General features: G+C 33.4%; 4 protein-coding genes and 1 non-coding gene across 9 annotated transcripts in view; 2 read left to right on the top strand and 3 right to left on the bottom strand.

Moving 5' to 3' along the window:
* LOC112705745 (uncharacterized) overlaps positions 1–8,587 on the top strand; it is a 9,411-nt gene extending 824 nt beyond the window's left edge. For both annotated transcript variants that reach the window (XM_025756676.3, XM_025756675.3), the window contains 2 exons: positions 3,623–3,787; positions 8,382–8,587. In XM_025756676.3, the coding sequence (XP_025612461.1) occupies positions 3,623–3,787; positions 8,382–8,435 (219 nt within the window). In that variant the 3' untranslated portion in view covers positions 8,436–8,587. The remainder of the gene's footprint in view (positions 1–3,622; positions 3,788–8,381) is intronic.
* Positions 8,588–20,230: 11,643 nt separating this feature from the next.
* LOC112705744 (fimbrin-2) lies at positions 20,231–28,633 on the bottom strand. The gene is made up of 14 exons (XM_025756674.3): positions 28,121–28,633; positions 27,854–28,024; positions 26,637–26,881; positions 26,376–26,547; positions 26,005–26,043; positions 25,855–25,923; positions 25,545–25,661; positions 24,838–25,049; positions 24,095–24,250; positions 23,770–23,969; positions 23,348–23,505; positions 22,806–22,902; positions 22,274–22,365; positions 20,231–20,616 (listed from the first exon to the last, which is right to left on the bottom strand). Exons 1-14 carry the CDS (start codon positions 28,205–28,207, stop codon positions 20,437–20,439), a joined length of 1,995 nt encoding a protein of 664 aa, XP_025612459.1. The 5' UTR covers positions 28,208–28,633; the 3' UTR covers positions 20,231–20,436.
* Positions 28,634–45,203: 16,570 nt separating this feature from the next.
* Positions 45,204–47,689, top strand: LOC112705742 (SWI/SNF complex subunit SWI3B). The gene is made up of 5 exons (XM_025756671.3): positions 45,204–45,936; positions 46,033–46,446; positions 46,652–46,784; positions 47,097–47,227; positions 47,307–47,689. The coding sequence occupies exons 1-5, from the start codon at positions 45,325–45,327 to the stop codon at positions 47,490–47,492; spliced, it is 1,476 nt and encodes a 491-aa protein (XP_025612456.1). The 5' UTR covers positions 45,204–45,324; the 3' UTR covers positions 47,493–47,689.
* A 321-nt stretch (positions 47,690–48,010) lies between these two features.
* LOC112705743 (psbP domain-containing protein 3, chloroplastic) lies at positions 48,011–49,944 on the bottom strand. Of its 4 annotated transcripts, none has more exons than XM_072200410.1 (9): positions 49,734–49,944; positions 49,525–49,649; positions 49,388–49,459; positions 49,227–49,307; positions 49,071–49,153; positions 48,873–48,948; positions 48,542–48,699; positions 48,411–48,455; positions 48,011–48,294 (listed from the first exon to the last, which is right to left on the bottom strand). In XM_072200410.1, the coding sequence occupies exons 1-9, from the start codon at positions 49,850–49,852 to the stop codon at positions 48,268–48,270; spliced, it is 786 nt and encodes a 261-aa protein (XP_072056511.1). In that variant the 5' UTR covers positions 49,853–49,944; the 3' UTR covers positions 48,011–48,267. The 4 variants fall into 4 exon arrangements, with proteins under 4 accessions (XP_072056511.1, XP_025612457.1, XP_072056512.1 ...); XM_025756672.3 differs by having other exon boundaries at positions 48,542–48,660; XM_072200411.1 differs by lacking the exon at positions 49,388–49,459 and having other exon boundaries at positions 49,734–49,921.
* A 6,177-nt stretch (positions 49,945–56,121) lies between these two features.
* LOC112708527 (small nucleolar RNA R71) lies at positions 56,122–56,225 on the bottom strand. The gene has a single exon (XR_003156381.1). It is a non-coding gene; the product is annotated as a small nucleolar RNA R71 (small nucleolar RNA).
* Positions 56,226–72,089: the final 15,864 nt, after the last annotated feature.

The raw sequence follows: 72,089 nt of genomic DNA, 5'->3' as shown, positions 1-72,089 counted from the left end.
AGTTTTTAATATTTAATTTTATTTTTAATATTTTTATTTATATTAAAATTATTCTTAAACTTTAATTTTCATCTAAAATGTTAAAAATAAATTAAAATTTTAAAAAGACTTTGATATGAATAAAAAATATTAAAAATAAAATTAAATAAATTTAAATATTAACAATATTTTTAAAAAATTATAAATATTAGAAATAAAAAATATATTTTACTATTATTATTATAAATTTAATTTTAATATATTGACATAATTATTTTTTTATATAAAAAATAATTATTAATGTTAATATATCGTTACGTGATTAGATACATATATAAAACAATTTTATATTGAAAATACATTAGAATTAATGCTATTATTATTATTATTTTTCTCCAAAAATGTATGCATAGGACAATAATCATTGAAATTTCCATTTTTTTAATTTCATTTTTAATTTACTAAAAGAGTGGCTATCTAAACCGATAAAATCAAAGCAAAGCTATACGTATGGATTTCTTTATTATATGATTTTCACCTCTTAAAAAGATGTAGCACCATGATAACTTAAAGAAATGATTGTAAAATTTAATAATTGATAATTATATAACAAAATACTAAAAAATACAATAATAATAAAAAAGATTCTGTAAGAAAAAAGTGAAAAGAAAAAATGTGAGAAAAAGAATTAAATGAAGAAACAAAGTAAAAAGGAAAATAGTTTTTTATTTTAATATATAATTAATATAAGAAAACCAGTAACTAATCATAGAATGCAATTTATCTTTGGTCACCATTCACCAAGACTTTGTCCATGTGAAACAAGGTGCTGACCAATAACTATAAATTAAGTGTCTCGCCTAAAGAAGCTCCAGTTATCTTTCATGACACGAATAAACTGGTTGGGTTAGAGTAGACTCTGAAGATTAAAAAAGAAAGTAACTTCGGCTTTTTGGTATCTTCACGGGGTCGTTCTTTTACAAAGAGGACCCCGCTAGACATCCATGATTCACGCGTAACTAGAAATTATATGTTCACGAGGCGTAGCAGGTGGTTGCTAGTGGTGAATTAATGATGATGTCCAAAGCTGTTGGTTTACAAATTTATTTTGCTGAGGAAATGGTAAAATTTATCTTTAAAAAATTATTTATTTTTTAAATTGATTTTTTTAAATTTTTTATTTAAATTTATTTTTTTAAAATTTTAAGTTAATTATATTAATTTTTCTGTTATTTTTATTATTAACAATGTTAAAATTTAGAGAAAATGACAAATAAATTTTTGATTTTTTGGTTCACAAATATTTAAGTTTTTTAGGATTTAAAAATATATTAAAATTTCTAACTTTTTCAAAATCTGGACACATTGATTTCTGCTTTTAATTTGTCCCATTTTAAAAATTTTCTTACGTATCCATCGATATTAACTAAGTCAGCATAATGGGAGTCATGTTTGATTTTTTTATTAGATGTGACAAATCTAAGTAAACATGAGAGATCTATGTCCAAATTTTAAAAAAGTTAAACTTAAATATATTTTTAAATTTTAAAAGATTTAAATATTTATAAATTAAAAAATTAATGATTTATCTATTTTTTTCTAAAATTTATTAATATAACAAGTGATATAATAATTAAATCACATAATAGTAATATTGACCAGAGTTCACATTTATTGGTTTAAATTGGCTGTCTACAAGATAAATTTATACCGTTAAATCAAACTTTAAATTGGGGAAGACTACGTGGCATTAAAAAATTTTTTAATTTAAAATTAATTTAATATAATTTTATAAATTTATTATGTTAGTCACTAATTAAAAATATTAGATATATATTATAATATCATTTAATATATTATATGAGCACACTATTTTTTGGTAAGTACATATCAGCAAACTTTTAGCGTTATGGGCAACGGAAGTGAAATAAGGGCTAATGTAACTAACTGAAAATTTGAAGATGTAACTATTAATGTAACTAATTTAAAAATTGAAGCTGTAATTTTTCATAAATAAAATTGACTATTTGCTTTCTTTTTGCAGATAAATTATAAAAGTTTTAAATAAAAATTTATATAATTGTCAAAAAAAAATTTAAAACATAAGAAAAATAAATAAACGTTTAAAAATAAATTCACTTGGCGTAAAATGACAGATTTTAAAGATAAAAAGTTTGGTTCTTCTAATTATATTTATAAAAATTGCATCAATATCAGGTTTTCAAAATATTTTTTAGTATATGTATATAATATTTTTAAAACTACTCAAACTGTCTCATTTTTTAATACCGTCACAAAAATATTTTTTAATTTTCATAACGATAAAAATATCTTTAAAATATTATAAATCAAAACAAAAATAACTAAAATATTTTATAAGAATATTGTATAACTATTTAAAAAATACCTAAAATAGTTTATCTCTATAGTTCTTTTTTTTTGTTTATTTGGCCATTAACAAAAAAAATTGTAACAAAAATTTCATTAAGCATAAAATAAAACTACTAAATTTTAAAGATAAAAATATCTTATTTTATTAATTATGCTTACAAAAAATTATATTAAAATTCTGTCTCTAAAGCATTTTTCATGAATATATATTTAACTTTGATATTTTTATTGCACTTTAAAATGATTTGAGGACATTTTGTCATTAAAAAAATGAAAGATATTTTTGTCATATGTTAAAAAATGGAAAGTGATTTTAGTAATCATATTTTTTTTGGTACACATATTTTTTTGAAATTTATTTGTCATTCATATTTGTTAGAGTTATTTTTATAAGCGATATAAAGTTTTGGATATAATTTTAGTAATTTATCATTTTTTATAATTTTTGAATTAAAACTTTTAATTTTTTTTATATTTTCAGTAGATTAAATTAAAATTTATAAAATACTTATTATTATACTCATAAAGCACATTCTTTTAAATCATATTTAAGTTATAGATTTAATTAACATGAATCCTAAGAATATATAATAAAATAATTATTAATAAATGTTTTTAAATTTTTTTAACGAATGTAAAATGAATACATTAAAAAGTTAAACCTTTTTATATTTTTAATTAAAAATTTTTAATTTATTATATTAACATGTACTTTTAGAGTACAAATTAACTAAGAGTTTGTTTGGATGTCATTTTTGAAGAAAAAAAAATTTAAATAATTTTTTTAAAAAGATTTTTTATAAAATAAAAGTGATTTTATATTTGAATATTTTATGTAAATTTTTTTTTATATATCAATTATGTTTGGATAAAATAAGATAAAAGTATTTTTTGTTTATTTATTATGTAAAAAATATTTTTTAAAAAAAAAGATCTTTTAAAAAAATATAATGTGTAGCTTTTCAGTTTTCACAAAAGATATTTTTTAATGCTTTTATTTTTATTATTAGAAATTTATTAAATACATTAAAAATTAAAAAAAAAATTTATAGCGAACAAACAAACACTAAATTCTTTAGCCAAATAAACGAAATCAATAAATCACAAAAAGTAATGAGATTTATGTTTACAGAACCAGCTTTATATTCACATGCGTAGAGAGCCATGTGTGGGCTTCAAATATGACTTTATGTAAAGCATTCATAATTGATAGAGAATATTTCTTATTATAAATGCGTTGCTGGCATTGCAGGCAAAGGTGTGTGACCAACATGAAAAAGAAACAAGAAAGAAGAATTGGGGGAGTATTGATAATGAACAACTAAGCTTAACTCCACTGCAGAGACCTACGCCCAAACCTGTTGATGAGGATTTGTATAAGATATCACCTGGCCTTCTTTATGAGAAAACTAAAAAGGTTGGCCCCCCACCACATATCTTTTTACTTTTCTAATTTCACCATGAAAAAAAAAAATTCAAAATTTTCGATGATCTATCTTTAATTACTTTCAAGTGAAGTTTATAAGCAGCGTGTTGTTAAAAAATAAAAATATTATTTATATATTAAAATTAATCATCATATATTTATAGATAAATATATATAAATATATATTTTTAATTTATTTTTAATATATATTTTATAATCTAACATATATTTTATACTAATAACTAATTTTAGTAGTTAATTTTAATATATACTAACATAATTGATTAAAAAATAACCTATAGCATAGTCAATATTAGACTGAGATATTTTATAAGTGAAATGATTTTTAGGGTGTCTTTGGAAAATTTTAAAATTAAAATTAATTTAATTTAATTTACAAATTAATTAGGAATTAACAAAAATGAGAATTGATTTAAGTAATATCCTTGCAAAATAATTATGAAAAAACGTTAGGAGTCAATATTTTTATGAAAAAAATTAGAATTTTAACTAATGTTGATTTAATTTAAATAAATGACAAATATAAAGAAAGAATATTAGTCATCTAATATCTGTAAAACTGGCAACCTCTTAACTTCAAAATCAATGCAATTCCTTATTTTTATGATTATTAGTATATGTTTCTATGTCCTATATATGATAATACATAAAAATATATAAAGTTTTTTATTAAAAAATTAAACAAAAAATATATAAAAATTATTATTATAAATTTTTTATAAAATTATAATTAAAACTAAAATTTATATGTAGTAATTTATTAGTTAGTGACAGATTTTTAAATAGAGCTTCAATCTGCGGTAGATTAGTTTCATTTTATTCAGTCAAAAAATATCATAAAAAAATAGTATTTATCTTTAAGGTCTACTGAGTTGGAAAATACCATGAAAAGAATAGTATTTGTCTTTAAAACATAACAATTATTACTCATCGATAGCAATATTTGTAGAGATTTGTCTATATTAAAATTAATCTAAGACAATTGCAGTTGTTGATATCATATTCATTCGTGAAATCAAAGTAATATGATCAACATTTTTATTTGTTGAAATTTCACATTTTGGAACATGATTTTCAAACCTCTAAATTTGTAGATTTATGTCATTACAAAAACTATTAAATTAATTAATATTTCTTATTAACATCACTCGAACACTATCATTAAGTATTAATTTATGTAAAGAAAAATCATAACAATTTTATTATTCAATAATTTATTTTATTAAAAAAATAATTATCACCTAGATTGGTAAATATATTTTTTTCGATTTTTTACACCATTTTATTCAGTAGTAATTGTCATTAAGAAACAAATGACCATACTATTTTACAATATGACGAACAAAATATTTTTTATTTTGAAATTAACTGTGATATAAAATTTAATTTTTTTTATTTTTCACTCAAATTTAAATTTGAGTTTAAATTGATTAATAATTAATCTTTTTTTAATTTTAATAGTAAAACCAAAATTAATTAGGTGCAAAATATTCAATATTTAATAACTTTAATTATTTAAATTTTAATTACTAAAACTTAGATTAAAAATTAAACTTAATCACCAATAATATATATATATATATATATTAGTACGCAAATAATAATATTTAATTTATTTATTTTTTTGATGGGACTGATGTATAATATTTTGAAGATTAATTTGTTATCTAAAAATTTTTTTATAAACTTTGTAGTATATAAATATAGTGACCTTATTTTTTATTATTTAATAAATTATCTATAATTTTTTAATATGTAATCAAGGTCGGTTCCAAAAATTTTGATATGGATGGGTCGAGTTTTTAGACAAATATTTTAATTATTTTTTTATATTTTTTCATTTCATAAAACTAATTTAGACATAACTTATAATTATTGAGTTAGCTTTTTAAAAAAGCTTATCAATATATATATATATATATATTTAAAAAGTTATAAATTCTTTTTCACAAATTTATTTTTAACTTGACAACTATATAAAAGAAACATAATAATATCATATTATGAATTTCGATAATTTTTTATAGTGTATTTAATTAAAAAATTATAACATATCTTATTAATTAAAATTAATTCTTTTAAAAATTTTGAAAATATTAAAAATAAATTATAAATTATTAATTATATAAAAGACACGGTATTTTTATAGAATATTTTTATAATTTTTTTAACAACGTAAATTCACAAAAAATATGAGTATTATTTATAAGAAAAAAAATCTAAAGTACACAATATAAATACAAAAGACATAACTACGTAAGTCATTATTAATATTTTATATAGGTAAAGTATACTTTTTATTTTGGTGTTTGACAAAAGTTTTAAAAATATCTCTAAATGTTATTTTGTTTTAATTTTGTCCCAAAAATTTTCGATTTGCATCAAATATACTTCTGGCGGTTAATTTTTTAAAAAATTTAATACCAATTCAACAATAATTTCATAAGAACAACTTTCAATACAAGTAAATCAAACATAATTTTCATACATTATTGTTAGATTGGTCTTAAATTTTTTGAAAATTTAGCTGTCAAGGATATATTTGATGCAAATCAAAATTTTTGGGACAAAATTGAAACAAAATAAAACTTAGGAGTATTTTTTAAACTTTTGTCAAATTTCAGAGACAAAAAATATATTTTATCTTTTATATAATAATATAAATATTATATATATATTAATATTAAAAACAAATAAATTTTCTTAAAAATGAATATAGAGATGATTATATAAAATCTAATTTAAAAGATACAAAGACTTAAGGGTATGATATTAATTTTGTTAAGTAAAAAATATTAGTAAGTCAAATAATTGCGACATAAAGCAATCACATAATAAAAAATAATACATATAAAATTATTAACTTATACAATATTTTATATTTTTTTAAACACATATTTTATATATAAATATAATTTTTTTAAATTTTTTTAAACACATATCTCATCATTCTGAATGTAATTAACTTAATTAATAATTTTTATTATTATTTTTCACCAACAAAATATCAGTTTATATTACTTATATATTTTTTCAATACAAATAAGTAAATAGATATTTGTACTATTATGTTTATTATCCTAAATGAAAATTTAAGTTTTGTTTATTTCGTATGTTAAATAATATTATAATATCTTGTATCTTTAATTTATTAATTCACCCATTAATAAGAGAAAATTTATACAATAAATTATATGTTATAAAGATTAAATGATTTATAGATAAATTCACTATATGATCATTACAAAAAATAAAAAAAATTATTTATCATATACAATAATTATTGATATATATGATGTCATGTATATATTAAGATGATTTTTTAATCATGTCCATGATTATTATTTTTTTACTTTTTTATTATATTAATAAATAATATTTAAAATTAAATAAGAAAAAAATAATTAGAAAATTTTTTTATTTGAATTACAAAAGATTGTTTGTAAGTATATTCGACTTTTATATATATTAAATGTTATAATATTTAATAATATAATATTTATTATAATAATAACTTAAAATATTAATTTAAGATAGGCTTAAGCCTAGTAAAACCCACAAACAAGTAAGATAAATCTAAACTCATTATTAAGATCACAAATATGATGTATCCTCTCAAATTGGATCATATTAAATCTTCGTTCTTAGTTAGGGATGTTAATGGGTATCTCTGGGGCATAACAGATCTCTTTTTCTCCTTCACTTCTATTTAAAAAATAATGTCTCTTGTACTTTTTTCATTTTTGTTGTAAATTCTCATTTAATTATCCCTTTAGAAAATGCAGATACCTGGGAATATGTATTGATATTCTTTAAAAATTTAAAAAAAAATACATAATATAATAATCATAAAATAATTAATTAAATATAATCCATCATAATTTATAACATATTTATTATAAAAAATAATATTTTAAAAAAATATAAAAACATCTTAAAAGACAGTTATTTTCTTAACCAAATGAATTATTTATTTATTATATTTAATTAGAATAAATAACAAATTGTTTATTTTATTATGTACTTTATAAATTAATGAATCAAAATAATTAATATAATGAATTACAATTAATTAATTAATATAAATTATAATAAATTATATAATATTTAAATATATAATTAAATTAGTTAGTTGATATAATTAATTTATTATAAAAAATTATATTTAATAAATTAAAAAATATTCTCAAAAACATTCTATGTCAGTTGTATCATTAAGTGCAGAAATTTAATTTTTATATAATAAAACAGATTTCAAATAGAGCATATAATTTTCTTTAAAGTTTTGAAATTGTGTTTTGTTAATGGATGAAATTGTCATAGACATAATCTTTTGTGAATAATTCGGTACTTTATTTTCGTAGCTTATGTTATCTTAATTCTCTGTCATAGACATAATCTTTTGTGAATAATTCGGTACTTTATTTTCGTTGCTTATGTTATCTTAATTCTCAACTCTGCGTACAGATTTGATATCTATTTTGCATATATTGAGAAAATTAACGTTTTATATTTGGCGATTTCTTTTTCTTATTTGCGTTTTGTTTCATTTTATTGAGCGCAGAAGAGAGGTTTGTGTTTCTTTTCTTGCTGCTTGTTGCCAACTTGCATTGCTTGAATGAAACCCCAAGAAGTGATCGAGAAGCCAATGTACATATACGTGATAATAGATACTCAATGGAAGGATATTAATGTAAAATCCCCATATTACTCATGATTGTTGTGGAAATGTTCCTGCCAATTGAAGGGCTTTTTTTTTTCCCCTTGCCACTTATGCTTTTGTCTTTGAAGTTGATGTAGTCTTTGTTGGGACTCGAACTTTTGTTTGAAAAGCTGAGTAAAGGAAAATCAAAGGGGGAAAAGGTTTGCCAAAAAAGCTCAATTCTTATTAAAATATACGAATATTCATGAATAACAGTTAAATTATTCTATGTTGTTAACTGACGTTAACTACTAAAAAAGAAATGAAAGACAGGAAGAGTTACCGGGAAAAGAATTCTTATTGGCCTTAATGATTGCTCCCCAAGAAATGAGAAGGATGGAATGTGTTAGGCAGGTGTTTAGCTCGTGGTTCAGAGAATAAGACTTTCAATTGGTTATAACTCAATAGAATAAATTATTAAAATTTTATTCAAAAAATTTTGATACTGAAAAAATAGAGGCTTGCTATACATACAAGCATTTTTTGACTTACAAACTATACAAGTTGGCCCAAGTCCAAGATAAAAATATGCGCACCACTCCTTTAGAATTGAGCGTCCAACGCACATGCCTTAATCATCCTTTGCGTTTTTTCACAACACATTTATTATGCTGCACTCTTCCTCTTCTTCCTCAATCAAAATGCAAACCGTCAAGATTCAAGCGACATTCAAAACAAATGAAGAAATGTTCTAACTCTTCGCAAAGAGTAGAAGAAATCAAAAAGAAAAGATAAATCTCCATAAAAAAAAATTACCAGAAAAACGAAAAAAGATTAAACAAAATGTTCTTCTAGGTTTTTATTTCTAGATTGTCTCTGTCATGTGCTTCATCCTTAACCAGCAAAACATTAAAAGATTTCAAGAAGAAATATATTGTCTCCCATCTGATATTGGGTATATTTCTTAAATCCTTTGGGTGTATTTCTAAAGTTCTATTATTTTCAAAACAATTTCAAAGTTTGATTTCAGATACCATAAAAATCGAAAAAAAACCAAAGGAGATCGAAGGCAAAGAGAGAACTCACGAAGGAGATCGCACAAATTTGGCAAGAAACTTGAAAAAAGAAATAAAATCTTTTGAAAAATGGAAGTTAATATATTCACGTGTTAATTGATTTGGATTAATTTAAAAGTCTGTTAAAGAGGCACGTAACATAAACAGCGCATTTAGAAGGTTTTATTCTCTCCAGGCTTGTAAAGCTTGTAAGCGCAAAACACTTGTATATAAAGATTAATTCGAAAAAATAATATTAAACAATGCAAAAGATAAATTAATTTTTAAAAAAATTGTTAAATTTGATAAAAATGATTAAACATTAACTAAATCCGTTTTCATTAATAGAAAATGTTGAACTGACTAATGAAAAAGTTTAGATGACACGTTGATTAGTACATAACAATTATGTGGTATTTTAAATATTTTGTAAAATTTTGATATGAATATCCCTTTTTTTTTATGGTCTTCCTAATCTTCTTTATTTTTTTTACTCTTCTATCATCTCCACCACCTCTCACCTCCCACCTCCATGTCCTTGCCATCTCACCATCACCACTATTAATTGATAAACACAAGATAAATATATGGTGAAAACTCAGGTGCAATTGACTTTATGTGAAGTTGATAGTTGAGAGCTGTTAGATGAAAATTTAGTCAAATTAGTCAAATTATCTAACAGCTCTCAATTATCAACTTCACGTGAAGTTGATTGCACCTGACCACCTAAATATATTTAAGAGGGGAGGTTGAATTGAATATTAATGACATTTAAAACTTTGAAAAGATAGCTGAAAAGTCAAATTGTGAAAATATAACATGCAAACAAAGGTGACCTACTTCTATTTTTCGTGGATTTATACTTCAAGCATTTAAACCACCTACTTAATATTTTCCGTACCACTTATATATAAAATAAATAAAAGCTTAAATGCGAGTGGTTTCGTACTAGAACCTCTTTTATGGCTGAACAAGTTTCCAAGCATTTAGAACGAGAAAATGTTTTACACCACTTTTAAAAAATAAATAGTAAGAAATGTAAAGAATTTAAGGGTCAGATGTGCAAGGACGATATATTCGGGTTTGGTGTAATTTTTTTACCTACGTCGAGTCATGATATATTCTAGTTTGGTATAACTTTTTTACTTACGTCTAATCCTCCCCACTAAGGTGCATAAATTTTTACTATATCACCAAGCTTATAAGGTGCTTGGTAAACTGCTACAAGATAGAGCACTTGATGAACATCTTATTTTATATAATCATCATTTTGATTATGCCACTCCACTTAGAGACTCATTCTCTAGGAACTCGAAGAAATACCAACTTCGAGTGTTTTCTCTTGAGTGCTTAACGATCTTAGATATCCTCATCAACTACAGTGTTTAGCAAGTCTCACCACTTAGAGAAAATAACATCTAAGTCTCTCAACACACAAGAAGAGCTACAGAGTATATGGTTACAAATGAATCACTATGAATAATCTCAAAATATCTATCAAATGTTTGGAAAAAACACTTTAAAAACTTATAAATTTTGATTACAATGAAAGCTTATAGCATGAAAGAAAATTGTGTACTGAAAGAAAAGAACAATACCTCTATTTATAGGCCTTCATGCACCCATAAACGTTAGGAGCGAGTGGAGAGAGCAAATGATTCAAAAATATACATTATTTGTAGGATCTTGTGTCCACAATTGTAACATTTCGTACTTTTAAAAATCTAAATATGAATAAATTATAATGTATTTTATTAGTTTGAGTTTTTTATTCATAAAAATTATTTTATTAAAAGTAATATGATACTTTCAGCTTAAGTTAATGATTATTTTTATAATATTTTGTTGTAATTGAATACTTTGCATAATTGAAATTAAAATTTCAGTGATTAAAAACTAATGAAGAGTTACACCATTTAATTGAGTAATTGATATTTTAGGTTTAAATTGTATTTTATAAAATACGAATAACATATTTACATTAAAATATAAATAAAAAATAATTATTTGGACTTATTAGTATGTTGATAAATAAAATTTTATAATATTATATCTTAATCCTAAATTATTTTTTTATTCCAAAAATTTTATAAAAATTATTATATTATTCATATATATTTTACTCTAATCCTAACCCTAAGTTTCTTATTTTTACACACACTATTTTCTTTCCTCACCACACACGTACCCTCACACTTATCACTCCCTCAACGTACACACTCACTCATTATTTCTCCACTACTCACTCACGCACAAAATACATCACATAAAGAGACAGAGAGGGATCGAGAGAGGAGAGGAAGCAGCGAAAGAGAACTCGAAAGAGATAAGGAGCAGGGAAAGAGGTAGTGATGGCTAAGGGGGAAGCCGTCGTTGCTGTCACCCAACGCAGAGGGAGAGAGTTGAATCTATTGCTGCCGCACATGGAGAGAGGAGGGGAGAGAGAGAATCAAAAGAAGAAGGAGGCATTGCTTCTTTTCCACCGCCAAAGTCTCCAATGTGGCTATTACTATAGTCATCGTCGCCGCTACGGAAGGCTCCATCGTTGCTACTGCACATGAGAGAAAGAACGAGAGAGATTCAACGAGAGGGAATGAGTTGCAAAGAAGAGAGAAATGTGACGAAGGAGGAATCGTTCTAGTACCATTGCTGCAATTGTTACCGTGCTCCCGGCCGCTGGAAAATGGCGTTGTTGTCACTGGAAGCCAATGCCAAAGTTGCTACTGCTCCATTTCCTTATTCCTCCCTAATTTTTGTAAGTTGTTCTTGCTCTAAAAATTTCATTGCTATTGTTTTGTTGTCCCTTGTTGAAGATTTTGAGGTGTCAACGTCTTAGAGAGTCATCTGTGTTACTGTTATTGCTGCTGCTACTAGTTCTGATACTACTACCTTGTTCTGGTCTAGCCTTTTTCCTGGTTCTTCCCCATTTACACGTTCTATTCTATCACCATTTTATTTGCCATGTTCTTGGTCTAATTTAATTTTAGTCTCTGTACTGCCCTTGAATTTCCAACATTGTTTGTTTTATCCAATTTGAATTCATCGTTTTTGTTTGCTGCCGTGGTCGCCTCGTGTAGCTACTGCTCTGCCAAAGTTGTTGTGAATGTTGCTAATGTTGAATAATGGAGAATGATGATGCTGCTGCGTTGTTGGCGTAGTCCATCCAGCCACCACTTTCATGGTTTCGTCTCCAATTTCTTCTAATTTTAACAAATCGAGGTAGGAAATGCGTTTTAAAATTAAAGATTTTAATTTAAGAATGCCCATAAAGTTTATTGAATAATTGCAAATAAGATTAGTTGTTGTGAGTAATTGATTGATAAGATTGATTCGCTATGAATGTGCTTGGATTTGTTGATTTTATGATATTGGTTGAATATGTGTAAATTGTGACTTGTTTGAAGAGTGCTTATTGGAATTGGGACTAATGTTGCTGGAAATTCTGATTTATTTAGCGTTATTGAATTAATTATTAAAAAGGGTGTTTGAGTTGGATGTTTATTGTTATTAATTAAATTTTTTATTTGTAATATGCATTTAAGAATAATGAAAGATGATAAAAAGTTAAGTATGCCTAGGTGTTAAGGTCTAATGAATGTGTTAGAGTTGGAATGATTAATATGATATTGAGAATTGAGGATTGAGATATGAAGTGGATGAAATTTAAGTTGAAATAAGTAAATGAAGTAGGTTTGAATTTGGTTGAGTGTGAATATGTGAATTGAGTTAGTTTGAGGTCCTTTTAATGTGTTAAAACTGATTTGGCTTGTGAACAATTGAAAGATTTGGTAAATGTGTGTTTTTGGCAAAAGTTAATTTTTGGCCAACTTCGGTGGGCCATAACTCGATCTTCGAAGTTGAAAACTTTTCAAAATTGGATTTTTTTGAAAACTCATATATTGATCTTTCGAATGGTTCAAGAATGGTTGAGAAATGAATTTTGTGAGAAAAGATATGAAGGTTTGAATTTGGGGCGGAAAAACTAATTTTTTCCACCATATTAGCTTTTTCAAGTTCTGATATGGGTTGCGTACACGAGCACTGTTGTGCGTGCGCAAAAGTTGGCCTCGGTCCAACACCCTTGTGTACGTGAACATGGGCTCCGTACGTGAATTTGCCAAAATGACACTCCTGCGTATGCGGACATGGTGATGCATATGCGAATTTGTCAAAAAGATGCTCATGTGTACATGACGCAAGTCATGCATATGCGAGCAAACCTCACTGCCCAACCCTTCCGCGTACGCGAAGGTTGTCTGCGTACGCGAGTTTGGAAAATTTGCTCTCACGCGAGCATGTGCATGCGCATGCGACCATCCTGTTTTTCTTAAAAGTGAAATTTTTAAGTTCTCAACCATTTCTCGAGCCCTCTAAACCTTTATAATCCCTGATAAGAGTATAGAGCTGGTGTAATTAAGGATGGAAGAGTTAAGGACCCAATCTAAAGAGTTGACTTAGTGAAATTAAGAAAAATGAATAAGACGTGAAGTGATGCGTGATGAGGATGAATGTGATGATGAGTAATGATTGATTATGAGGATGAATGATGGTGATGAATGAGATTAATTAAGATTGAATATGAATTGAGATGAGATTGAAGAGGAGATTGTTAATGAGGTTGATCATGAGATTGATCTTGAACATGATTCTGATTTTGTTACACCTGCCTAGCTAGATGCAGTGGCACTAATCCACTTGCTCTAGGTTTAGTTTGAGTTTCCTAGGATAGATACAGTGGTTTGCCCCTACTTGATCCCGGTCGAGAATGATATAAGATTTGAGAAATTATCTGAGTTTCGGATTTTCCTAGGTAGATGTGGTGGGTCGACTCCACTTGCTCCAGGTTGAGATCTGAGATTCTTTTGACCTTTTGATGCAAGTTGTGACCGGGCACTTATACTCTCCAGATTCTCCCGATGAGATGAGAATTGATTGATGAATGATTATGATTATATGAATAGACTCTTGGGGATGCGTGCTTAAGGACTGTCCAGGGTTCGCTACCAGACATGTCGGGTTGGATTGATAACTGACAGATGAGACTTTTATCGACCATAGGGCAAGTGATGAGTCCATATTTGATGATGATTTTGGCTTGAATTGGATGGATTTCATCACATAAACTCACACTTAAGCACCAAAATAGCATACTATTGTTAATTCTCTCTAGATTGGACCTAAATGTGAAAACATGCATTTTTGCACTTAAATTGATAATTTTAATCCCACTTTTATTCCATTCGATGTCGTGATATATTTTGTTAAGTGATTTTAGATCTTAGAAGCAAGAATGGCTAGGTAAAAGTGGAAGGAAGCATGCAAAATGGGAGATTTCATGATGAAAACAAAGGAGAAGCACACATTGAAGTGTGCATGGAAAAATCAGCAAGTGTGCATACGTAAAAGTTCCAGCACATGACTTCATTAAAAAATCACATGACACATGAATTTGGGGCTCTCTTGGCCCAACTTTTGGAGTTGCTAAAGCCAATTTGAAGGCTATATCAAGGGAAAATGAACATACACTTGGAGAGAGCTCACTTTTACATTAGAACAGCACATTAGGAGTAGTAATAGAGTAGTATAGGAAATGCTCTCTTAGGGTTTTTAATTAGGTTTCATTGTAAAATTTTATAGTTCCAATTTTGGTCTTGGATCTTGCTCATCTCTTTTATAAGTACTCTTTAATTTCTCTTTAATTATATCACATTTACTCTTATATTCTTATGGTTCTAGTTATTTTGTTAGTATATGCAATTTTGATTCTTTGAATCTTTTGTTGATGAATTTGGTATTTTATGCTTTGGAGGTTGTGCACTTCCCTCCTTAACATCAAATTCAATCTTCTTGGAGGGGTTATCTTCAATTCTATGCTCCCATGGAGGTTTCGCATCTCCTAAATCTTCAACCACTTATTCTTTTTCTTTAACAAGCATAGGTTCCTCCAATTGTTCTAACACAAAGCATTCCCCCTTTTTCACTGGAGTTTCCAATCTTTCCTTCATGCTAGGCTCTTCATTTGATTCCCTACATGTGGCCATGGGAGTCCCTTGAGTGTTCAAACATCGGGAGGCTAATCGGTTCACCACCTCTATCAAGGCAGCTGTGGATTCTAATATCTCCCTCTTCATCTCTTCTTGCCTTTGAAGGGATAAAGTGAGAGAATCATCCATTAGGGCTTGGTGTGGATAGGAGGGTTCATCATTTTGGAGGAAAGGTTCATGATAGGAAGGTGGTTCTTCTTGGTAAGGGTATGGAGGTGGTTCTTGGGAGTAATTGTGATGGAATTGTGGTAGTTCTTCTATGTATGGTTCATATGACTCATTAGATGGTTGGTATGGTGGATACGGATAAGGGTCATATGGAGGTACTTGGTAAAAGGAGACTTGTGAGTATGGTTGAGGATTATGTTAAGGATGAGGCTCATAGGCATGTGGTGGTGGTTGTTGACATGTGCAACAAGCACTACCACATCCATTAGATTGATATGTATAAGGAGTGGAATTATACCTATACGAAACCGGAGGAGGTTGTTGCCAAGAAGATTGTCCATATGCTTGAGGCTCCTCCCAACTTTGATTGTTCCATCCTTGATGCATATCTTCATTGTATTCTCTATTTTCTACAACATAGTTGGTACCAAACTCAGCCAAAAGGATGAGAGTTCATGATAGCAAAAACAAAAACAAGGAGATAAAACCTAACTACTAAATCAAACAAGCAAACTAGCAAAAGAGCAAACTATTCACAATATTCACATATATACAATAACCAATAACAAGCGCACATTTGCAATTCCCTGGCAACGGCTCCATTTTGATGAATGGATTTTTGTGTGGTATAGATTTTCACTAATAAAATCTCGTTGCAATTATAGTTTCTAAACCAACAATAATCCTTTCATACAAAATTTGTTTGTCACAAGTACAAACCCCTAATAATCCTAATAACCGAAGTATTTAAACCTCGGATCGTTCTCCCTAGGAATTGCAACAAAGTATTCTTGTTATTGGTTATGAAGTATGTTTGGGGTTTTTGAGATAATAGATGAGAAATATAAATGACAAAGGGAATAAACTAACAACTAACAAAGCTCTTGGCAAGGTATAAGAACTAGAAGTCCTATCCTAGCTATCCTTATCAATTGCGATGAGAATTGTTCATTGCTCCCACCTAGTTGACCTCTAACCATGGAAGAAAGTCAAGTGGATGGATTAACTTGAGTTTGCAAGTCCTAGCCAACTCCCAAGGGAAAGACTAGCTTTAGTGGCATTCAAGTCAATTAGCAATCTCTAATTATCAATCAACAAGAGAGTTTGATAACTCAAGTATCACTAATTACGCTACCTGGGCCAAGAGGAACAAAATCTAATTCATAACTAAAAGAGGCATTTCATCAAGCACATAGAAGGCAATAAAGGTAAACAATATGAATTTCAAGAATTAAAGGAATCTATAACTACAAAAGCAAGAGATTAACAATAGAAAGGCAAAACAATTATGAAACAACAAAGAACTTACCAATTGCATTGAGAAGAAATATAGATCTACAAGAGAATTCATAAAGCAAAAGGAAAATTGAAGCAAGAGAAGAAGTAGATCTAGATCTAAGAGATTAACCTACACCTAATCCTAATTCAAGAGAGAAGAGAGAGCTTCTCTCTCTAGAAACTAACTCTAACTACTTCTCTAACTAAACTATGTCATAATGTGTGAAGTGATTCTAATGTGTTGACTCCCCCTTGAATTCTGCCTTAAATAGCCTCAGAAATAAGTTGGATCTGGGCCTGGGAAGCCCAGAATTTGCCCCCAGCGTTTTGCCTTTAAGTGAGTCACATGCGAGCATCGACGCGTACGCAGCATGTACGCGTACGCGTCTCTGGAGTTTCGCGATCCACGCGTATGCATCTAGTGCGCGCGCGCGTCCATGGGCGCATCCCAAATCCTTGATTTTCCATGATTTCTCCTCTTGCATGCTTTTCCTCTTCATCCCTTTGATCCATTCCTAACCTTCCCAATCTGAATTCACTAACAAACATATCAAGGCATCTAGTGAAATCAAAAGTGAATTAAATTTAGCTACTTAAGGCTTGAAAAGTATGTTTTCACACTTAAGAACAAATTAGGAGACAATCATGAAACCATGCTATTTCATTGAATAAATGTGGGTAAGATGTCATAAAATCCTCCAAATTAACCACACGATAAACCCTAAAAATGGAGTTTATTAGTGGCATGGTCCACCTCCAAGGTCCACCGACGACATGACAGTGACTGCTCCTCTCCCTCTATGTTGCGCTCTCTCCGCCTCTCCTCTACGAAGACAACGACGACGGCGACAGCGGCATCCAACCCCACCGGCGCCGTCACCTTTCTCTCTCTCTCTCTCCTCCTCTCTTTCTCACTCTTCGTGCTTCCCTTCTTCCTCTTTTCTCCTCCGCTGTTGCTGTGTGTGTTTTGTGTATGTTGAGTTTGTTGAAGGAGGAGGGTAGCGGCTAGGGTTTTGGGAAGAAGGGAGAGTATGTTTGAGTGTAATTAGGGTTAGGGTTAGAGTTTCAATTTGGAAATTTTGGGATTAATGTGGGTTTGTGTTAATTTTAATCAAATTAGGATATAGAGTATTAATTTGAAATTTAATTAAGCCCTAAAATTTACTTTAAAAATATCATTTGTTATATCAAATTACTAATTGGTTTTCAATCAGAACTCTAATTAAAAAATATAAGATAATATATTTAATTTTTTTTATTCATAAATCTTAAAGTATTAAATTACAAAAATATTAATTATTTAAACCAAATCATATAAAATTCTTATTATTTTATGACTATGAAGTTTTATAATTTAGATATAGAATATTATTCAATAATTATAAAATTAGATAAAATTTTAATTTAAATAATCAAAATTTCATTATTTTTAAATTTCTAAAATTTTAAATTGTAATAGAAAAACACTCAATAATTATAAAGTTGGTTAAAAATTCTAATTTAATTATCAAAACTTAATTTAATTACCTTTAATAAAATAATTTTGAAATTAAAATCTTTAACGAATAACTTAAATTGAAATTGATTCTTAATCAAATTTTCAAAAGTTTTGGGTGTACATTAGGCCTAATGTTATTTATTCCCATTAATTTTTCGACAATAATAGAATTCCTTATAGAATGTCAAGAGACAGTTACTTCTCTTACCTAATAATGACCTGATACTCTTATTGATTGAGATATATGCATCCTTAATCTGATATTAGGATCTTCCCTAATAACCTCTCTTACTTTTATATTTTCTAATTTTATTCTTTTATTATATCTTCTAAGATCCATTCTTTAGGAATTTTTTGTAATAACTCGTCATGTTGGAACTTTTTGAAATTTTGAACTATAGACCTTCGAGATAGCATGAATAATAATTATTTCATCTTTCGATGATTCTTTTTAGCTTTAAAGTTGTCATTTACTTTCATAATTTTATAATATATTCTATAAATTACTTTAAAAGAATCATATTTTTCTTTAATAATATTTTTTGGAGTCTTAATATATAATTTAAGAATTTCGAAGGTATATTTATTTTTCAAAAATACCAAACCATCATGAGAATCACTTTCTAATAGAGTAATTAAAGAATCTTTAAATTTTTAAAATTTTGTATCTCATAGGAGTATAGGACCATTAATTGGAGACATTGATTCCTAATCTAAAATTGGATTTAGCTGCTACCTAGATTAGCTTCGTATGGATAAAATTATAATCCTTTTTTTGGTATTCTCTTAACTTTGTTTTTTCTAATATATTTATAATATTATTATTACTTATTTCTTAGATAGTTGTATTTCAACATGTGTATCTTGTTATTTTTTTGTTCTCAAAAGACCTGTCTTTTACAAACCTCATTTTTACTTATGATTGATACAGACCAATTATGACACTTTTTTGCTAACTTTAACTCACTTATAAAGTCTTTAACAACCGAGACATTGTCCTTTATCAAAGATTCATGTTACGAGTCTATCTTAATTTACCAATGATTTTATTGCCGTTGTATAAGACTTACTACCAGGATCACTATCTGATCTGATCAACGTATAAATGACTCTCACCGCTATAATATTTTTGAAAATTAAAGGATTTCTGATATAGGCCAAAAAACTTTAGAAAATATTATCATAAATTTTAGTAACAGTTCAGTAGTAAAAGTATCTTAATAATGTAATTCTAAACTTTCACTTGGCTTTGATACCAACTATTTTCATAATTATAAGTACTAATAGAGAATCGAGCTAATGATGTTAAGAAATACTAATACTTGCAGATAATACAAAGCTTCCAAAAAAGAAAGACTAATAAGAGAATTGGTGATACTTAAAAGATAATACAAAATATAAGAGATTATAAGAGTGAACTCGTGTGTATATAATTAAAGGATATAAAAGAACAAAATTTTTTCGAATAAAAATTTAAAAATTAAGATATAATTATAGTGATTATTTTTTTGTATGTTTATAAAATTTATATTAGAGTATATTTTTTGTTTAATTATAATTTTTTATATATTATTATATAAGGATTCAGTTATTTCTATTGAATTATGATGAAACCACCAGTAAACTAAATTAAAATAATTGGATCACCGATTTCACTTTTAGAATTTTGTAGAAAACACACCCACTAACAACTCAATACTCCCCTCCCCCTCCGACCGAAAGAAAGTCTGCAGGACGTAGAAATATTTGGATTCCCTCCAACAATTGCTGTACCAAAATTTACTCTCCAACATTAGTTTTCCTAGTGTCATTGATCTTTTGATCAACTTGGGTTTCATTCCTGACCCCAAAAAAACCTTGGGTTTTGATATTATATTTTTATGGATCATATAACAATCATTTATCACAAAATGGTCATTATATTTACATGTACCCTAAACATTGTCTTCTGCTGATGAATCAGAAGCGGAGTCATCCACGGTGGAATTTGATGTAGTCTCCAATTGACTCCCAGTCTCACTGTCTGAATTTCCGCCTGCTCTTTCTTCATGAGGGTGCTTTAAGAACCAATACATTATACTAGCTGTTAATGTAAGGATCATCTTTTGATTCACCTGAACATGTTTACAAAATTAACGGGGCAACGGTTATGCATTACATAAACTTTAAATTTAATTCTAAACCACATTTATCAAATACTACTCCTTTATCATTTCCATAAAGAGGTTTGTTTCAACAATTTATTTTATCGATCATCGGATCACGTAAAAGATTCTTTTATAGAAATTAAGTAATAAGTTCTTATATTTGAATACGTAGTATCTTCTGTCAAAAGGAAAAAAAATACGTAGTAACAAAAATATTTCTTGCGTATTTTCAAATGTGAATTTCCCAATGTTTTTTCTTTTTTTGAAATAGTGAATTTCCCAATGTCATATATATGAGAACAACGGTTTATAATGAATGTGGCAAAAAAATATCAAAATATATTCAAAGACTAAATTAATTATCGAATAAAATCTCAAGGACCAAATTTATAATAATCAAAGATCATATTGTTACAGGACCTTTTTAAATTAGATAAGTCTAGTTTTATAACTAGTAATTAATGAAGGTAGAGAAGCAAATGAATACATTTAACAAGTTTCACCATATCAGAGCTCTTTTTTTTAAGGATAAATTTTGTTCGTCTTTTTTTTTTCTTTTATAAAAGGATAAATTCTTTTGTTTTCGGCAGCAAGAATTAATTCTAATAAGTCATAAAAACTCTAATATCATGTATAAAATTATTCATCTCGAAAGCTTAATATGTCATGTAACAACACAAATAATTATATATCTAAGTATTTAAAAATGTCTCCATTCTTTTTAGAAAATTTAAAAACTATAAATTTATTTCTTTGAGAAAATCATATTTCTTCCTCTATACCATTCATTTACCTTTTTTATTCTTAAAGGATCAAGTTTATGCTTGTTTCAAGAAAGAACATGATCATACATGATGTTTTTAAAGTAAAAAAGTCTCAATTTAGTCTCTTAATTTCTATCCGATAATTGATTTAGCTGCTGGATTTAACCTTGCTCAATTTTGTATCTAAGTTTTATAACTATAAATCAACCTTTTTGTCATTAGTGATAACGTATAATAACATTGCATTAAATTGCACTAAAGGTCATTTAATGGACTAAATTTAACATTTTTATTCAATTTCATTACGCCTACATCCTTTATAATAAATCACGTTTTGACACTAGTATTTTCTTAAAACTGAATACGCATTTTTTATTAATTAAAAAATAATTTAAAAACATAATTAATTAGTAATACTTATATTTTTATATGAATGTTAACTGCCAAAATTATTTAGTGTAAGAATAGTATTTTTCATCTTTATTTATATAAAATTTAAGAGACCAAATTAATATTTTTTATGGGGCTAAATTGATTTCAGCACGTTTATTATCATCTGAACTAGATTTTAAACTATCACGGTGAAAATTAACTACACACATAAACATTCTGTCAGGATATATAGATTAATGACGAGATGAACATCTTATATTGACGATTATAAAACTCAAGAAAACCAATTGCGTAAATTTAGGATTAAAACCAAACTGATTATCAAGTTAAAATTCATGACCAAATTGAGTCTTATTTATTTTTGTTGTTTTTATGTGACCTTGGTAATTTATTCCAGATTTGCCGCTTTGAAGATAAATGAAGAGGCTGGTGGAATTGTAGTAATAAAAATATAGATTCCGAACTACCTCAGTGATATCTTCAGGAAGCAGGAATATAGAACATCCAAGCTTTCTTGCAATACTGATGATGTAGGTGGCATTCATCTTTTTCTCCTGATCTGTGTAAGATAAACACGGGTAAACCAAGTATGAGACTATTATGTTCCCCTAAATTTTTGTTCAAAATAAACGCACACAAGTTTGCTAATGAAAGAGCAGATATGAATAATGGATTAATGATACATAAACCCATGCATGATGTTGGTGTCAACATTTTAACCATTCATTTTGTATGGAGATTGATGTGTGTACACTTGACGCCAAAAAAAAAAAATGGTTTGAAGAAACATAGTAGTTAAAATCTCAATCTAACTCTTAAAATCATCCAATATTATGATTTTAACTAAGTCAATTTTAACTAAAGTCAAACAATTTCATGTTTTACATACTTAATTTACTTTTTCTCTACCTAAAAAGTGTGAATGCCTTGAAAATCCGGAATTCTCGATGGAAGTATCAAATCTGCTACAAATCATGTTAAAAGGAAACGAAAACATACCGGTGACTCCTTTTGTCACGAGACCCCAATTTACAGCTCTGGTCTGTACAGCACTAAGAAGCTCAAGGAAAAAAATTCCATCCGATAAACTTTTATCCTGAAATGAGAGTTAATTACAACACTCAGAATAACTACCTAAAAAGAAAGAAATATATTAGTTAAAGATAATTATTTGCAACACACATTAATTAAAGTGATTGGGTTGTTTTGGTGTATAAATTATTTTTCTAATTTCAAACCCTAAACCTAAATCGTGCTGCCAATCCATCAGATTGCAAAAAATTATTAAAACTCATCAATAAAAAACAGTGACTGCCAATCAATGCACTAGTATCAGTATGGATCTAATGCTTTATTGCTTTTCAAGGCCTAAGTTCTGAACGGAATTTTTAAATAACTAATTCCAATCCTTGTATCGGATGAACTTCAAGAAGAGAAATTACTTCCATTGATAGCTTATTCACGTCCGGTTCGATATTCAAAACGTTGATCTTAGGCCTCAAAAAGTCAACAAGGACTATTTTGAAGTTTACTCCATGTACCTTAAAACTACCCATTTGCCTTTGACTTCCCGAGCTGCTCACTTTGATGTTTGCCCATTGTAGAATATCAGCATCAGTAATTTCCTTCCCATAAGAGTGAAATCTCAAGTTCTTCAGAAGTTGTAGAATATTGTATCGCATCAATTGCCACAAATAAGCTGCAGAGAAGATTAATAATATTTTATTAGACTTTAAACATTTAGTGTTTGGATAAAAAAAACAGACCTAGAAATTGATATAAAATATTTGTTTTTTATTCTATTTAATAGTAGTGTGGGATATTGACAGAAGATACAAAAAATTTCTGTAAGATAATTCTGCTCCATTTTCCTCATTCTTTCCAATTAAAAACTATAGTAATACAGTCTCTACCGTTTCTCATTCCATGCAAGATACAATCAACTGAGAAATCAGCAACGTACCTAGTATTAATTTTTTATATCCCTGCACAATGTCATTACCAGCAATGTTTACCAGCGAAAACTTAAGTTGTTTCCCTATTTTCACAACTTGGTTGCAGTTCTCGACTTTCTTAAATGGCATCTTAATAGGAGGCTTGTTGGCAATCTTCCAATTAACGATCCCAGGTGACACCTTATCAAGAGTCTCTAAGAGTACCCACCTGTAAATAAGCAGCACCCTCCGGCTTAAGAGATTAAAATCTCAGACAAAGATGAAGCAAATTTTGGGAGAAATCAACAATTGGGCTAAGGATGAGTTGTAGAACCAATTTTAGTGCTAACTCACCCGTTTCTGACATCCTCAAAGACATTGTTGATGTATGTTGAAATGCCAAGGCTATTCATCCAGAGGCGAAAGGCTCTCTCCTCTCTTGAGTCCTGTGTATCATCTGGCAGTGCTTCAAGCAGCGAATTCTGTCTTGTTTGGGTGGAAAGTCCATTCCTATAAGAAGATAGATAATTCAGTTACCGTGAATATATAGTTAAGGTGAAGACTCTAGAAAAACAATATACTTAGGCAATCAAGTTCATATTCAATATTGGTGCACAAAGACACTAAACGACATGATGAGCAAGGGCGCTTTGTATTCCTATTTGTGAAGTAATCAAATTTGATAGTTCAGCTAAACTTCGGGTGACAAGTTTAGAGGTTAATTGTGCCAAGAAATTAAGCTTGAAGAACAAACACCATAACTTTGGCTTTTACAATCCGGAAGTTTCCAGGAGCAAATGCAAAGTGTAAGTTAGTAAGCCATGTTTGGAAAGTGTCTTAACACAAAAAATGGCAATCAAACCAAAACAAATAAAAGTTGTGTCTATCTTTGTCACCATTGTCCCCATTTTACAGGTGAATAGAAAATTGAGTAAATTTTAATTTGTTGGAGACATTTTGCCCATTTTGATATGGATCTAATACATGTCTGTGTCTCTGTCACAAGCCAAACAGAAGAATACGAGAGTCATCGACAATATAAGATTTGAAGCATTTTGAACTTCTGATATATCGCTTAAGAGAAAGAATAGTATCACCTGTGCTGGAAAATATGTGCAACAAAGGCAAGGTTAAGATTTGGGGAACCTTCCACTATATCTCTTGCAGTCAAGTATCGTTTGCAACCCATCTTATCTGCATGTTCAAGCACTAACTTTGCTCTTTCGAAAGGATTTTTAACTGCCAATGTGGAAGGATTTGTGTATTCAGGTGCAAGAACATTTAGAAGATGAGCATAAGCCTCAGCATCCTGCAAGGGAATATCAATATATGTTCAAATGCCTATTACACAACTTTTGTATTTCCACTTTATTGTTTGAACCCTAATAAAGAAACCAAAAATCAAGAATTGATAATTGTTAGATCCTTATTTATTAAATAATTTATAACGTAAATGTTTCATTCTGTACTATTTAATATCGTCTGGAGAACAAAATAAATGTTTAATGGTGTTTTATTAACATGTAAGAACAGCATATGTTAACCAATAAAAGTTAAGAGAAGTCATAGATGTTATTATAGAGATTTGATTTGATTTGATAAATGTTTTATCACTTTAACTAATCTAAGACCACTGGTTAAGTACCAAAGTATTTATCACCTTAACTAATCCCAAATTGGTATACGAATAAGATTTTATTCTACTTCAGTGACGCTAAAACTTATGGTGGAAAGAAAATAGTTTTTAAGCATCCCAGCCAAAGGAAAGCATGACTAGATTGTGATTTCAAAAATTACTAGTTACCTTAACATCAGAGGAGAAATTTGTGACAATCTTCTTGTACCCTGCTTTCTTCAAATGGAAATTCATCCACCTTAACAAGATCTTTTCTGGTGGAAGATTCATCAGCTCTTCCATTTCCTGTTGATTTATGGTGGTTACGATGCCATAAAATTAAAGTTAACACTTTTATACTATTTAACAACGCTTTTTAATTTAAAAAACTAAAAGAAAATGTATTACCAAGATGTAAAAAAAAAAAGTGTGACTTTAATTTTAACAATACGTGCATAGTCATCGCCATAGGCACCATAGACGCTACCATGAGTATTACCTTACTATCATCGACCAGCTCCACAAGCTGAGGAGTTTTCTTTAGGTTCAGGTCTGCCAATAATTGTATCTGTTTAGCAGTTAGCACACCGACACCAATAAGAATCTCAAAAATCAGAGGTTATGAGTAACATTCTAGTGATCATTTTACCTTAATAATCTGCGAAATCAATCCAAGCACCAGATGACGCTGAAACGAAACAAAAATTAAGTTGAATAGAAAGAATATCCCAACAGTAAAACAGAAGATGGAATTATTTCTCTTAGGAAATTTCTAGTCCTCTTATTTGAACATTTGAGCTCATAATTTGGCTGAAAGGATGCTGCTTTGAAGCTTGAGCTATGATTAAACACAATCAAGCAAGTGTATACTAAATCCAGTTAAATACATCTGTGACAAAGAAAAATAAAGGCTTTGATTTTGAACATAATCTATTAAGTTATTCCAAAAAATTACATGTCAATGATAATGCTACCTTCATATATATGTGAAAACTAGAAAGGTATACAATTCAAACATACCCTTCCTTCGATTAAGTCTTGAGTGCCAATGTTGACTACAGTACATCCTATTGCTTTAGCAGAGTTGAGACAAAGCGTGTGGTTTTCATTTCTTTCCCATGGATTAAGTAATCTTTTGGTATTGATTGTGCGTTCATCAATCGTCCCCGGAACTGCCACATTAATAAGCTTACTGCAATAAATGTTAATTTGCATTAGCAACCAAAGCCATTGCCAGAGAAAGTAAAATGTAAGATACGGAAGAAAGTAAGCTTATACTACCAAAGAAGAACACCATCTTTCGCAATTTCAAAGAGGTCATTGGTGGAAGGATCTATAGGAAGGTATTTTTTGAGGAACTCATCTCCTCCAAGAAGATAGTTATTTATATGTGCAACATATGATGCCTTCTCAGATTCACTTATTGTGTGAAGTAATGTGGTGGTAGCAGCCTTCAGGAATGCTGAGGAGTTCTTCGCAGTACTTCCAGTTCTTGAACTTGCAAAAGTTTGTAGTTTTAAGTAAACCTGCCATCATTATAACACTATCATCTGTTATCACTCAAACAAAACTTTGTCGCAGCCATGCTAATGTGTACTAAGCCTCATTTGAGGTTAATTTTGGTGTACCATATCAAGTTTTTACACGGTAATCCTATATGTGTTTATATATATTTATGTATAAACATATATGTAGTGTAATTTATTTTCAATGCGTATTTATATTCTAACATGTAAATATGGTTACAGTTCTCTCATTTTCTTTTGTTGGTGCATTTTCGGTTTTCAATTTATAACTCCAGTTTTAGAATCTTTGTGCATTGAAAGTCAAACTAACTCTAAGACTCTTCTAAGTGAGTTTCTAATAAAGGGAGTGGATCCTCTCCAGTAGAAAAAAAATTGGATGATATCTACTAGAAGATCTCACCTTTCATTGCATTCTCTCTCTCATTTATTTCTGGTCTCACTTATAAAATTAAAGGTGGAAGATTACACTTTATTCCCTCCACTGACAAAAAAAATGGAGAGGATCCATTTCCTAATAAATGATCTTAGTTAAGTAATTGTTTTAAACTATCTTTTGAAAAAATAAAAATAATTTAATGTTTGAATATTACATGTAAAAATATATTTTTTTTAATTTATCAAATAGATCTAGATACAATAATATAAACATATTTTTTCTTTATCTATTAGATTAAAATATCTTTTTTTAAGTATAAAAAACTTTTTTTAAAAAAATGAGAATAATAGTTTTTAAAAAAATCTTTTTGATTTTTCATGTGAATTCAGTTTCTTTAATTTCTTACATTTTCTGAGTCTCCCAATTCCGAGACATACAAAATGAACGGATATGAAAGATTGGGAGAGATCAGGAAAATGATAGAACTAAAACGCGATCTGTTGTGTGGATATAGTTCTTCTAATCAAAAATAAATAAATAAAGGATTTTATACTTGAAAGGATTACACTGAATCCAGTTCAATAATAACAAGATACCTTGAGAAACAACTCAAAGTCGACATCATCGTCAGTGTTGGGATACAAATTGTTGAGGTAAGATGCTCTCTCTTCCTCACTTAGATTTTCTCCCACAACTTTCATCCTTGACATCTTGGACGCTAAGTCGCCAATAGTGAGCCTCCCATTCTCCCTCCGCATGCTTACAAACTGCCCCCACATCCACAAACAATCATTAGAAAATAATCAATGATGCGATGAAGAAAGCGATACTCAAAACATTTACAACAAAGCATGAAAACTTACTTGGGATTTTAAGCTGCGAAGCTCCACCTGAGTGAACTGGTTTTGGAGCCATGGATCTGAAACAAGAATGCCCCAATGACTAGACATGTTATTTATTTATTTATTTGAATTAGTTTCTTTTGGTTCTCCTGTTTTATGATCCTTCCTAATGCAAAAGAATTATAGGGGCGATGAGAGATCAGAACTCGGAAGAAAAAGCAGCCTATGTATCTGATCTATTTTTTCTCTTACTAGCTTTCGCTTTCCCTTTACCATTTCTCTTAATATCCATTAAGCTTATTAAAAAGTAGGAACGGGTAGGAGAGTGTGTTAGAAAAGAAGGCAGAAGAAGAACAAACACTTTGGGACAGGGAAGAGCTGTCACATTTCAAAGTTGTTTAGGAGAGAGAGAGAAAATTCAAATTATTGCAACAAGGTCCTTGTACACTAAGTCCTAACTTCTAAGTTCCTTGTAACACTGGCGAGGGGCCCCTTTGTTGCCGTTAGAGAAATAAGACATTAATTTCAAAGTTTAATCCCGTGTCTTTTTTTAATTCATTTAAGCTCTCGTAATCTCAAGAACCAAAAAAATAAAAAAATAAAAAACTCTCGTAATCTCAAAACTCAAGTGTTATTATCGGCAGTTGTTAATTTATTGTATTACGGGACTTGATTAACGGGTATTAAAGAAAAAACATATAAAAAGGAGGAGTTTTGAAGTTCTAAATTATATTTAACATAAATTTTTATATTGTCTGTACAATTCTTTTATTTTGTAATCTTCTCAAGTGTTATATAAGCCCCAAATTCTTAAAATAATATTACAACTCGGCTGTCTTCATTAATCAACCAGTAGAACTATACATTGCAAAAAAAGCCAAAAACAGTAAATTTTTGCCCGTTAATCCTCTAAGTAATTTTTTAGTTGAATATTAAAATTGTTTTTGAGATTCTAATTATATCATTTATTTCTCTGAAATAGTTAAAAATACAATACGGGAGTTCCTAACCTATTTTTCGTAATAACGATGTGACTTGACAACGTAGATTATTAATGACACGTGTTAATTTATAATTTGGCCATGTGTAATAGTATGATGATGCGTCGATTAGTGACACGTAACATGCTAACATAGACGGTTGTGCCATGTGTAACAATGCTATTTGGCATGTGTCTACTTGCACCCCATGTCGCAACATTATTTGTCACATGTCATCCGTTATGTCACCATTGTAGATGCACCAAATTGATCCCTGAACTTGCACTGCGTAACTCATTTTAGTCCTTCAAATTGAATATCATGCACTAAATTAGTCTCTTCACCAGTTTTTTTTATTTTTTTTATAAATACAAAATTATCAATATCTTTAAATGCATTAATTTTAATTCTATTTTTTCACATGTTTAAATACAAGTACTCATGATAAAATATTTTTAAGATTTTAGTTTTAATCATATAATTTTTTTTCATAAAAATATAATACTAATAACTATGCGATATGGGTTAACTTTCCATATGCAATAAGGGTAGAAAGTAGAAACCACACACTCATGTGTTTTCCAACCCAATTCTCACAAAAACCAACTTAAATTTTTGCTGGCTTAAATATCAGAGTCTCTTGTATGTATTTTCAATCGCAGTCTTCGAGCTAACATGAAAGAACTTTAAACACCCTCACTACTATCTTTAACCTCTTTCGTCTGGTCTATTTACACACAACCAATTTAGATAGGTCTCGAAACAATGAATGTGTCATTTAATAGAAGAAATATATGATTGATTAAAAAAACAAATTTTTTAAGTTAAAAAAATGTATATTTCATAAGAGAGTGTGTGTGGGACTAGTTTTGTAAGAACCGTAACTAATCAACCGATTAATTAAGTGATTATATTACCCAAATTAGACTCCTAAAAGTTAGAGTGAGAATTTGAGTTTTTAAATATCATTTTTGGACTCAGTGGGTCTTTCTGAGTCAGAAAATATGTTTTCTACGAAAAACCATGAAAAACCGTAAACCGGCAGTTGAACCGGTTCAAGTCTGTCCGGTGCTACGCAAGAAAAAGTTGAAACAGTCAAAAACCTTAGAAAAACACTAGAAATAAAAAACCGGACATTAATTTTCAAGATTTGGCCCGACGTTGGGCCAAATGGGCAAAAAACGCTAACGGGTTAGACTAGACCCAAGTTGGACCCAAGCCCAACATATATAAGGGTTCATTAATAAACTCAATCACTCATAACACACTTAAACATACCCACACATTGCTGAAGAGAAGAAGAAGAAGAGAAACCCCAAGAGCACTATTCATCCTCTTCTTCTCTAGCTCATATCTTGAGCTATAGAGCTCTGATTTGCGTGCCGTCAGTGGCTACGTATTCCTTGTGAAGAGCTCTACAAAATCTATCCAAGAAACTCTAGAGGTGAGTTCTAAATCCTCTCAGTTCTCCTCCTCAAAATTTTGGGTACCTAGGGCTTTTGAATAAGTGAGTTTTTGTGATTCTTGGTGTTTAGGTTCACTCTAATCCTTGCTTAGCTTTGCATTTTGACATCCAAATCTGTTGGAAAAGGTAAGAGACTTTGAACTCTTGTGAACTTTTGATTTATGTTGAGCCCTAGGTTGAATTTGTGGTGATTTGTATGTATATAGCTTGATTATTGTGAGTTTGGAGCTTGTTGGTGCCTGTTGGAGTTACATTGGTGGTTGGATTTTGGTTGAAAGTTCATTTGGCTCATAAAGGGAATTGGCCAAGGTATGATTTCGATTTCCTCTATGTAGTATATAATATTTATGGACACTTAGGCTAGTGACCCATAGGATGATTGGATTTTGAATGGTTGATGAGTTGATGGATGTTATTGTATGATGATGTATGATGAAATGATGATTTTGAGTTTGATATTGATGGTTGATATGGATATGATGGGGATGAATGATTGTGAAGTTGAGAAGTTATTTGGGTTGATATATATATATATATATATATATATATATATATATATATATATATATATATATGATATTGATGTTGATGAATTGGTAATATAGCTGGAAAATTGTTATTGAGGTTTAATATATGTGATATATTGATGTTGATGTTGTGGATGAGGAAAGATGAAGGAAAATGTGCTAAGTTTGGTGTAATTATGACATAGAGGGTTGATTTTGATGAAAAGTGGAGTTCGGATTGGGTTGGTTTGGTTTTGGTTGTGTTTTGCAAAGAAATGGTGGAAATTGTGATTTTGGGTAAAAGTTGGCTTTTGGTGAACTTTGTCTGACCATAACTTTTGCCTCGGTTTTCAAAATTGGTTGAAATTTGTTTAGAATTAAAGACCTTTGAAAAATCTTTAAATCGATATAAAGTTTATGAAATTTTAAATTTTTTAGAGGAAGTTATGATCATTCAAAGTTTGTGTTAGAAATCTGAAATTCTGCAAAGTTGCAGAATTTTGTGCTTTCTGATATGTGCGCACGCACACCTCTGCGAGAATTTCAACCTGTGCGCACGCACAGACCTGTGTGGACGCATGCGCAGAGGCAGGCAATCTGCTCGCGGCGCTAGCACAGCTTGTGCGCGCACACACCAAGGGAAAATAGCGACCTGTGCGTACGCACACACCTATGCGCAAGCACACGTTGGGGAGGCCAGTCTGTTGGGGGCGCTGGCATAGGTTGTGCGAGTGAACAGATCTTGTAAGATTTGATACCTGTGCGTATGCACACAATTTAAAACTCTCCGGAGCGTGCGCGCGTACACCCCTGTTCGGCCGCACATGCCCTGTTTCTCAAATTTTTATTTGTTTTCAACTATTCTACGTTTCCAACCAGGTTGTAAGCTTCTTTAATACTATTCTTAGACTCTTGGGCCTAGTTTTAGACTTTTAAAACATTGGGAAAGAATTTAGGGATTTTAGATGATATTATTTGGAAAACTTAAAAAACAGAGGCCTAGGTTTCTGGTGTGCTGGGGAATGATGAACTTTTGATGTGTGGAAATTGAGATATGAATGGACAGTGGTTGAGATGATTCGGGGACTCGGATTGAGAGGATGGATCTATGTATACTGAAAATGTTTTCTAAAACCACTGATATATTGTTTTTACTGAGATTATGAGACGTTATGTGCCCGGCAGGGACGGCGGTTGGATCCCGCCTGTCGAGGTAGCAGCGGCGGCGTAAGGGTGGTGGTTCATCCCGCTTGCGTTGAGATGTGAGGTCTGTGGCAAGAGTATCCCGCTCGCATCCCTTCAGATACATAGAGCGTGCAGGCGCCGGTACTTGGACACTGATTCGAGCACTATATCTCGGGGGTTCCCATATGAGAATTCTAAAGGGCGACGTCTCCATGGAGATGTGTCGGGTTAGCAGTTGAACCGACAATGTGATATCACAACCAGTAGGACATGCATTCATCATATGCATTTTCTATTTGTTTGTATACTTTGTCTACTTGTAATGGCTTGCCTATTTGTATAACATGCCTAATCACTATTTGAATTAATTGCCTTATATGTCAATATATGTTTTACTTGCATTGTATATTATCTGTGTTTTTGGTGCACAAAATTGTGATCTCTAATAATGGCATTCAACTTGGTATGTGCATCTACTAACTCAGCACTTTCTTCATAACTTCACACAACTAACCAGCAAGTGCACTGGGTCATCCAAGTAATAAACCTTACGTGAGTAAGGGTCGATCCCACGGAGATTGTTGGTATAAAGCAAGCTATGGTCATCTTGTAAATCTCAGTTAGGCAGATAATAAATGGTTATGGAGTTTTCGAATAATAATAATAAATAAACAGAAAATAAAGATAGAAATACTTATGTAAATCATTGGTGAGAATTTCAGACAAGTGTATGGAGATGCTTTGTCCCTGTTGGATCTCTGCTTTCCTACTGCCTTCCTTCAATCCTTCTTACTTCTTTCCATGGCAAGCTGTATGTAGGGTAACACCGTTGTCAATGGCTACATCCCATCCTCTCAGTGAAAATGGTCCAAATGCTCTTGTCACAGCACGGCTAATCATCTGTCGATTCTCGATCATGTCGGAATAGAATTCATTGATTCTTTTGTGTTTGTCATCACGCCCAGCAATCACGAGTTTGAAGCTCGTCACAGCCATTCAATCCCTGAATCCTACTCAGAATACCACAGACAAGGTTTAGACTTTTCAGATTCTCATGAATGCCGCCAACAATTCTAGCTTATACCACGAAGATTCTGATTAAGGAATCCAAGAGATATGCGTTCGGTCTAAGGTAGAACAGAAGTGGTTGTCAGTCACGCGTTCATAGGTGAGAATGATGATGAGTGTCACGAATCATCACATCCCTCAGGTTGAAGTGCAACGAATATCTTAGAACAGGAATAAACTGAATTGAATAGAAAATAGTAGTAATTGCATTAAAACTCGAGGTACAGCAGAGCTCCACACCCTTAATCTATGGTATGTAGAAACTCCACCGTTGAAAATACATAAGTGATGGTCCAGGCATGGCCGAATGGCCAGCTCCCAAATGTGATCAAAGATGTAAAATCCAGATGTCTAATACAATAGTAAAATGTCCTATTTATACTAGACTAGCTACTAAGGTTTACAGAAATAAGTAATTGATACAGAAATCCACTTCCGGGGCCCACTTGATATGTGCTTGGGCTGAGCTTGAGATTTATACATGCAGAGGCTTCTTTTGGAGTTAAACACCAAGTTGTAACATGTTTTTGGCGTTTAACTCTGGTTTGTGACGTGTTTCTGGCGTTTGACTCCAGAATGCAGCATGGAACTGGCGTTGAGTGCCAGTTTGCGTTGTCTAATCTTGAATAAAGCATTAATTATTATATATTGCTGGAAAGCTCTGGATGTCTACTTTCCAACGTCGTTGAGAGCGCGCCATTTGGAGTTCTGTAGCTTCAGAAAATCCATTTCGAGTGCAGGGAGGTCAGAATCCAACAGCATCAACAGTCCTTTGTCAGCCTTTTATCAGAGTTTTGCTCAGGTCCCTCAATTTCAGCTAGAAAATACCTGAAATCACAGAAAAACACACAAACTCGTAGTAAAGTCCAGAAATGTGAATTTAGCATAAAAACTAAATAAAACATCCCTAAAAGTAGCTAGATCCTACTAAAAACTACCTAAAAACAATGCCAAATAGCGTATAAATTATCCGCTCATCACAACACCAAACTTAAATTGTTGCTTGTCCCCAAGCAACTAAAAATCAAATAGGATAAAAAGAAGAGAACATACTATAAATCTCAGAATATCAATGAATATTAGTTCTAATTAGATGAGCAGGACTTGTAGCTTTTTGCTTCTGAACAGTTTTGGCATCTCACTTTATCCTTTGAAGTTTAGAATGATTGGCATCTATGGGAACTTAGAATTTCAGATAGTGTTATTAATTCTCCTAGTTGAGTATGTTGATTCTTGAACACATCTACTTTTATGAGTCTTGGTCGTGGCCCTAAGCATTTTGTTTTCCAATATTACCACCAGATACATAAATGCCACAGACACATGACTGGGTGAACCTTTTCAGATTGTGACTATGCTTTGCTAAAGTCCCCAGTTAGAGGTGTCCAGAGCTCTTAAGCACACTCTTTTTGCTTTGGATCACGACTTTAACCACTCAGTCTCAAGCTTTTCACTTGGACCTGCATGCCACAAGCACATGGTTAGGGACAGCTTGATTTAGCCGCTTAGGCCTGGATTTTATTTCCTTGGGCCCTCCTATCCATTGATGCTCAAAGCCTTAGATCCTTTTTACCCTTGTCTTTTGGTTTAAAGGGCTATTGGCTTTTTCTACTTGCTTTTTCTTTTTCTTTCTATTTTTTTGCCACTTTTTTTTTCGCAAGCTTTTGCTATTCACTGCTTTTTCTTGCTTCAAGAATCAAATTTATGATTTTTCAGATTATCAGTAACATTTCTCTTTGTCCATCATTCTTTCAAGAGCCAACAATTTTTAACATTCATAAACAACAAGATAAAAAATATGCACTGTTCAAGCATTCATTCAGAAAACAAAAAGTATTATCACCACATCAATATAATTAAACTAAATTCAAGTATAAATTCGAAACTCATGTACTTCTTGTTCTTTTGGATTAAAACATTTTTCATTTAAGAGAGGTGAAGGATTTATGGAATTATTCATAGTCTTAAGACACAGTTACTAAATACTAATGATCATTTAATGAAGACACAAACATAGACAAACATATGGTATAAATACCGAAAAGCAGAAAAAAATAAGAACAAGGAATGAGTCCACCTCAGTGATGGTGGCGCTTTCTTCTTGAAGAACCAATGATGTCCTTGAGCTCTTCTATGTCTCTTCCTTGCCTTTGTTGCTCCTCCCTCATTGCTCTTTGATCTTCTCTAATTTCATGGAGAATGATGGAGTGCTCTTGATGTTCCACCCTTAATTGATCCATATTGTAACTCAAGCTTCTAAAGAAGTGTTGAGTTATTTCCAATAGTTGTTGGGAGGAAAGTGCATCCCTTGAGGCATCTCCATGATTCCTTGGTGATGAGCTTCCTCATGCGTCTCTTGGGATCCATGAGTGGGCTCTCTTGTTTGCTCCATCCTCTTCTTTGTGATGGGCTTGTCCTCTTCAATGAGGATGTCTCCTTCTATAACAACTCCAGCTGAGTAGCATAGATGGCAAATAAGATGAGGAAAAGCTAGCCTTGCCAAGGTAGAGGGCTTTTCGACAATTTTGTAGAATTCAATGGAGATGACTTCATGAACTTCTACTTCCTCTCCAATCATGATGCTATGAATCATGATGGCCCGATCCACAGTAACGTCGGATCGATTACTAGTGGGGATGATGGAGCGTTAGATGAACTCCAACCATCCTCTAGCCACAGGCTTGAGGTCCAGTCTTCTTAATTGAACCAGCTTGCCTTTGGAGTCTCTTTTCCATTGAGCTCCTTCCACACATATGTCTATAAGGATTTGGTCCAACCTTTGATCAAAGTTGACCCTTCTAGCATAGGGGCGTGCATCTCCTTGCATCATGGGCAAGTTGAACGTCAATCTTACATTTTCCGGACTGAATTCTAAGCATTTCTCCCGAACCATTGTAAGATAATTCTTTGGGTTCGGGTTCATACTTTGATCATGGTTCCTAGTGATCCATGCATTGGCATAGAACTCTTGAACAATTTTTAACATCCAGTAGCTTATGTTCACACACAAAATAGGTTAGCAGAGTCACTTATTAAACGCTTCCAATTAATTGCTAGATCCTTACTTATGAGAACAAATCTGCAAACCTCGGTTTGGGGCATGCTATTTTACATGCCGCAGCACTTATTCGTTTGAGGCCAACGAGTTACCATCAGTTCTTTCCTATGCAATTGGCATTTGGCCAGCAGCCAAATGTTTCCCATTTAAGAATATTTGAGTGTGCGATATATGTTCTCATTACACCACCTAATCGCACCAAAATGGGACCCCAAAGAAAATTGGGGATATATGTTGGATATGATTCTCCCTCTATAGTAAGGTATCTTGAGATACAAACTGGAGATGTATTTAAAGTCCGGTTTGCGGATTGTCATTTTGATGAATCAAAATTTTCAACATTAGGGGAAGAGAATAAGCTTCCTAAAAAGGAACTTAATTGGAATGCATCATCGTTGATGCATTTAGATCCTCGATCAGGGCAATGTGAACTAGAAGTTCAAAAGATTATACATTTGCAAAGAATAGCAAATGAATTGCCTGATGCATTTTCTGATACAAAGAGGATAACCAAATCTTATATACCAGCAGAAAATATCCCAATTCGAATTGATGTCCCAGTAGGACAAGTAGCCACTGAAGCAAATTCATGCCAGAAGCGTGGCAGAGCGGAAAATGTCCCAATTCGAATTTATGTCCCGGTAGGACAAATTGCCACTGAAGCAAATACACGCCAGAAGCGTGGCAGGTCTGTCGGTTCCAAAGATAAAAATCTTTGAAAGAGAAAAGAGGTAAATACTATTCCTGTTGAAAAAGACATAGTAAAGACACCTACAGTTGTCCAAAATTCTGATATAGTTTTAACGACAAAAGACGTTCAGGTACCTGAAAATTATGAAAATGACGAGATCTCGATAAATTATGTCTTTACAAGAAAGAAATGGAACCGAAATAAGATAATTGTCAATGAAATATTTGCATATAATGTGGCATTGAATATTGACAAACCCCATTTTGAGGGTTTATCCTGTGCTTGATTTTAGGGGATTTTATAACCTTTTACCCTCATTTATCCATTGAAATAGCATGGTTTTGTGATTGTCTCCTTATTTGTGCTTAGATGTGAAAACATGCTTTCTAGACCTTAAATTAGCTAAATTCAATTCACCTTTGATTCCACTAGATGCCTTGATATGTTTGTTAGTGATTTCAGATTGAAAAGGCTAGGAATGGATCAAAGGAGTGAAGAGGAAAGTATGCAAAGTGGAGAAATCATGAAAAGTCAAAGAAGTTGAACTTGCCCATGGACGCGCGCACGCACCTGGCGCTCGCGCGCAGCTGCGAATCACCCCATGGACGCGTACGCGTGCTGTGCGCGTACGCGTCGGTGCCGTTTTATGATTTTTTAATGAAAACGTGGCCAACGAATTCTGAAGGGTTGTGGGGCCCAATTGCAACTAACTTTGGCGCCAAAGATGCTATTTAAAGCCAAGGATTGAAGAGCAAAGGGGATGCCAACTCATTAATTCATTACACACTCATTAGGATTAGTTAGAAGTAGTTTCTAGAGAGAGAAGCTCTCACTTCTCTCTAGAATTAGGATTAGGATTAGGATTAGTTCTTAGATCTAGGTTTTAATCTTTGCTTTCTTCTACTTCTACCTTTCAATCCTTTGTTGCTACATTCATCTTCTTCTATTCTTTTGTTGTAATTTCCTTTATGTTGTTCTTACATTTTGTTGTAGATCTAGTATTGTTCTTTCTACATTCTTCCAATTCAATAAGAGGTAATTCATAATAAATGTGTCCTCTTTGCTCTTCCATTGTTGATCTCTTGTTTTTGTAGTTATAGATTCCTTTAATTCTTGCATTTAATAATGTTTATTTTTATTGCACTCTATGTGTTTGTTGAAATGTCTCTTTTAGTTTTAGTGTAGATTTTGTTCCTCTTGGCCTAGGTAGAGTAATTAGTGACACTTGAGTTATCTAATTCCTTTGTTGATTGATAATTGGAGAGATTGCTAATTGGTTTGGAGTGCACTAAAGCTAGTCTTTCCTTGGGAGTTGGCTAGGACTTGTGGCTCAAGTCAATTCATCCACTTGACTTTCCTTTCTTTAGTAAGGGTTAACTAAGTGGTAGCAATGAACAATACTCATCACAATTGAGAAGGATAACTAGGATAGGACTTCTAGTTCTCATATCTTGCCAAGAGCTTTGTTAGTTGTTAGTTTATTTTCCTTGCCATTTATATTTCTTGTCCAAAAGCTTAAAAACCGCAAATATAACTCAAAACCAATAACAAGACACTTTATTGTAATTCCTAGGGAGAACGACCCGAGGTTCAATACTTCGGTTTATAAATTTAGGGGTTTGTTTTAGTGACAAACAACTTTTTGTATGAAAGGATTATTGATTGGTTTAGAAACTATACTTGCAACGAGAATTCATTTGTGAAATTCTATACCATCAAAAATCCATTCGTCAAATATCATGCATGAAAGTAAGGATCTTGAGTCAAGGTCAGTCGAAGAATGTCAACAAATGAATGATTGGCCAAAATGGAAAGAAGTCATGAAGGCTGAATTAGACTCAATTACAAAACGTGAAGTCTTTGGACCTGTAGTCCGTACACCTGAAGATGTAAAACCTGTTGGATACCGACGGGTATTTGTGAGAAAACGAAATGAGAAAAATGAAGTTGCGCGCTACAAAGCCCGACTTGTGGCACAAGGTTTTTCACAAAGGCCCGGTATAGATTATGAAAAAACGTATTTTCCTGTAGTGGATGCGATAACATTGCGTTATTTGGTCAGTTTATTTGCATATCATAAATTGCATATGCATTTAATGGATGTGGTAACAGCCTATTTATACGGCTCATTAGATCGGGATACCTATATGAAAGTCCCTGAAGGACTAAAGATATCTAAACCATCCAATGAATATTCGCAAGGGTTATACTCAGTCAAATTGCAAAGATCTTTATATGGTCTAAAACAATCTGGACGAATGTGGTATAATCGTCTTACTGAGTATCTGGCCAAAAATGGATTCAAGAATGATGATATCTGCCCGTGTGTTTTCATAAAGAAATCTGCATCTGAGTTCATTATAATTGCTGTGTATGTTGATGATTTAAATATCATTGGGACTCATGAAGAGATTCCAACAATTATAAAAACTCAAAAAGAAGAGTTTGAGATGAAAGATCTTGGAAAGACTAAATTTTGTCTCGAACTGCAAATCGAGCATACAAAAAATAGGATCTTTATTCATCAAACAACATACACAGAAATGATCTTAAAGAGATTTTATATGGATAAGTCACATCCATTAAGTACCCCAATGATCGTAAGATCTTTGGATGTGGAAAAGGATCAAGTCCGTCCTAAAGAAGAGAATAAAGATATCCTTTGTCCTGAAGTACCATATCTTAGTGCTATTGGAGTGCTAATGTATCTTGCTAATTATACATGACCCGATATATCATTTGCTGTGAACTTACTAGCAATGTATAGTTCCTCTCCAACCAGAAGACATTGGAGTGGAATCAAACAAATCTTTCGATATCTTCATCATGGAACGGTTGATATGGGATTGTTTTGCCCATATGGTTCCAAGTCACAACTAGTTGGCTATACAGATGCTGGATACTTGTCTGATCCACACAAAGGGAGATCTCAAACAGGATACATGTTCATATATGGTGGTACAGTTATATCATGGAGGTCCACGAAATAGAAGATTGCAGTAACATTGTAGCAACCCTCAATTTTAAAAATATAAATATAAATAAGTTATAATTTATTTTATAAAATTAGAATTTCTTATTTTAAAAAAATTATTTTTATTATCAGTAATTGAACTAATTTTATAATAATTTAAATTTAATCAAATCTTTAATATTATTATTATTATTATTATTATTATTATTATTATTATTATTATTATTATTATTATAAACATTACATACAATTGTTACGAGTATTATATGTATTATAAGTTTATATAGTTTTAAACCCCAGTATTATGTATTCATTATTGTTATTATATTCACTACGTTGTTATTATTATTATTATTATTATTATTATTACTATTATTACGTTGTTTATTATTATTATTATTATTATTATTATTATTATTATTATTATTATTATTATTGCTATTGCTAGTACTATTATTACTATTATTAATTATAAAGGATGGAAATCAAAGACGGTTTACATTTTGGATTAAGTTACATATGTATATTATCACTATTATTATGCATATATACATACATATAAATATATAATAATAATAAAGAAAGCTAAGGCGGCTTATATATAAGCCTTCATAAGTCATACGTATACATATATATATATATAGATGAACATCATAAGAAAAAAAAAAGAGAGAGAATAGCGTAACGAAGAAAAAAAAAGGAGGAAAGAACGTAAATTCCTTCGAACTTCCGGCTTCGATTTCTTGCAATCCGTAACTCCAATCAAAAATCTAATCCGGTAATAGTATTCGTAACCTCTTCTTCTACACGTTGGCACCATTTTTGATTAGTGGAAGTTGACAGTGACATAGCTCATCTTTTCTTTAGGTTTGGCCAACGGAAATTTTAGGAGGCATAGACGATTCTGGACATTTTCTTCTTCGATAGCTCAGTTAGAAAGCTTCTCCGAAGCTTTGAATATTTTGATTCCGTACGAAGGTATGGTTTTGGTTTCTTGTAGTTAATGTTTAATGTCACGTGAAAACATAGGCTAGAAGACCTTAAGATAGGAGTGAAATGAATGAATAATTGATGGATTGTGTATATGGTATAAAATGTGAGGTTTAGCTGTTGTCAATAATTTGTTGTTGAAGTTGGTCGGTTTGGAAAAAGATTTAATATTAGTATTTGTTTGATTATGAAATAATTTGTTACTAGACATGATTTGAGTGACTGAGAGGTGTTTGGTTGATAGTTGGGACCCTTGAAGGGTGGCAGAAATTTGAGTCTTAGAGGAGATATTGCCAAAATTTCTTTAAGAATTGGAGTTTTGATTTGAGGTAATATTTTAAAAGGGAAAGAGATTATTATGTGGCTTGTATATTATTTGAGACTATTTGTTGACCCTCTGTCGCAAGATGTGACCGGGCACTTTAACTCCCCGGATTCCCCCATGGGCATGCATATATATGAATATTGAATATTATATTTGAGCTTGGAGTTCGACTCCATGGAATACTATATTATTGAGCTTGGAATTCGACTCCATGGAATACTATATTATTGAGCTTGGAGTTTGACTCCATGGAATATTATTGAGCTTGGGGATGCGCGCACAGAGGGACTGTCCAATGGTTAACTACCAGGACTTGTCGGGTTGGCTGTATAACCGACAGATGAGACTCATCAGCCATAGGACAGGCATACATCATATGCATTTGTTTGCTTTGTTTGGGTGTCCATTGCTTTAGTTTGTTTAACTGTTAAATTCTACTTATCTGCTACTTGTTCTACTTGCTGTAAATGCTTCTCTATCTGTGTTTTCTTTGCTTGAATTGTATGTGTATGTTTTTGGGAAATTCCTCTTGACGAAGGTGTGAGGAGAGAGGATTGTTCCACCAATGATTCGGAGGATTAGAGGAGACAGAACGTGAATTATTAGGTTAAAGTTAGATTCAGAATTAGAATACCTTAGATAGCTTACCTAACTTTTGGTTTAGTTTATTTTCCTTAAGAATGATTTTGAGTGTCGAAGTTTTAGGAATGCCTCTGGCTTTCCCGAGACCTTTTATATTAACTATGCGGGCACCTTTACCATACTGAGAACCTCCGGTTCTCATCCCATACTATGTTGTTGTTTTTCAGATGCAGGTCGAGAGACACCTCGTTGAGCATTTGGGTATCCTCCTTACGAGCGAAGAACTGTCTTTTGGACTGTCATATTTTGTTTTAGGCTATGTATATATGTTTATAAAATCTCCGTATGTATATTTTGTGTTTTGTCCCTCCTAGAGGTCGACTTGGAGATACAGGGGTTTATTTTGTGGTTTGAGTTTTATTTTGGGTTGTATATAAACATAATTATATACTCTGGTCGGCCTTAGCTTCGCAGGTCGAGTCTGGAGCTTGCTATCTGAGTTTTGGAACTCTGATATGTATATATATGTGTTCAGTTATCTTTCGATTTTACCTGTCCGTTTTACGAATATCCATGCGAGTGTGTCACGATTTTCCGTTTATCGCTTTTTTTTAGCTTGTTCTTCAAGGCTCCTAGATATGACTTCATTCAACTATATCTATGTACATATCCTTTTCTTTTAGAAGTCGTAATACCTTGCCACCTCTGCTTTACGACTTAAGCGTAAGGCCCTGTGTGGTAGGGTGTTACAAACATCCTCTAATCATGCTGAAATACTAGCAATACATGAAGCTAGTCGTGAGTGTTTTTGGCTCCGGAATTTGATCTAACATATTCTGTTATCATGTGAACTGATTGATCATAAGATAGCTCCAACTATCCTGTTTGAAGATAATACAACATGCATTGCTCAACTTAAAGGCGGATACATTAAAGGTGATAGAACAAAGCATATTTCTCCCAAATTCTTTTTCACTCATGATCTTCAAAATCAAGGGACAATTGATGTCCAACAGATCCGCTCAAGTGATAATCTAGCATATTTATTCACAAAGTCACTCCCAAAATCCTCCTTTGAAAGATTGGTACATGAGATTGGGATGCGCCGATTTCAAGATATTAAATGATGTCGACAAGAGAGGAAAACTGTACTCTTTTTCCCCTGGTCAGGTTTTTTCCCATTGGGTTTTTCTTGACAAGGTTTTTAATGAGGTAGTCCCCATCACAAAGGATATTGTACTCTTTTTCCTTCACTGAAGTTTTTTTTCCCATTGAGTTTTTCTTTAGTAAGGTTTTAACGAGGCAATAATCCTAAATGGACATCCAAAGGAGAGTGTTGTGATAAGGATCAACGTGGATGTCCATTCTCAAGAGAAAATAGACTTAAATACATGTTGAAAATAAAGACCCCATGCATGTATAAATAAGGGTACATATTTGAACCTTTATACACACAGCAATAGTAATTAATAACAATATTCTCTCTCATTTATAATCTTCTTTCTCTTTTATATACGATACTACTTATATATATATATATATATATATATATATATATATATATATATATATATATATATATATATATATAAATTACTTTTATCAAGATAATTATATTGGTAAAAATTAGGTGTAATTATTCTATTGGTCCCTATAGTTTCGCGAAATTTTCAATTAGATCCCTATACTTTTTTTCTTTTTAATTAGGTCCCTATACCATATTAAATTTTTTAATTAAGTCCTTATTAACGGTAAAAGTTAAAAAAATGTTTATAAAATATAAATTTACTAATTTACCCTCACTCCTTCTCTTCTTTCTTTCACCCTCACTTCCATCATCTTCTCGTCCTCTTTTTCTGTCTCCACACTTCTTCTACCAACAAGCTCCCTTCTTTCATGGCAAAAATGGTCATACAACACAAATTCAAAACTAAAATTTTTGCCATAATTAATTTTTAGCATGATCAAAAATAAAATTTTTGTCATGACATAATCATTTAATTACAAACAAAACACATATATAATCAGAACTCATAATCAGAATTTTTTAACACAATCAATTTTCTCCCAATTCTAAAACCAAGACAATGTGAAAAAATCGAACAAGGAAGTGGAAGAAGAAGTTGTAAATACAGAAAAGGAGAATGAAAATCAATGTATCTCACCGTAAACTTACACTTGAGGAACAATCAATTCCTTCTGGAACTACCGCAACCGAAGAAAATAAACAAGCGAGTTTTCAATTTTTTGCAGAAGAAGAAAACGTAAGGAAGGAGAGAAAAAGAGATGAATCAGAGAAGCTATAGCCAGCAGATAGAAACGAACATCAAAATTGGATTCACCGCTGCAAGGTTGCAATGAGGAGAATCAAACGCACCCAGTTCCAGCTTTGATTAACATTGTTTAGTTTCTCACCTAAATCTGGTTTCCCTGTCGCATGAGACGGAGAAAGCTTCCCGATTTAAGTTCCTAGGCTCTGCAGAAATGCGAATCTATGTCTAAAATTCAAATAATGGCGACATTTCAGAGCTTATGTCTCCGACTATGGCTGTAAAATCCAGTCGGCCACGATCGTCCCTGTAATACAGGACTATCGAATTCAGAGCTCCAAAATTCGTGATTTTTCAAGAAAAAAATGTATCTGCAGATGCACTAGAAATGGCAAACAAACCAACTTAGCACAGAGAAGAGAAGGAAAAAAAAGAGAAGAGAGAAAGTGACAGATCCTCAACATTTACCGTGTTCAATAGAAAAAAATGGCGAGAGAAAGCGCTACTAGCTTGAAGGATATATATATATATATATATATATATATATATATATATATATATATATATATATTTAATGAGAAAGACACAGAAGACAAAGAAGAAGAAGAGAGAAGGGTAGAGAAGGAGCTAGTTGTTCTGATTTCTTTTCTGATAGAACGAAAATAATGAGAATGAAGGTGAAAAAGAGAGGCTGGAGTAGAGGAGGGAGATAGAAAAGTAGAAGAAGAGTAAAGGATTAATTTTGTCTTTTTTAAATAAGAAAAACATAATTTATGAATTTAAAAAAATTGAGAGAATATTCAATTTAAGAATGGAATATTCTGTTAAATTAAACGATTTTGTTACGATAGAAATCTAATTAAAAAAAAATTGGTACAAAAATCCAATTAAAAAAAATATAAAAATTTAATTAAAAATTTTATAAAATTATAAAAATTAATAAAATAATTAAACCTAAAAATTAATACTAAAATTTCATATTTATATTTTTTATTTTATATTTATATCTTCCTCATTTATTTCATAACATCTTAGAATTAAAGCGTTGTTTACGCAACAACAGCTAATTAGTCTCTCTTGCTGCAACAGAAGAAAGAACTCAAAGAAGGCCCAACCGCTAATTAAAATCCGATGGCCACCAACTCTCCCGCCACAGCTCCGCCTCCACCCAAACCGGGTGACCCTCCTTCTTCCTCCACCGAAACCACACCGCCCCCTCCCAAGCAACCACCACAGCCCTCACCTTCTCCGGCGAAGCCCGAAGCCCCATTGTCCGACTCAAAACCCTCCACAGAAGCCACCGTCGTGCTGGTCCCCAGCCACTCCAGATGGTTCTCCTTACATTCCATTCACCAATGCGAGGTCCGCCACCTCCCCGAGTTCTTCGACTCCCCCTCTTCCTCCTCCAAGAACCCTAGGGTTTACAAGTACTACAGGAACTCCATAGTCAAGTACTTCCGTTACAACCCTTCCCGAAAAATCACCTTCACCGACGTCAGAAAAACCCTCGTCGGTGACGTCGGTTCCATCCGCAGAGTCTTCGATTTCCTCGAAGCATGGGGATTGATCAATTACCTTCCGTCTTCGTCCATGAACAAGCCCTTGAAGTGGGACGACAAAGAGTCCAAATCCGAATCTGGATCCAACACTGCCGAACCCCCACAACCTGTTCGAGAAAACACCAAGAGAATCTGCAGCGGATGCAAAGCCGTTTGCACCATTGCTTGCTTTGCTTGTGATAAGGTAACTTCTTTGCCTCTTTCCTTTGCAATGAAGATGTATTAATGGGAATATAAAGATTGAAACTTTTGAATTTCCTTTGCTTTTTGGTTGGTGTAGTATGATTTGACTCTGTGTGCGAGATGCTATGTTCGTGGGAATTATAGAGTGGGTGTGAGTTCTTCGGATTTTAGGCGAGTTGAGATAAGCGAAGAGACTAAGACGGATTGGAGTGAGAAGGAGACTCTGAATCTTCTGGAAGCCGTTACACATTATGGTGATGACTGGAAGAGAGTTTCCCAGCATGTTGGTGGCAGGACAGAGAAGGACTGCGTTGCTCATTTCATCAAGCTTCCTTTTGGGGACCAGTTCCTGCGTTATCGAGATGGTGGTGCGACTGACGACACTGCAAATCAGCTGAGGCAGAATGCTGCTGTAGCCGAATTCGATTCAGAAGCTGGTGGTGCAGCCGAGCATAGTAAAAGAATGCGACTCACCCCTCTTGCCGATGCAAGCAACCCTATTATGGCTCAGGTGATTTCTTGGTTGGAGTCGTGCTGCTTTTTCTTTTGTTGATTTCAATTTATATAGAGGAGTATTTGTTAAACTCTTGACGGGGATTGTGACTGCTGGACTGCTTAAGAATGATCTGCCAGTATTGAATTGCCTATGTGCTTCACAAAATAATTTCTGTAGAAGCTCTATTTAACTGTTTAACGTATCTTATTCAAATTTGCAGGCTGCTTTTCTGTCAGCTCTGGCTGGATCAGAGGTTGCATATTCTGCTGCACAAGCTGCAGTGGCAACTCTCTCGGAGGCTTACAAAACAACTAAAAATCATCGATCATTCCCAAGAAATACATCACTACAAGGTGAGAATGATGAATATCTTTGGCTTAAGATTACGAGCTTTTGAATCAATTAAGGTAATGGTCGTAATGGAGGTTATCTTGAAATGGATGGATAAATCTTCATCATGTACTTATTGGACTAGTTTCTGAAACGTGTTTTTCTAAATTATGTGAATCTATACATTGTGCTACAATTTTTTCCGTTTGTTTTTCTTCCTCCCCTCTTCTTCTCGAGCTGATATAGTATGTTCATGTGATTCTCAACAGAAAGTGAAGAATTTAAGTTATTAACTCATTTTTCTCAGTATAATGATGGCTTTGTTTCTGATGCAGAAGCTGGTATTGCATCTAATGGTGGTACCTCTTCAGATTCATCACAAGCATCTCGATTTCATGCAAATATACTGCTCGAAAAAGAAGAGTTAGATGTGGAAAAGGCAATTTCTGAGATTATTGAAGTTCAGGTCTGTAATTTGTTAGAGTTTTGCCATAATGCTCTATGCAGCTAAGCCTTTGCTGAATAATGGATATTCTGTTGTACAGATGAAAAATATCCAAGACAAGCTTCTTCGTTTTGAGAATTCAGACTTGATGATAGAGAAAGAATGCCAGCAGTTGGAGCAAATGAAGAACTTGCTTTTCCTTGATCAGCTTTCTCTTTTATTTCAAAAGCAATCTGCTTCAAAATCTGGAGAACGCACAGAAGGCAATGGTGTAAAGACAAATTGATGATTATCAAGTTCTTAGGTTTAGCAAGTCTAAATATCAATTCTGCGTCACAGTAGTCAGCATTGTATATGTACGATATTATGATGTAACGGAATCTTGCTGCTAACTATTATTTGTGAACGTTCCTCTAATTTTTAGAGGGACAGAAAAAATTATAGTGGAAGTTTGTATCACACGTGTGGGGTGTGATCTTTTTATTTTTTATCTTAATTTTCTTACGTGGGGTGATATTACATATTTCAACAAGATAAGTCCATAAGTTGTAAGACTGGACCAAAAACGAAGCTATAACTGTGAACCATACAAAACAAAGAATTTGAATCTACAAATAACTTGTTAATGGATTGAATTGAGAGATTTTTTCTAATACTCCTGACTGCTTAATTTAATATATAACTTAAAACCTTGTATATTGGAATTCAGAACCGGAAATCGCTTATTAGATGCGACTTAAAAAACTTTGGTATGATAATAAAAGTGAAGATAAATCGATGACTGGTGCATCAAGATTAGCTACATTAACTGTCGAATTTCTGCTTGAGAGTAAGCATGCTGCTTGATTAACAATATTGGAGGAAATGTTGTGGTAAGTATCATACCAGTGTGGTATATAGGATGCCATTTCTAGCTTAGAAATAATGTCAATGTTACTATATCACGGGGAAAAAAAAAGGAATAATATTAACATCGAGGGATCTTATAAGAGTATATCTAGGTATACACATCCGTCCACATGGAACATAAGATAGATATATCTCCCTCATGAACTCTTTGTTCATATGAACCTAAATGATGCAACAGCCTGCAGAAAGCAAGTGGAAGTTTAGGTGAAATTGAGTTAATTTGAAAGCACCAAGCTAGATGCTCAAAGTGAACTATGTATGTTTTAACCGAAAGAATAGAACAACGGAAGTTGACCTTTTTCACTTTGGAAGCATACTTGTCAGTTTCCTCTTCTACAAACTGCATGCAGAAGTATGATAGAGTCAGAAATCAGCACATGATGAAAGTAACAATGTATCTCACTATGTGGCCATCAAAATTCAAACCTGTCCTGTCACCGTGTAGAGTCTGTTATACCAACCATTTGATGCCATTCCAATAGCAGAATATAAGGTTCTGCGACTCTCACCCGGATTTTGCAGTGAATACTCTATGTAATAAAACCCTGAAGCCATTTGAGTTGAGTTAGGCTTCATTGCTGAAGCTTCAATATTCACAACTAGGTAAAGTTATTCTCTCACATTAGCACATATCATATCATAGAACAATGTGAAATGGAGCTAGAAGAAATGTAAATTGATGCTTCATAACACAATCTTGACAAAAACTCATATATATCATAATGAAATAGCTGGAATTAAGAGTAGAAGTAAGCACCCTTGGATGATTTACAATCTATGAGTTTGGCAGCCACACCCGGTGGTCTTTGCCAGCTTCTGTCCAATCCACCAATCTGTTCAATTCATATTCACAGTGAGAAATTTAGCATTACATGGAACAAAGAAGAAATAAAGAATTAAAGAAAATAAACAAAAAAAAAAAATCTGAAGTGAAGTGAAAAAAAAAATATCAGACCAGAGTCTCGGCAAATTCTTCCACTTTACCAAACGATTCCATCTTAGTAAAATCCGGACCCACCCCTGTGATGGCAACGCTCACTGAAACATATTGGTACCAACAATTACTCTTAAGAAGCAGTTCAATGATATGATGATGTGGCAGAATGAATACCATTGGAATTGGAAGCCTCTTGCGGGTAGAAAGCGGTAATCGATTTAAACCCATCGGGCTCTCCTGTTCCTACTTGCCAATCTAATAAACACACATAGAATGATTTATTATAAGCACCTGAAAATGAAGAAGTGCTAAACTTGGAATTGAATTGAATTCACCTGGGGGTATAGCTATCTTGAACTTGTTGACATCATCAGTGTAAATACGAACATCCTCCTCAGTAGACACATCTAAGACAAGTTCATATCATTTGCCAAAAACAGTAGCACAAATTAAGAAACAGAACTCATCGTACCATTGAGTGCTGATGCATTTGGAACAAGTGCTGCGGGTGCTAATAATGCAGCTGCGGCTGCCGTGTGAACAAGTAGCTGTCTTCTATGAACACCATGTGATGATCCTTCCTCTCCGGTAGAAGAACTAAGAGAATAGAATAAAGAAATAATATAATGAAGTTAGCACGTTGCTTATGGTGAAACATAGACGTGAGAAATAGATTCTTACAGTGAAGATGGGTTGTGGTGTTGTTGGTGAAGTGTTGTTATGGGTGCGGCGAAGGGTGTGGTGGAGTGGCATGGCGTAGGTCGCATTTGAAGACAAGAGAACCACGAAACGGAAGCCATTCCTTTCAGATCACCTTCTCTCTTTCTCTCCTCCTACTTTTCTTATTTTTATATTTTATTATTTTTATATTTTTTACTGATCTTTGTAACATAAAATGATAAAATCATGGATTTTTAATAAATAAATAAATTATTTAATTTACTAATATATTCTCTCTTAAAATTATTTATAGTTTTTCTCTCATATTACCTATCTCTTTTACTGTGACAAGATAAAATACACATATCTGTCTCTTAATTTTCATACATACTTACATTTAAAATATTTTTTGTATTTATTTTTTTTTGTGATAACAATGAAATATGTTATTTTTTTTATAACATATATGTAACCAGATATGTATATTTTTATTACTTATCTCATTGATAATGATAATAAAATACATGTAATATTCTTTTATAACGTATTTCAAGGTAGTGATAATAAAAAATTATATTATCATATGTGTGTTTAAATTAACGTTTATAAATGAATATTGATATGAATGTTAGTATAAATATATTTTTGTAAAATTAGTTTTGATCAAAAATGGATTAATATCAACGTGATTTGTATTCGAATTTTTTTTATTTTTATGACTGTGATTATTGTAGAAAGAATTTTTTGGATGACAATGATCAAAATTACATTTGGGGATAAAATTAATATAAAGGTCCTATTTTTTACACTTTTTATCATTTTTTTTATTTTTATATTTAAATTTAAATTTAATATCTCAAGATATACAAATAATTTATAAATTATAAAGTTAAATTCTAAAATACTTGAATACTTTTTCTATACTATTAAACTATAAATACTCCTAATATTTATAACAAAAAGGAAAAAAAAAGTTATTCATGATTTTTACTCGTTGGATGTTGCAAGTTTGAGTAAGTTGTAATAGGGAAAGGTCAAATTTAGAAAGTTAAAAGGGTTTTGCTTTGACGATGAAAAAAAGTTGGTTCTACATGTGATGAAAGCGATGTCACATTCTGTGATTTGGCCATGTGTGTGGAATACAGTAGTGGGATAGAGTAGAAATCTGCCATGACAGAGGCATCATTGTTGATGTTGTGTAATTCTAGCGGTTAGTTATGATTAAATCGAAGTCGCTGATCGTTATTACTGAAGCGGCCATTTTTTTTGGCATATTTGGCTAGCTACATGGTAGTTTTGGTATTTTTTTTTTTTTTTTTTTTTACATCTGCAATTGATAACGTCTGAAATTAACATTTTTGTCTAAATTATAACCCAAAATCATATGAAAAAGAATCAAATCCAAAATCAATATGGAGTAAGTTGAAATATGAGACTATTAGTTGAAATAATTATTTTCGAGAGATCAAACTGATTCGAAACGTTGGTGAAAGATCAGAAAAGAAGTAGAGGTAAAAAAAAAAAAACACGTGTAAGCATTAATCAGAAGTTATTTGATATGGACTCGATTTAGATACTTTGATAAATCGAACAAGTACTTGAATGAAGAATTGAACTAATTTTCAAAAGGAAAATCGAGCAGTTATGTAAGTAGGGCAGTTGAATGCTTTCTCTGAGTGAGGAACTTATTGATAACATTTGTGGGCAAAAGAGCGAAAACAGTTACCTAAGAATTTGCGTACAAGGCAGCGTCGTGTAATTAATGGTCGGTTATAGAAGTGGGTTATAAATATTAGTAAGTTTTAGGAAATAGGGTCGGAATTTCTTTTCAGAAATACACTCAAGCATACTCATATCCCAGCGAATTCCTGAGTTTGCATTCGAGTTCAATTTCTGTAGGGTTCCTTCCACTGTCTTTACTTTTTATTTACAATTCTTGCTAAAACTTTATCTTCAAATGAATTTATCTTTCAAGCATTGTTTAATTTTCATGTTCAATTTACATTTCAGTACCTTTAATTTCCATGCCTAAAGTTCTTTGATCCAATCGAAGGCATCTTTATTACTTTCTTTAAATTTCAATGCAAACCTTTTTTTAATTTCAGTCAATTTTACTTTTCGAATCTTTTATTTTACACTTCTTTTACCCTTTTGCACTTTTTGAACTTATTTTCTGTCTTAATACTCGTCTAATTCGAGAACCTTTGGTGCACTTATAGAAATCTGGTACCTGCAAAAAAGGAGTTGGTTTCGCTCCTAATCTATTAGAATCGAACCACCATCGATTTGCATTAAAGGAAGATTAAAATCAACAAGGGTTCATAAACATAAAAGAAGGCAAATAAGAAACTGACAACTAAAACTAGAAGAGTAAAGATGTAACAATAAGAAATTAAAAGGAAAAACTAAATCAAACCAAGAATTAAAAGTTGGATCTAAGAAAATTTAACCTAAACTACCCTAAATTCTAGAGAGAAGGGAGAGCTTCTCTCTCTAGAATTCTAACCTACAGCATGATGAAAACTATACTATCACTTCCCCCCATTCCCGTGCAATTCTTGGGATCAAAAGCATCAGAAATGAGTTAGATTTGGGCCTCCTTGAGCTCAAAAATCGCCCCCAGCGTTTTGCCTTTAGTGAAGTCACGTGCAACTTGTCACGCGTACGTATGGGTCACGCGTCGCGTCGCTGCCAATTTTCCTTGTCATGCGTGCGCGTGGGGTGATGCGTGTGCGTCGCTGGCAAATCTCCATCTCACGTGCACGCGTGGGTGACGTGTGCGCGTGGCCTTCAATTTAGCAAATCCTCATTTCTTCATGAATTCTCCATTTTTTGAATGCTTTTTCTTCATTCCTTCAACCCAATCTTTGCCTTCTAATCCTGAAATCACTTGACAAACATATCAAGGTATCAAATGGAATTAAAGTGAATTAAAATTAGCGATTTAAAGGCCTAAAAAGCATATTTTTACTCTTAAGCACAAATTAGGAACAATTCACAAAACCATGCTATTTCATTGAATAAATATGAGAAAAGTTGATAAAATCCCCTAAATTCAACACAAGATAAACCACAAAATTGGAGTTTTTCAAACCTCCCGACACTTAAATCAAGCATGTCCTCATGCTAAACCATGATAGACAAGAAAAGGGGTATGAACATTTATTCAATGCAAATAAACTAAATGCACCTATTTATATGAATGCAACTAAAAGAACGCATATAAACAAGTAGGGCTAAGGTCATATGATGATTCATGAATCCTACCAATTCAAATATAAAAATTGAAGTTCAAATAGACTTGCAAGAAGAAAGCTCATGAAAGCAGGGAACATGGAATTGAGCATCGAACCCTCACTGGAAGTGTATCCGCTCTAGTCGCTCAAGTGTATAGGGTTGATTCACTCAATTCTCCTCTAGTCATACTTTCCAAGATTTGTTTTTCAGCTAACAATCAACAATTATTCAATGCATGCATACATTTATCATGAGGACTTATCTTCAGGTTGTAATGGGGCTAGGGTAAAGGTAAGGATGCATATGGCCAAGTGAGCTTGAAATTTGAATTCTTGATTAACCTAAGCTCTTACCAAACACATATAACAACCTATACAGTTCTAATACACTACCTAGCTACCCATGATTCCCACTATTTCACATACTCATGCATTCTCTTTAATTCACATTCCATATGCAATGTTATTGTTACTTTACCTTGGGACATTTTTGTCCCCTTTTTATTGCAATTTTTTTCCTTCTATATAAATATTTTTTCTTTTTCTATTTTTTTCTTTTTATTTTTATTTTGATATATATATTTTTCTTTATTTTGTATTTTTTTCAATAAAGTATACACAAGAGTATCAATGCATATGGTTTAAACATAATTAATACATGAGTATGTACCCAATTCCCAATATTTTCAATAAAAATACAAAGTATACTTTTACCTCAACCAATGTCCCAAGTTTTTCACACCCAAATAATACACACCTTCACTAGCCTAAGCTAATCAAAGATCCAATTAAAGGGCATTTATTATTTTTCACTTAGGGGTAATGATGTGCTACATTAAAGAACAAAAAGGGTTAAATAGGCTCAAGATTGACTAACAATGGTTGATGAAAGGTAGGCTATTTGGATAAGTGAGCTAAATGAAATGATGGCCTCAATCATATAAACGCATGTATACATAGAATAATGGACATAAAGAATCAAACAAATCAAGGATTACAATCATAGAGAGAGAATAATACACACAAGAATGGAAATAGTGGTTATAAGATGTAACCACGCAATTGGGCTCAAAACTCACATGCTTGTGTTTTTAGCTTAAAAACCATGTTCCAAAATAAATTCTTCAAACGAGGTCAACAATTTTTTTTTGGAAATTGTTAGGGTGCCCTAAAAACAGTTTTCTTGGAAAAGAAATCATCACTCTAACCAAGTAATCCTAACATAAAAAGAAGTAGTAAAATATGTACAAATTCTAACTATCATGCACCCTATCATGCAATGCAACAACTAACTAATAAAGAATATTAAGAATTGGTGTTGAAAAGGGAAGTGGTTACCCACGGAGGTCGGTCGGATGATCTCCCCGCACTTGAAGATTGTGTAGAGGGACTTGTTTATTGCCCCATTTAGAAGCTTTTCCATTCCTTCTTGGTGGCCAGCCTAAAAGGAGAGAAAAAGAAAGACAATTAAGCCTAAAACAAAAGATATCAAAGCAAATAAAACATAGGCAGGGCTAATGCCAAATAAGAGTATGGTTCTCAACTAAATGGTAGCTACAACATGTGAGTGAGAAAGCACTGTAAGCTAAGGCATATCAACTAATACTTGATACAAGAGTAAAGTCAAAGTATGAAGAGCACTCAGAAGCATCAAGTTCAACAAGAATTGACATAAACAAGATTAGTGATAAGTATGTGGGCATTTGGTCCTATCATAATGTTGTTTTTCAAAATTGAAAACATATCTTCTTGAATAAAGGATTTAGCAAAATGAAGATCCAAGAACATAAAGCAAAGGAATTACAGAGAAAAAGTTGGGCGTTCAAAATGCCCAGTGAAGAAGGAAAACTGCCATTTAAACGCCAACCAGAATACCTGGCTGGGCGTTTAAATGCCCAAACCATGCAGCAAGTGGGCGTTAAACGCCCAAAACATGCAGCTCATGGGCTTTTAACGCCAAGACGACACAAGGAGAGGAATTTTGTTTTCAAATCAAATCTTTTTCAAATCTTCATATTTTTTCAAAATCAAATCTTTTTCAAATCAAATATTTTCAATCATATCTTTTCAAACATATCTTTTTCAAAAATCAAATCTTTTCCTCATATTTTCAAAAATCTTGATTCAAAAATTTCAAGTTTGTTACTTTCTTGTTAAGAGAGATTCAATATTTGAAATTTAAAATCATATCTTTTAGTTTCTTGTTAATCAAGTCATTAACTTTTTAAAAAGTCAAATCTTGTTAATTTTATCTTTTCAACCATATCTTTTTAAATCATATCTTTTTCAAATCACAATTTTTTTAAATTCTAATTTCAAAATCTTTTTATAACTTCTTATCTTTTTCAACTTTATTTCTTATCTTTTTCAAAACCACAACCAATTTTTCAAAAAATTATTTTAAATTTTATTCTTTTTATTTTCGAAAATTCTCCCCCCTCTCTTATCTTTTTCTATTTAAACATTAACATTCCCCCTCCATTGTCAATTCGAACTCCATCTTTCTTTGTGTGTTCGAATTCTTCCTTACCTACCTCATCCTTCCATTCTTGTTTTCCTCTGACATCTCATGGAATCTCTATACTGTGACATAGAGGATTCCATGTTTTCTTTATTTTCTTCTCTTTTATATGAGCAGGAACAAAGATAAAGGCATACTTGTTGAAGCTGATCCTGAACCTGAAAGGACTCTGAAGAGGAAGCTAAGAGCAGCTAAAGCACAAAACTCTGAAGAGGACCTCACTGAAATTTTCAAAAAGGAAGCAGCAAAAGAAACAATTATGGCCGAACCAAACAACAATGCAAGGAAAATGCTTGGTGATTTTACTACACCAACTTCCAACTTCTATGGAAGAAGCATCTCAATCCCTGCCATAGAAGTAAACAATTTTGAGCTAAAGCCTCAATTAGTTTCTCTACTGCAACAGAACTGCAAGTTTCATGGACTTCCGTCAGAAGACCCTTATCAATTTTTAACTGAGTTCTTGCAGATCTGTGATACTGTTAAGACCAATGGAGTTGATCCTTATGTCTACAAGCTTATGCTTTTCCCTTTTGCTGTAAGGGACAGAGCTAGAACATGGTTGGACTCACAACCTAGAGATAGCCTAGACTCTTGGGATAAGCTAGTCACGGCTTTCTTAGCTAAGTTCTTTCCTCCTCAAAAGCTGAGCAAGTTTAGAGTGGATGTTTAGACTTTAGGACAAAAAGATGGTGAGTCCCTCTATGAAGTTTGGGAAAGATACAAGCAATTGACCAAAAAGTGTCATTCTGACATGCTTTCAGAATGGACCACATTAGATATATTCTATAATGGTTTGTCTGAATTTTCCAAGATGTCACTGGACCACTATGCAGGTGGATCCATTCACCTAAAGAAAACGCATGCAGAAGCTCAGGAACTTATTGAAATGGTTGCAAATAACCAGTTCATGTATACCTCTGAGAGGAATCCTATGAGTAATGGGATGCCTCAAAAGAGAGGAGTTCTTAAAATTGACGCTCTGAATGCCATACTGGCTCAGAACAAAATATTAACCCAACAAGTCAATATGATCTCTCAGAGTCTGAATGGATTGCAAAACGCATCCAACAGTACTAAAGAAGCATCTTCTGAAGAAGAAGCTTATGATCCTGAGAACCCTACAATGGCAGAGGTGAATTACATGGGTGAAGCCTTTGGCAACACCTATAATCTTTCATGGAAAAATCATCCAAATTTTTCATGGAAGGATCAACAGAAGCAAGGCTTCAATAATAACAATGGTGGAAGAAACAGGTTTAGCAATAGCAAACCTTTTCCATCATCATCTCAGCAACAGACAGAGCATTCTGAGTAGAATCCTTCTAGCTTAGCAAACATAGTCTCTGATCTATCTAAGGCCACTCTTAGTTTCATGACTGAAACAAGATCCTCCATTAGAAATTTGGAGGCACAAGTGGGCCAGCTGAGTAAAAGAGTTACTGAAACTCCTCATAGCACTCTCCCAAGCAATACAGAAGAGAATCCCAAAGGAGAGTGCAAGGCCATTGATATAATCAACATGGCCGAAACCTTAGAGGAGGAGGAGGATGTGAATCCCAATGAGGAAAACCTCTGGGAACATCCAGTGGCCAGTAAGGAATACCCTAATGAGGAACTAAAAGAATCTGAGGCTCATACAGAGACCATAGAGATTCCCTTGGACCTCCTTTTACCATTCATGAGCTCTGATAACTATTCATCTTCTGAAGAGGATGAAGACATTGTTGAAAGGCAAGTTGCCCAATATTTAGGAGCAATCATGAAGTTGAATGCCAAGCTATTTTGTAATGAGACTTGGGAAGAAGAGCCTCCCTTGCTTATCAATGAACCGAATACATTGGTTCAGCAAAATTTACCTCAAAAGAAACAGGATCCTGGTAAATTCTTAATACCCTATACCATAGGCACCATAACCTTTGAAAAAGCTCTGTGTGACCTGGGGTTAGGGATAAACATGATGCCCCTCTCTGTAATGGAGAGGCTGCCAAATTCTCATTGGAGATAGCAGATAAATCTATGAAAAAGGCTTATGGACTAGTAGAGGACGTGCTAGTGAAGGTTGAAGGCCTTTACTTCCCTGCTGATTTCATAATCCTAGACAATAGAAGGGATGAGGATGAATCCATCATCCTTGGAAGACCCTTCCTAGCCACAGAAAGAGCTATAATTGATGTTGACAGAGGAGAGTTGATCCTTCATGTGAATGAAGAATGCCTTGTAGTAAAGACTCAAAGTTCTCCATCTGTAACCATGGAGAGTAAGCATGAAGAGCTTCTCCCAATACAGAGTCAAACAGAGCCCCCACATTCAAACTCTAAGTTTGGTGCTGGGAGGCCACAACCAAACTCTAAGTTTGGTGTTGAGAGATCTCAACCATACTCTGATCATCTGTGAGGCTCCATGAGAGCTCACTGTCAAGCTATTGACATTAAAGAAGCGCTTATTGGGAGGCAACCCAATTTTATTTTAATTTTATCTATATTATTTTGTTTTGTTTTAGGTTGATGATCATGTGAAGTCACAAAGACAACTACAAAAATAAAGAAAAAAATCAAAAACAGCATTGAAAATAGCACACCCTGGAGGAAGGGTATTTAAACGCCAGTAAGGGTAGCAAAATGGACATTTAAACGCCCAATCTAGCACCTTTCTGGGCGTTTAAACGCTAGAATAGGGCACCAGACTGGCGTTTAAATGCCAGAACAGGGCAACAAACTGGCGTTTAGATGCCAGAACAGGAAGGAAAACTGGCGTTTAAATGCCAGAACAGGACAGCAGACTGGCGTTTAAACACCAGAATTGCACTATAAGGCATTTTGAACGCCCAATTGGAGCAGGGATGAGAATTCCTTGACCCCTCAGGATCTATGAACCCCACAAGATCCCCACCAACCTCAACTCACTCTCTCTCCTCTTCACACCTTTCTATAACACTCTTCCCCAAATACCCTTCACCAATCACCTCCATATCTCTTCCCCAAATACCCTTCACCAATCACTTCCTTAACTCTTCCCCAAAAACCCCCCACCCACCTTCAAAATTCAAAACCATTTCCCTCCCAAACCCACCCAAATCTTTCGGCCACTCTCCCCCCTTTTTCCTATAAATACCCCCTTCACTCCTTCATTTTCACACATCACAACCACCTTCTTCTAACCTTGGCAGAACCCTATACACCCTCCATCTCCTCCATTTTCTTCTTCTTTTACATCTTGCTTTCTTCTTTTGCTCAAGGACGAGCAAATATTTTAAGTTTGGTGTGGTAAAAGCATTACTTTTTGTTTTTCCATAACCATTTATGGCACCTAGGGCCAGAGAAGCCTCTAGAAAGAAGAAAAGAAAGGCAACTGCCTCCACCTCTGAGTCATGGGAGATGGAGAGATTCATCTCAAAGGTCCATCAAAACCATTTCTATGAAGTTGTGGCCAAGAAGAAGGTGATCCCTGAGGTCCCTTTTAAGCTCAAAAAGGGTGAATATCTGGAGATCCGATAAGAGATCCGAAGAAGAGGTTGGGAAGTTCTTGCCAACCCCATTCAACAAGTCAGAATCTTAATGGTTCAAGAGTTCTATGCAAATGCATAGATCACTAGGAACCATGATCAAAGTATGAACCTAAACCCAAAGAATTGGCTTACAATGGTTCGGGGAAAATACTTAGATTTCAGTCTGAAAAATGTGAGGCTAGCGTTCAACTTGCCAATGATGGAAGAAAATGCACGCCCCTACACTAAAAAGGTCAACTTTGATCAAAGGTTAGACCAAGTCCTCATGGACATATGTGTAGAAGGAGCTCAATGGAAAAGAAACTCAAGAGGCAACCCGGTTCAATTGAGAAGACCGGATCTTAAGCCTGTGGCAAGAGGATGGTTGGAGTTCATCCAACGCTCTATCATTTCCACTAGTAACCGATCTGAGGTAACTGTGGATCGGGCCATCATGATCTATAGTATCATGATTGGAGAGGAAGTAAAAGTTCATGAAATCATACCTCTAGAACTCTACAAGGTGGCTGACAAGTCCTCACCTTTGGCAAGATTAGCCTTTCCTCATCTCATATGTCACCTTTGCTATTCAGCTGGGATTGTCATAGAGGGAGACATCCTCATTGAAGAGGACAAGACCATCACTAAGAAGAGGATAGAGAAAACTAGAGAGCCCATCCATGGCACTCAACAAGAGCTTGAGGAAGTCCCTCATCAAGAAATCCCTGAGATACCTCAAGGGATGCAATTTCCTCCACACAATTATTGGCAGCAATTCAACACGTCTTTGGAAACCTTGAGTTACAACATGGACCAGTTAAGGGTGGAACACCAAGAGCACTCCATCATTCTCCATGAGATTAGAGAAGATCAAAGAGATATGAGGGAGGAGCAACAAAGGCAAGGAAGAGACATAGAGGAGCTCAAGAGCACCATTGGTTCTTCAAGAGGAGAAAGACGCCACCCTCACTAAGGTGGACTCATTCCTTAATCTCCTTGTCTATTTATTTTTCTGTTTTTCGGCTTTATGTTGTAGGTTCTATCTATGTTTGTATCTTCACTACATGATCATTAGTGTCTAGTGTCTATGTCTTAAAGCTATGAAATAACTCCATGAATCCTTCACCTCTCTTAAATGAAAAATATGCTTAATTACAAAAGAACAAGAAGTACTTGGATTTCAAATTTTATCTTGAAACTAGTTTAATTATTTTGATGTGGTGGCAATACTTTTTGTTATCTGAATGAATGCTTGAACAGTGCATATTTTTTATCTTGTTGTTTATGAATGTTAAAGTTGTTGGCTCTTGAAAGAATGATGAACAAAGAGAAATGTTATTGATAATCTGAAAAATCATGAAATTGATTCTTGAAGCAAGAAAAAGTAGTGAAAAAAATTGGCAAAAAAAAGAGAGAAAGAAAGAAAGAAAAAGCAAGCAGAAAAAGCTAATAGCCCTTAAAACCAAAAGGCAAGGGTAAAAAGGATCCAAGGCTTTGAGCATTAATGGATAGGAGGGCCCAAAGAAATAAAATTCAGGCCTAAGCGGCTAAATCAAGCTGTCCCTAACCCTGTGCTTGTGGCATGCAGGTCCAAGTAAAAAGCTTGAGACTGAGTGGTTAAAGTCATGATCCAAAGCAAAAAAGTGTGCTTAAGAACTCTGGACACCTCTAATTGGGGACTTTAGCAAAGCTAAGTCACAATCTGAAAAGGTTCACCCAGTTATGGGTCTGTGGCATTCATGTATCCGGTGGTAATACTGGAAAACAAAGTGCTTAGAGTCACGGCCAAGACTCATAAAGTAGCTGTATTCAAGAATCAACGCACTAAACTAGGAGAATCAATAACACTATCTAAAATTCTAAGTTCCTATAGCTGCCAATCATTCTGAATTTCAAAGAAAAAAGTGAGATGCCAAAACTGTTCAGAAGCTAAAAGCTACAAGCCCCGCTCATCTAATTAGAACTAAGTTTCATTGATACTATGGGATTCATTGTATATTCTCTTCTTTTTATCCTATTTTGTTTTCAGTTGCTTGGGGACAAGCAACAATTCAAGTTTGGTGTTGTGATGAGCGGATAATCTATACGCTTTTTGGCATTGTTTTTATATAGTTTTTAGTAAGATTTAGTTAGTTTTTAGTATATTTTTTATTAGTTTTTAAGCGAAATTCACATTTCTGGACTTTACTATGATTTTCTGTATTTTTTTGTGATTTCAGGTATTTTCTGGCTGAAATTGAGGGACTTGAGCAATAATCTGATTCAGAGGCTGATAAAAGACTGCAGATGCTGTTGGATTCTGACCTCCCTGCACTCAAAGTAGATTGTTTGGAGCTACAGAACTCCAATTGGTGCGTTCTTAATTGCGTTGGAAAGTAGACATCCAGGGATTTCTAGCAATATATAATAGTCCATACTTTGCGCAAGTTTTGATGACGTAAAATGGCGTCAAAACGCCAGCTCTCTGCCCTTTTCTGGCGTCAAAACACCAAAACTGGCATAAAAGTTGGAGTTAAACGCCCAAACTGGCATAAAAGCTGGCGTTTAACTCCAAGAGAAGTCTCTACACATGTAAAGCTCAATGCTCAGCCCAAGCACACACCAAGTGGGCCCGGAAGTGGATTTCTACATCAATTACCTATTTCTGTAAACCCTAGTAGCTAGTTTCACTATAAATAGGACCTTTTACCATTGTATTCGACATTCTGGATATCATATTTTCATACTTGGGGAGGCTGGCCATTCATTCATGCCTGGACCTCCAGACCACTTATGTATTTTCAAAAGTGGAGTTTCTACACACCATAGATTAAGATGTGGAGCTTTGCTATTCCTCGAGTATTAATGCAATTACTACTATTTTCTATTCAATTCATGCTTATTCTTATTCTAAGATACTCATTTGCACACAAGAACATGATGAATGTGATGATTATGTGATGCTCATCACCATTCTCACCTATGAACGCGTGACTGACAACCACTTCCGTTCTACAAGCAAAGGCTAGAGTGTGTATCTCTTGTATTCCTGGCTCATGCGTGTTGATTGCCTCTCCTGACAGTAGAGCCTTCAATTCCTTGAGATCAGAGTCTTCGTGGTATAAGTTAGAATTATTGGCTGCCATTCCTAAGATCTGGAAAGTCTAAACCTTGTCTGTGGTATTCCGAGTAGGATCTGGGAAGGGATGACTGTGACGAGCTTCAAACTCGCGAGTGTTGGGCGTAGTGACAGACGCAAAAGGATCACTGGATTCTATTCCAACATGATCGAGAACCGACAAATGATTAGCCGTGCGGTGATAGTGCATTTGGACCATTTTCACTGAGAGGACGGAAAGTAGCCATTGACAACGGTGATGCCCAACATACAGCTTGCCATGGAAAGGAGTATGAAGGATTGGATGAAGGCAGTAGGAAAGAAGAGATTCAAGAGGGATGAAGCATCTCCATACACTTATCTGAAATTCCCACCAATGATTTACATAAGTATTTCTATCTTTATTTTCTGTTTATTTATCTTTTAATCATTAAAACTCCATAACTCATTTGACTCCGCCTGACTGAGATTTACAAGGTGACCATAGCTTTCTTCAAGCCGACAATCTCCGTGGGATTGACCCTTACTCACGTAAGGATTATTACTTGGATGACCCAGTGCACTTGCTAGTTAGTTGTGCGAAGTTGTGAAAAAGAGTGAGATTACAATTGTGCGTACAAGTTGTTGGCGCCATTGTGTATCACAATTTCGTGCACCAGAACTATACTTGCAACGAAGCGATTTCTTTTATTAAGAAGAAATTATAGACCGACGATAACCATCTTTCACTCAAGTTATGAGCTAAAGAAGAAGAATATGAATAGTGTTCTCTTCTTTTTCAACTCAACTGCATGCTTTTGTGTTTGAGTGTGTTATGAGCTGAATTAGCTTCATTTAAGTGTATTTTTGTTGGGCTTGAGCCCAACTTGGGCCACGTCCACCCGTTTAGCGTTTTTGGTCCGTTTGACCCAACTTTAAATATTTTTCTAAGTTTTCTATAGTTTTTATTACTCTTACATAGTATCGGATAGACTTAAGCCATTACTGCTAGCTAATTTGCCGGTACGCATTTTTACGCAATTTTTTTTGCAAAAATTACATTTTCCCACTCGAAAAGATTCACTAAATTCAAATCTCACCTTTAAATTTTCTAATTAACACTTCTAAATTTTTGAACCTATTCTGGGCTATTAAATTATTATTTTATTTTATTTTAAAGGGATATTAACTTTCGGTTCTTACATCTCCTGCATTTTTCGTGAATGAGCGACACTCCGAGGTATTTGCCAAGGTTGTTGGTTAGAAGATACCAAGGTTCTTCTTGAGTTCTTCTCTAATCGTATGATTAACATTCTTAGAGAAAAATATACAAGACTTGGTAATACTAACTTTTTTGCATGAAGCTTCACAAAACACCTTCAATATTTCCTTAATGGCTTGAACCTAGTCTCTATCCGCTTGTTCAAAGAGGACGAGATTGTCTGGAAAACAGAAATGACACAATTGAGTCTCACTTTTAGCTAGTTTAATAGGTTTTCATTTTTTGTGTTTTATAAGAGAATTAATTAAATAAGACATCTTTTCTATGCATAAACTGAAAAGGTAAGTGGATAAAGGCATCCCTGTCTAATTCCTCTTGCTAGCTCGAAAGGTTCAAACAAAGATCCTTTCCACAACAAATTCAATGAAGGGAAAGATATACAATTATGAATAACATTCACAATGCTTTCTAGTATGCTAATATCATTCAATATCCCCAATACAAATCTCTAGTTTAGGCGGTCATAGGCCTTTTCCAAATCAATCTTTATAGTCATAAGACTCTTGTCGTTGCTTTTAGTTCTCATGGTATAGATAACCTTTTGAGCCACCTAAATGTTATCTATACTCACTCTACTTGGTACAAAGCTAGCTTGAGTGTTAGAGAAAATATAATTCATAATAGGCTTAAACCTTTCGACAATAATCTTTGTAACAATTTTATAACAAACATTACACAAATTAATAGGTCTGAATTCTGTGAAATTTTTTGGGGTGGGGATCTTTTAGATAATAGAAATTAAAGTCTGATTTAGCCTTGCTATATCTTTCGACCTCCAAAATTTTTTTGAACCTAATTGACTAAAGAATTAGCCACCCAGTCCCATGAATGTTGAACAAATTTTGCTAGAAGGTCATCACTTCTTGGTGCTTGCTACCTCCCCATGCTAAAGACAGCATGTTTCACTTCTTCATAAGTAATATCTCTACTTAAACGTGTCACATTAGCCTCGGCTAACCTGATAAATTTGCTTATAATAGAGAAAATGGGTAAAACAGGCGAATAATTGTTAGGTGCATAAAAAGATTTTAAAAAAGTACCCTTAATCCCTTGAGCTCTTCCACATTATCAATCCACTCATCATTGGTATTTTTTACGCATGTTACATGATTTTTTCTTCTCCTTCCATTAGCTTTTTGGTGAAAATACTTTGAGTTTTTATCTCCTTGATGACAAGTCATCTTATGCTAGTTTTACTAGCATTTTTACTTGCTTTTATTAGGTTTTATGCACTTTCTTGCACAATAAGTAAGTGATTGGAGTAGAATTTCATATTTATCTTGACTCAATTAAACATTGTTGATTTTATACAAAATCATGATATTTATGCACAATTTAGTTGATTATTATGAACATTATGATTTTGAGACTTTGATGGCATGTTTGATTGATGGCAGGTAAAAAGATGAAAATAGAGAAACAAAGGAATGCAAGGTACAGATGAACATAGCGTTCATTTGGTGAACGCTACGTTCACACATGACGCGCAGGCATACAAGGTGCTTACACCTAGGATGGCAACTCTGAAGATCCACGCATACGCGTGCATGGTGCGCACACGTGGATGGAGAATCAACGTTCTCAAGCCAAGAACACAACGTTCACTCTGAATGAATGCGTGCGATACTTTCATAGTTGGAATTTGAATTTGGTCATCAACACGCACGCGTGCATTATGCGCACGCGTCGATGTGACAATATTGGTGATTGGCGCGAACGCGTACATGACGCTGGAACGCAGAAGTGACATTTTACTATCCACACGCACGCGCACAGGGCATGCACGCGTGAAGAGCGTTCATGGCGCGAACGTAGCATTCAATCAATGAACGCTACCAAAGGATGCGTCCGCACGCATGGTACGCACAAGCATGGTTGAAGCTGAAGATCGTATCGACGTGCCCTCATGTAGTACGCGCACGCATCGATGGTGCAACAATGCAAGGGATGCGCACGCACATAGGACACGCACACGTCGATGGATGAACGTAGCGTTCACTCTGAAAACGCTACGTTCTCATGAAGCAAGCTCCTAACTGCACCAACTGAGGATCCATTCTAATCTGTTTCATCAAAGGCCAAAAGCCCACTCCAAGTACTTGAAGAACCAAATTAGAAAGTGTATAAATAGAAGAAAATTTAATTTCATTGGGGACTTTTTTATCTCTTCAACATATCTTCTTCTTTAACTTTTCTTTTAGTTTTCTTTAAAATTTAAGATCTGAGTTTTATTTTCTGGTTGTTCTTCATTTTCTGCAACTTTTTTTCTTCTATGTTTTGGTACTAGAGCAATGATGAACTAAACCCCAATTTCATTAGGGGGAGGAGCTCTATTGTAATTCCAATGAATCAATGAAATTCTTCTTCTTCTCAATTCAGTTGTGTAGCTATTGGGTATCTTCTACTTTGATTGTGAATTATTCACTCCGGAAGGGGGTTTAACTCAATTGAATATGGGTGTTAGCCTCAGAAGGGGAATCACCTTCATTAGAACTGAAGCTCTATCCTTCACTCCTCTCTTGATCAATACTATTTGGGAGGAATTGAGATCTTGAGAGTTAGTGTGGATTATGGATGAGAGAAATGTGCTCTACCTCATCTCATGACAATTAGATCAAGGAATTGGCAAGATTGATTGTGATTAGAGAGATTGGATTGCCAAAGAATTGGGATCCAATCAATTTCAATCCGCTATAGATCTATGCATATGATTGAGAAAGGAGTTGAGACCCAGTTGATTCATGAAGGATTATAGTATCTCCAATCCCTGATGAATCATTTCCTTTGAATTTCCTTCATTTTGATTTCTCTGCATTTGCTGCAATTTATTTTGTCTCGTTCTGTTTTGATTCCCAAAACCCAAATCCCTTTATTATTCAGGCAATTTAAGTTTCCATGCTACTTAATATTTCTGCACTTTTACTTCTTGCACTTTAAGATTCAGTCCTTTACTTTTCATGCAATTTATAATTCAGTTCCTTTTAATTTCTTGCACTTTAAGTTTCAGCAATTTACCTTTCGTGCCATTTAAGTTTCAGCCAATTTACGTTCTGTAAGTTACTATTCCTAGCACTTTAACATTCTGCCAATCAAGTTCCACTCAATTCATGAATATTAGCTTAATTAAATTCATTACCTAACTAAAGTTTCTTAATCCAATCAATCCTCGTAGGATCGACCTCACTCTTGTGAGTTTACTACTTGATGTGACCGGTATACTTGCCGGTGAGTTTGTGTGGAATCGTTTCCCCCCTCCCCATCAAGTTTTTGGCACCATTATTGGGAATTAATTTAGATTAACAATGATTAGGTAAGGTGATAATCTAGATTAAACATTTTCTTTTGTTTTTGCTAAGAACACTAACTGTTTGAATTTTTTTCTATTAACCATAACCCTACTCTAGTAATAGAGTGCCCTGCTTTTGTGTTTTTGGTTTGTCTATGTTTGTATGCCAGATGGGAGAAGAGGCGAATCCACCTCTTTTGATTCTGAACCAGAGAGAACATTCTTGAGATTGAGAAGAGAAGTAAAAGGAAAGGGAGTTGTTGGAGAAGAATCAGAAGAAAAAGACCAAGAAATGGAGGGTAATATCCCTAATGCACCTGAGGATGTGGCTAACAATAATGGCCAGCCTTAGAGAAGAGTTTTAGCTTCCTATACCATCCCCAACCCAAGGCATTGTGGTAGCAACATCCTAACCCCCAATGTCCATGCTAATAACTTCGAACTCAAGCCTCAATTGATTACCCTGGTCCAGAATAATTGTCAGTATGGAGGAAGTGCTGCTGAAGATCCAAACCAACATCTCTCTGTGTTCTTAAGGATTTGTGACACTGTTAAAACCAATGGAGTTCACCCTAACATCTACAAGCTTTTGTTATTCCCATTCTCACTGAGAGACAAAGCTACACACTGGTTAGAGACATTCCCAAAAGAGAGCATCACCAATTGGGATGATCTAGTCAGTAAATTCCTAGCCAAATTCTACCCCCTCAAAGAGTCATCAAATTGAAAACTGATGTGCAAACCTTCAGATAGCAAGAAGGAGAGTCATTATATGAAGCTTAGGAGAGGTATAAAGCTCTAATTAAAAGACGTCTAGAAGGAATGTTCAGTGAGTGGGTTGAGCTCCAGAATTTCTATGAAGGCTTGTCTTTAAGTTCAAGGAAGGCTTTGGACTATTCTTCAAGAGGATCCTTACAAATGATGAAAACTGGTCAAGAGGCATATGATCTTATAGACATGGTGGCCAACAATGAGTATTTTTATTCTTCTGAAAGACAAGCTGCTCCAAAGAGAGGTGTATTTAAGCTTGAAGGTGTTGATACAATCTTGGCTCAAAACAAAATCATACATCAGCAACTTCAGCAACAAATTGAAATAATGTCAAAGAGAATGTATGGCTTGCAGCTTACAGCAGTGAGCACAATTACTCAACCACCAGTTGTGTGGGAATAGTAGGAGGAAAGCTATGAAGAACAACCGCCTGAACAAGTGCAATACATGCACAATCAAGGAGTTTGATAGAATGACTTCCATGGAGACACCTACAACTCATCCTGGAGGAACCACCCCAATTTGAGATGGGAGAGAACCAAAACCAGTAATCTTGGTAGAGAAACTCAAACCAAAACAACTCTAGAAACACAAACCATCAAACCCATCAAAACACTAACCAAAATTCATACAGAAAATCACAAAATAACCACCCTACATCCAATCTCTATACACCCAATAACCCTTCAGCTAACCAACATAACTTTCATCCACCCTCAACATCCCATAATCAACCACAACCACCCCAAGAATCCCAAAGAATCTCCAATCTGGAGATGATGATGGAGAAAATGATCAAGCACCAAGAATTAGCTAATAAGAACCATGAAGCTTCACTGAGGAACCTAGAAAGACAAATTGGACAATTGTCCAAACAAACAGTTGCTGATAGACCACCCAATGCACTACCAAGCGATACCATTCCCAATCCTAAGGAAGAATGCAAAGCAATCCAATTAAAGAATGGAAAACTTTGGAGAATGATAAGGTTGATAGCAAGAAGGAAGTGGCAACTGGAGAAGAGGATCAAGAGAAGTCCAAAAAGAAAGAGGAAGAGCCATATGCTTCAAAGAAGGGAAAGCAAGTAATAGAAAAACATCCACATGAACAGAGGAAGGAGGTAAATCCTTATATTCCTCCTCTGCCATACCCTCAAAGGTTGCAAAGGGAGCTCAAGGACCAACAATTTCCTAAGTTTATAGAGGTTTTTAAGAAGTTGGAAATAAATATCCCACTTGCTGAAGCATTGGAGCAGATGCCTCTATATGCAAAATTCCTCAAGGAGCTCACTAATAAGAAGAGAAGCTGGAATAAAAAGGAGACAGTGGTATTGACACAAGAATGCAGTATAGTGATTCAGAAGGGCCTTCCACCAAAGCTCAAAAATCCTGGGAGCTTCATCATATCATGCACCATTGGCAATATGACCTTTGAAAAAGCTCTCTGTGACTTAGGTGCCAGCATCAATTTGATGCCTTTCTCACTAATGAAAAAGCTTGCGATAGAGGAAGTCAAGCCCACCAGAATGTCACTTCAAATGGCTAATAGATCACTCAAGATACCTAATGGAGTTGTGGAAAACTTATTGGTGAATATTGGAGAATTCATTTTCCCTACTGACTTTGTCATTCTAGACATGGAAGAAGAGGGACATAACTCAATTATCTTGGGGAGACCTTTCTTAGCCACAGCAAGAGCTATTATTGATGTAGAGAAAGGTGAAATGATCCTCAAAGTGCATGATGAACAAATGATCATCAATGTTTTCAAAGCCATGCAATATCTCCCTGAGAAAGAAAAGCATATGAGAGTGGAGATAATAGAAGATTGGGTGGAAGAAGTGTTTGAGACCAACGGTCAAGAAGAACAAGGAGAAGAAATAGAAGCAGCTCAAGATATCTTAGAGGAATAAGTGCCTGAAATTTCCTCTAAAGGTAAGACAGAGGAGAAACCAAGACAAGAATTGAAGCATCTTCCTTCACATCTTAAATATGCATTCCTTGGTGGAGAGGAGAGCTTTCCAGTGATCATCAATTCTACCTTAAGTGAAGAAGAAGAAGAAAAACTCCTTGTTGTATTGAAAGCTTACAAGGATGCACTAGGATGGACCATTGATGACTTGAAAGGCATAAGCCCAAGCATATGCATGCACAAGATACTTTTGGAGGAAAATTCTAGGCCAGTAGTACAACCTCGGAGAAGGCTAAACCCCACGATGAAAGAAGTTGTTCAGAAAGAAGTAATGAAGTTATGGAATGCTGGAATCATCTATCCAATTTCTGACAGCTCATAGGTTAGCCCAATGCAATTAGTGCCAAAGAAAGGTGGGATGACTGTTATTGTTAATGAGAAGAATGAGCTCATTTCCACAAGAACAGTGACAGGGTGGAGGGTGTGCATCGATTACAGAAGGTTAAATGATGCCACAAGGAAGGATCACTTCCCTCTCCCCTTCATAGACCAAATGCTTGAGAGGTTGGCTGGCCATGCCTATTACTACTTCTTGGATGGATATTCTGGCTACAATCAAATAGTGGTTGACCCCATAGATCAAGAGAAGACTTCCTTCACTTAACCTTTTGGAGTCTTTTGGTGCACGAAATTGTGATACACAATGGCGCCAACAACTTGGTACGCACAATTGTAATCTCAACTCTTTTCCACAACTTCGCACAACTAACCAGCAAGTGCACTGGGTCATCCAAGTAATACCTTACATGAGTAAGGGTCGATTCCACAGAGATTGTCAACTTGAAGCAAGCTATGGTTACCTTGTAACTCTTAGTCAGGAGATTAATGATGAAAAGGGTTTTTGTTTGCAATATAATAAAAGAACATGAAATAAAAAGTACTTGTGGTTCAATAATGGAGAATAGGTTGGAGTTTTGGAGATGCTATGTCTCTGAATCTCTGCTTTCCTACTATCTTCTCCTTCATGCACGCAAGACTCCTTCTATGGCAAGCTGTATATAGGGTGTCACCGTTGTCAATGGCTACTTCCCATCCTCTCAGTGAAAATGGTCCATGTGCGCTGTCACCGCATGGCTAATCATCTGTCGGTTCTTGATCATGTTGGAATAGAATCCAGTGATCCTTTTGCGTCTGTCACCACGCCCAACACTCGCGAGTTTGAAGCTCGTCATAGTCATCCCTTCCCAGATCCTACTCGGAATACCACAGACAAGGTTTAGACTTTCCGGATCTCAGGAATGGCCACCAATAATTCTATCTTATACCACGAAGACTCTGAATGCACAAGTTCAAACACTCTGTTGTCAGGAGAGGTACTCAAATTCGTGAACTAGGAACCCAAGAGATACACATTCAATCTAAGATAGAACGGAGGTGGTTGTCAGGCACGCGTTCATAAGTTGAGAATGGTGATGAGTGTCACATATCATCACATTCATCATGTTTAAGTGCGAATGAATATGTTAGAATGGAAACAAGCGTGATTGAATAGAAAATAGTGGTAATTGCATTAATCCATCGAGACACAGCAGAGCTTCTCACCCCCAACAATGGAGTTTAGAGACTCATGCCATAGAGATACAATGTAAAACGTAAAAATGTCACGAGGTACAAAATAAATCTCTAAAAGTAGTTTTTATACTCAACTAGTAACCTAGGTTTACAGAAAATGAGTAAACTAAGATAGGTATTGCAGAAATCCACTTCTGGGGCCCACTTGGTGTGTGCTTGGACTGAGCATTGGAGCTTTCACATGTATGGGCTATTCCTGAAGTTAAACACCAGCTTTGGTGTCAGTTTGGGCGTTTAACTCCAACTTTTATGCCAGTTTTGGCGTTTTGACGCCAGAAAAGAGCAGAGAGCTGGCGTTTTGACGCCAATTTACGTCATCAAAACTCACTCAAAGTATGGACTATCATATATTGCTAGAAAGACCTGGATGTCTACTTTCTAATGCAATTGGGAGCACGCCATTTGAAGTTCTGTAGATCCAGAAAATCCACTTCGAGTACAGGAAAGTCAGAATCCAACAGCATCTGCAGTCCTTGTTCAGCTTCTAAATCAGATTTTTGCTCATGTCCCTCAATTTCAGCCAGAAAATACCTGAAATCACAGAAAAATACACAAACTCGTAGTAAATTCCAGAAATATGATTTTTGCACAAAAACTAATAAAAATATACTAAAAAGTGGCTAAATCCTACTAAAAACTATATGAAAATACCCCCAAAAAGCGTATAAAATATCCGCTCATCATCTTTGCATATAGAAGAATGTCATTCGGGTTATGTAATGCCCCAGCTACCTTTCAGAGATGCATGCTATCAATCTTCTCTGACATGGTAGAAAAATTTATTGAAGTCTTTATGGATGACTTCTCTGTTTTTGGTGATTTTTTTAGTGCTTGCTTGCACCATTTTACCCTAGTCTTGAAAAGGTGTCAAGAAACTAATTTGGTTTTAAACTGGGAAAAATGTCATTTCATGGTACCCGAAGGAATTGTTCTTGGTCACAAAATTTCAAGAAAGGGTATAGAGGTTGACAAGGCAAAAGTGGAAATCATAGAGAAACTTCCTTTACCAACTAATGTGAAAGCTGTTAGAAGTTTCTTAGGGCATGCTGGATTCTATGGAAGATTCATCAAGGATTTTTCCAAAATAGCTAAACCACTAAGCAATTTGCTGGTGGTCGATAACCCTTTTAATTTTGATGAAAGCTATAAGCATGCCTTTGAAACTTTGAAAACTA

This window comes from Arachis hypogaea, chromosome 8 (assembly GCF_003086295.3).
Source record: "Arachis hypogaea cultivar Tifrunner chromosome 8, arahy.Tifrunner.gnm2.J5K5, whole genome shotgun sequence".
NCBI lineage: Eukaryota > Viridiplantae > Streptophyta > Magnoliopsida > Fabales > Fabaceae > Arachis > Arachis hypogaea.
The sequence above is the reverse complement of the archived record's forward strand: the minus strand, read 5'-3'. Positions and strand labels throughout refer to the sequence as shown.

Excerpts from the sequence above, each read along its gene's own strand:
- LOC112705743 (XM_072200410.1), bottom strand. The coding sequence starts at position 49,852 with ATGGCTTCCGTTTCGTGGTTCTCTTGTCTTCAAATGCGACCTACGCCA. Across the intron at positions 49,460-49,524 it reads AAATGCATCAGCACTCAATG|ATGTGTCTACTGAGGAGGAT; the intron begins GTACGATGAGTT and ends AACTTGTCTTAG. Across the intron at positions 48,700-48,872 it reads AGATTGTAAATCATCCAAGG|CTTCAGCAATGAAGCCTAAC; the intron begins GTGCTTACTTCT and ends TGAATATTGAAG.
- LOC112705742 (XM_025756671.3), top strand. The coding sequence starts at position 45,325 with ATGGCCACCAACTCTCCCGCCACAGCTCCGCCTCCACCCAAACCGGGT. Across the intron at positions 46,785-47,096 it reads AAGAAATACATCACTACAAG|AAGCTGGTATTGCATCTAAT; the intron begins GTGAGAATGATG and ends TTTCTGATGCAG. Across the intron at positions 47,228-47,306 it reads CTGAGATTATTGAAGTTCAG|ATGAAAAATATCCAAGACAA; the intron begins GTCTGTAATTTG and ends TCTGTTGTACAG.
- LOC112705744 (XM_025756674.3), bottom strand. The coding sequence starts at position 28,207 with ATGTCTAGTCATTGGGGCATTCTTGTTTCAGATCCATGGCTCCAAAAC. Across the intron at positions 26,044-26,375 it reads AAGACTTAATCGAAGGAAGG|CGTCATCTGGTGCTTGGATT; the intron begins GTATGTTTGAAT and ends GTTTCGTTTCAG. Across the intron at positions 24,251-24,837 it reads GCACATATTTTCCAGCACAG|GAATGGACTTTCCACCCAAA; the intron begins GTGATACTATTC and ends ATCTTCTTATAG.